The 53,320-nt window shown below is 50.3% G+C and overlaps 3 protein-coding genes across 6 annotated transcripts; 1 reads left to right on the top strand and 2 right to left on the bottom strand.

The window, feature by feature from the left end:
* Nucleotides 1–31,269: 31,269 nt before the first annotated feature.
* LOC541761 (transcription factor MYB60) lies at nt 31,270–32,845 on the top strand. Its single transcript, XM_008681157.1, has one exon. It carries the CDS (start codon nt 31,340–31,342, stop codon nt 32,363–32,365), a length of 1,026 nt encoding a protein of 341 aa, XP_008679379.1. The 5' UTR covers nt 31,270–31,339; the 3' UTR covers nt 32,366–32,845.
* Nucleotides 32,846–39,402: 6,557 nt separating this feature from the next.
* On the bottom strand, nt 39,403–43,986 carry LOC103654312 (pentatricopeptide repeat-containing protein At4g14820). Of its 4 annotated transcripts, none has more exons than XM_008681150.4 (5): nt 43,479–43,986; nt 41,911–43,288; nt 41,587–41,706; nt 40,283–40,736; nt 39,403–40,185 (listed from the first exon to the last, which is right to left on the bottom strand). In XM_008681150.4, exons 1-2 carry the CDS (start codon nt 43,916–43,918, stop codon nt 41,995–41,997), a joined length of 1,734 nt encoding a protein of 577 aa, XP_008679372.1. In that variant the 5' UTR covers nt 43,919–43,986; the 3' UTR covers nt 39,403–40,185; nt 40,283–40,736; nt 41,587–41,706; nt 41,911–41,994. The 4 variants fall into 4 exon arrangements, with proteins under 4 accessions (XP_008679372.1, XP_008679374.1, XP_008679373.1 ...); XM_008681152.4 differs by having other exon boundaries at nt 40,283–40,703; XM_008681151.4 differs by lacking the exon at nt 41,587–41,706.
* Nucleotides 43,987–44,326: 340 nt separating this feature from the next.
* Nucleotides 44,327–45,217, bottom strand: LOC118476993 (mini zinc finger protein 1). Its single transcript, XM_035967478.1, has one exon. The coding sequence runs from the start codon at nt 45,073–45,075 to the stop codon at nt 44,815–44,817; it is 261 nt and encodes an 86-aa protein (XP_035823371.1). The 5' UTR covers nt 45,076–45,217; the 3' UTR covers nt 44,327–44,814.
* Between the last annotated feature and the right edge of the window lie 8,103 nt (nt 45,218–53,320).

The raw sequence follows: 53,320 nt of genomic DNA, 5'->3' as shown, positions 1-53,320 counted from the left end.
TATATAATACATGTACTCGAAACCCACTACCGGAATCAATCGCTTCGCCGAGTGCCTGAAGCACTCGGCGAAGCCTTAAAAACACTCGGCAAAGGCTTTGCCGAGTGTAACACTCGGCAAAGAAGGCTCGGCAAACAGTGCATCGGCAAAGACTTCTTTGCCGAGTATTTTTTCTCGGGCACTCGGCAAAGAAAAGCGACCGTTACGGCGCCGGGTGACGGAGACGGCGGCTTTGCCGAGTGTCAATGGTGACACTCGGCAACGAAGATATCTGTGCCGAGTGTCTTCCTGGCAGCACTCGGCAAAGCCGCCTTCTTTGCCGAGTGCCAGTTGGGACACTCGGCAAAGAGTCCGCCAGGGAGGGTCCCCATGTCAGGCTCTTTGCCGAGTGTCCCAAGTGGCACTCGGCAAAGCCGACCTCTTTGCCGAGTGCCAGCGACATAACACTCGGCAAAGAACCTAAGCCGGTGCCCAGGTCTGTTCTCTTTGCCGAGTGTTATGACCCAGACACTCGGTAAAGAGCCTCTTTGCCGAGTGTAACACTCGGCAAAGTGACCAGTATATACCTTTTTTATTTGTTTTTTGTTTTCCATCCACACAAACAGAAGATATCACATATATACATCACAGATATCATCACAGACATAAATAGCCAACACAAACATAAAACCGTCACCACAAACATAAATATCCATCACAAACATAAGTGTTCAACACAAGTATTAAACACAAACATAAGTCTCAAACGTCGCAAGCTCTCACATAAGTATCAAACAGAAACATAAGTATTATACATAAGTTCTGAAGTCTAAAACAATGACTCATGGAGGTGGGCGGTTTGGCCGGGGCTGCGTTGGGCTGAACCCTTCCGGAGGGTTGTTGGATGCCGCCCCAGATTGGCCCTGCACAGAGAAGAGATAGCATGTGTTATACCAGATGCATTACAAACATCTAACTACAATTTTGATACTCACAGGAGTGTGGAAGAGAGTAGGGTCAACTGGGGGGAACAATAGAGGTGGCGGAGCGATGCCCTGTGCGGCGCCAAGGCTCTACATGTACTGGAACATCTCCGCCATCCTCTGATCAGCCGCCGCCCGCTCCGCCATTATCCTCGCCTCCATCTCTTCTAGTTGGGTCTGTAATATTACAAGCCAACGTTATAGTAACTCAAAGACTAGGTATATAACTAAAGGAAGGACGAGTTATAGAAGCACTAACCTCGAGTTGCTGTATGCGATGCTGTGAGCTGTCGTGCCGAGGTCGAATGGCTGGGCTCGAGCCCGTGCTCCTTGCTCTCACCTGAGACAGAGTGGGAGTGGAGGACGAGTCGATTGCCCCGTCGGCAATCCAGTACCGCACATGTCTCTTGCCTCCTCCGACCCTCATGAGCACATCGGGGTCGATAGGCTCGGTGCTCGGATCATAGTCTGGGCCATGGACCTCCTGCGCCATGGCGGTGTAGTCATGGAGGCGGCTGTAGACGGCGGGGTTGGTGTAGGCCTCGAGCCCGTCATCTGGGTTGTAGGTGACGTCGGACGTCGCCTTACCCTTATGGGCCATAGCATAGGCCGAGAAGGTGGAACAAGGCCTGCCACCATGTGACGCCGACTGCAACGAAAACCAACGAGATAGTTAGAAATAATATCTAACTTAGTGCTATATATCTAAATAAAAAAGGTGGCGTACCCATGCTTCGGCATATTGGCCCAGGCTCCGGCTGCCTTGGTGGTGCGAGGGGCCTTGCATCTGCAAACGCCGTTCCCGGCTAGCTGTGTGCGCCTCGTCCCACTCAGTCGAACACCACCTATCCACCATCTGCTCCCAGCACAGAGGATGTGCGGCGCACCAATGTGGAATCACCTGCAAAGTAAACACATAAAGTGCATATCAGAAGATAAAATAAAATTCATGCATGGAGTACTGGTACCAAACATGCATGACTTTACCTGCAGGTACTGCTCCCTGGTCAACGACATGGAGCTTGAGGTTTGGTCACCTTCTCCCCAAGGACGGAGCCGTGGTAGGTGATGATGGCCTGGATGCGGGCCTCATAGTGCATGTCCACGACGAGCTTCTTACAGCACGTGGTGGCCACCACATTCGCCCTAGCCTCGTATCCAGCATCGCATCTGAAGAAATCCTGCATACAAAAACGATGTATCCATACATTATTTCAAGAATTTACAACGAATGCGACATATTTTATATTATACTAAGACTTACCCACAGCTCTTGCTTCACCCGCTCCGCCTTGTTATTGAATTCCCTGCCGTCCCGGTCTACTGCATCGGGGGCGACGGCGTAGTGGTCGAAGGTGAAGGCTGGGCCCGTCACTCCGGCGTACTCCACAAGTCCAGGGAAGTGTTCCCTGCACAGCAGGCCGAGGATGTTGTTGGGGGGGGGGGGCGACGATGACCCCCAGCATAATCCAAAACCGTCCAAGACCTGTCCAAGTGATAAATAAAAAGTATTAGTTTATATTATGATTTTGAACACATAATATGAACAAGAATGAAGAACATAAAGTTACATACATCTCCCCTTCCGGCCGAATCAACGGTCGTCTGTCCCGAAGTATGGGACGCGGCGGGAGACTCGCGGGGCCTCGCAGGTAGATGCTCCTCGAACTAGAGCCGCCTGAACCTGAGGCGTCCTGCTGCTGGTCGTCGTCGTCCTGCTGCTGGTCGTCGTCGTCCTGAGGCGCCGCCTGCTGCTGCGCTGCCTGCTCTGCCTCGTGCTGCTGCGCTGCCTGCTCTGCATCGTCCGCCATCCTACTCCTCCTCCCCCTCCTCCTCCTCAGGAAACCGCCCACCATATTTGTCCAACAACCTGCAATTAAGAGTAAACAAATAAGCACATATAAAAATATGTATTTAAAAACAGGTGCGAAATAAAAAGTCATATAACATTACTGAGAGCACCTAGGGGGTGAATAGGTGATCCTATGAAACTTAAACTTATAGCCACAAAAACTTGATTAATTGTTAGCACAATAATTGCCAAGTGGCTAGAGAGGAGTCTCAACAAAACACAATACCACAAGAAATCAAACACAGAGATGACACAGTGGTTTATCCCGTGGTTCGGCCAAGACCAACGCTTGCCTACTCCCCGTTGTGGCGTCCCAACGGACGAGGGTTGCAATCAACCCCTCTCAAGCGGTCCAAAGACCAACTTGAATACCACGGTGTTTTGCTTTGCCTTTCAATATCCCGTTTGCGAGGAATCTCCACAACTTGGAGCCTCTCGCCCTTACACTTAAGATTCACAAAGAAATACGGAGTAAGGGAGAAACTAGCAACGCACACAAGACTCAAAATCAGAGCAACAGCACGCACATAAGTCGCAACAAGAGCTCGCAACACAACTCAATGAGTTCACAACTCAACAAGAGCTCTAGATGCTATCACAATGAACCAAATGCGTGGAATCGATGTCTTGGTGCTTAGGAATGTTGTAGGAATGCTTGATCTCCTCCTCCATGCGCCTAGGGGTCCCTTTTATAGCCCCAAGGCAGCTAGGAGCCGTTGAGAGCAATCCAGGAAGGCTGATCTTGCCTTCTGTCGACTGGCGCACCGGACAGTCCGGTGTACACCGGACACTGTCCGGTGCCCGTTTTCTTTCCTTAAACGGCGCAGCCGACCGTTGGCAGCCAGAGAGCCGTTGGCGCACCGGACATGTCCGGTGCACACCGGACAGTCCGGTGCCCACTTCTAGCCGTTGGCTCGGCCACGTGTCCCGCGCAGATTGCGCGGCCGACCGTTGGCTCGACCGACCGTTGGATCACCGGACAGTCCAGTGCACACCGGACAGTCCGGTGAATTTTAGCCGTACGCCGTCGGCGAATTCCCGAGAGCGGCCACTTCGCCCGAGCCAGCCTGGCGCACCGGACACTGTCCGGTGCACCACCGGACAGTCCGGTGTGCCAGACAGAGCTGAGTCTTGGCTGTACACAGCCAAGCCTTTTTCACCTCTTTTCTTTTCTTCTTCTTTCTGTTTCTAACACTTAGACAAGTATATTAGTACACAAAACCAATGTACTAAGGCTTAGAAACATACCTTTACTCTTGATTTGCACTTTGTCCATCCATGAGCATAAATTCATATTTAAGCACTTGTGTTGGCATTCAATCACCAAAATACTTAGAAATGGCCCAAGGGCACATTTCCCTTTCAATCTCCCCCTTTTTGGTGATTTATGCCAACACAACATAAAGCAACTAGAACAAGTGCAATATCACTTCAAATAAAACTCAAATTTATTTTGATTCAATTTTGGCATATATGGATCATCCTTTGCCACCACTTGGTTTGTTTTTGCAAATCCAACTCAAATTTCTATCTCTAAGTCAAACACACATGTTAAGACATAAAGAGAGTCATTCCAAGAGAAATTGATCAAAGATTTCAAAAACTCCCCCTATTTCCCATAATCAACACTTCTCCCCACAAGAGGCCAACTTTTGACAAAAGAGACAATGCAAGAGTTTTGACAAAACAAAAAGCTCTATTTTACTATTTTCAAAATTTCTCAAGTGGTAGCTGATCCATTTATTGCTTTGGCCTTTATTTTCTCCCCCTTTGGCATCAAGCACCAAAACGGGATCAATCGTGGCCCGATAACCCCATTGCCTCACCAAAATCTTCAATTAAGAGCAAATGGCAATGAGAGTTCATGAGATGAACTTGGAATAAGTTACCCTCTCATCGGAGTGCAGTGGAAGTCTTTCATGGTCCAAGTCCACCTTTTCCCTTTCAATCCATCTTTGAGACTAAATCATCAAACTCAAGTACATGGTTAGTCTCAAAGGGTCAAGTTGTAACACATCTCCCCCTAAACATGTGCATCACTTTGCAACGGACTTGTGAGGTCCAGGGAGTGTTTGTACAACTTGAGCACCACAAAAAGCAACAAAATGCAAAAAAGGAACATGATCAAATACATGTATGCTATAAATCAATCCAAGTTCCGCGAATCTAAAACATTTAGCTCACTACGCAACCTGCAAAAGGTCTTCTCATCTAGAGGCTTGGTAAAGATATCAGCTAGCTGGTTCTCGGTGCTAACATGAAACACTTCGATATCTCCCTTTTGCTGGTGGTCTCTCAAAAAGTGATGCCGGATGTCTATGTGCTTTGTGCGGCTGTGCTCAACAGGATTTTCCGCCATGCGGATAGCACTCTCATTATCACATAGGAGTGGGACTTTGCTCAGATTGTAGCCAAAGTCCCGAAGGGTTTGCCTCATCCAAAGTAGTTGCGCGCAACACTGCCCTGCGGCAACATACTCGGCCTCAGCGGTGGATAGGGCAACAGAGGTTTGTTTCTTAGAGTTCCATGACACCAGGGACCTTCCTAAGAATTGGCACGTCCCTGATGTACTCTTCCTATCGACCTTACATCCAGCATAGTCGGAATCTGAGTATCCAACCAAGTCAAAGGTAGACCCCTTTGGATACCAGAGCCCGAAGCAAGGCGTAGCAACCAAATATCTAAGAATTCGCTTCACCGCCACTAAGTGACACTCCTTAGGATCGGATTGAAATCTAGCACACATGCATACGCTAAGCATAATATCCGGTCTACTAGCACATAAATAAAGTAAAGACCTTATCATTGACCGGTATGCTTTTTGATCAAAGGACTTACCTCCTTTGTTGAGGTCGGTGTGTCCGTCGGTTCCCATCGGAGTCTTTGCGGGCTTGGCGTCCTTCATCCCAAACCGCTTTAGCAGATCTTGCGTGTACTTCGTTTGGGAGATGAAGGTGCCGTCCTTGAGTTGCTTCACTTGGAACCCAAGGAAGTAGTTCAACTCGCCCATCATCGACATCTCGAATTTCTGCGTCATCACCCTGCTAAACTCTTCACAAGACTTTTGGTTAGTAGAACCAAATATTATGTCATCGACATAAATTTGGCACACAAACAAATCACCATCACATGTTTTAGTAAAAAGAGTTGGATCGGCTTTCCCAACCTTGAAAGCATTAACAATTAGAAAGTCTCTAAGGCATTCATACCATGCTCTTGGGGCTTGCTTAAGTCCATAGAGCGCCTTAGAGAGCTTACACACGTGGTCGGGGTACCGTCCATCCTCGAAGCCAGGGGGTTGCTCCACATACACTTCCTCCTTGATCGGCCCGTTGAGGAAAGCGCTCTTCACATCCATTTGGAACAACCTGAAGGAATGGTGAGCGGCATATGATAGCAAGATACGAATTGATTCTAGCCTAGCCACAGGAGCAAAAGTCTCCTCAAAGTCCAAACCTGCGACTTGGGCATAACCTTTTGCCACAAGTCTAGCCTTGTTCCTTGTCACCACCCCGTGCTCGTCTTGTTTGTTGCGGAACACCCACTTGGTTCCCACAACATTTTGCTTGGGACGAGGCACCAGCGTCCAAACTTCATTTCTCTTGAAGTTGTTGAGCTCCTCCTGCATGGCCAATACCCAGTCCGGATCTAGCAAGGCCTCCTCTACTCTGAAAGGCTCAATAGAAGAGACAAAGGAGTAATGCTCACAAAAATTAACTAATCGAGATCGAGTAGTTACTCCCTTGCTAATGTCACCCAGAATTTGGTCGATGGGATGATCCCTTTGAATCATTGCTCGAACTTGGGTTGGAGGTGCCGGTTGTGCTTCTTCCTCCATCACATGATCATCTTGTGCTCCCCCTTGATCACACTCCTCTTGATGAACCTGTTCATCGTTTTGAGTTGGGGGATGCATCATTGTTGAGGAAGAAGGCTGATCTTGCTCCAATTGTTCCTGTGGTCGCACATCACCAATCGCCATGGTGCGCATAGCGGCCGTTGGAACGTCTTCTTCATCTATATCATCAAGATCAACAACTTGCTCTCTTGGAGAGCCATTAGTCTCATCAAATACAATGTCGCTAGAGACTTCAACCAAACCCGATGATTTGTTGAAGACTCTATACGCCTTTGTGTTTGAGTCATAACCTAACAAAAACCCTTCTACAGCTTTGGGAGCAAACTTAGAATTTCTACCCTTCTTTACTAGAATGTAGCACTTGCTCCCAAATACACGAAAGTAAGATACATTGGGTTTGTTACCGGTTAGTAGCTCATACGAAGTCTTCTTGAGGAGGCGATGAAGGTAGACCCTGTTGATGGCGTGGCAAGCCGTGTTGACGGCTTCCGACCAAAAACGCTCGGGGGTCTTGAATTCTCCAAGCATTGTCCTCGCCATATCGATTAGTGTCCTGTTCTTCCTCTCTATCACACCATTTTGCTGTGGTGTGTAGGGAGCGGAGAACTCGTGCTTGATCCCTTCCTCCTCAAGGAACTCCTTCACTTGAAGGTTCTTGAACTCGGACCCGTTGTCGCTCCTTATCTTCTTCACCTTGAGCTCAAACTCATTTTGAGCTCTCCTTAGGAAGCGCTTGAGGGTCCCTTGGGTTTCAGACTTATCCTGCAAAAAGAACACCCAAGTGAAGCGGGAAAAGTCATCAACAATAACTAGACCATACTTACTTCCTCCTATGCTCAGATAGGCGACAGGTCCGAAGAGGTCCATATGTAGCAGCTCCAGGGGTCTTGATGTTGTCATCACATTTTTGGTGTGATGAGAGCCTCCCACTTGTTTCCCTGCTTGACAAGCTGCACAAGGTCTATCTTTTTTGAAATGAACATTGGTTAGACCTATCACATGTTCTCCCTTTAGAAGCTTGTGGAGGTTCTTCATCCCCACATGTGCTAAGCGGCGATGCCACAGCCAGCCCATGCAAGTCTTAGCCATTAAACATGCATCTAGACCGACCTCTTCTTTTGCAAAATCAACTAAGTAAAGCTTGCCGTCTATTACACACTTAAAGGCTAGTGAACCATCACTTCTTCTAAAGACAGACACATCTACATTTGTAAAAAGGCAATTATATCCCATATTGCATAGTTGACTAACAGATAGCAAATTGTAACCAAGAGACTCAACTAAAAACACATTGGAGATAGAGTGCTCATTAGAAATTGCAATTTTACCTAACCCTTTTACCTTGCCTTGATTCCCATCACCAAATATAATTGAATCTTGGGAATCCTTATTCTTGACGTAGGAGGTGAACATCTTCTTCTTCCCCGTCATATGGTTTGTGCATCCGCTGTCGATAATCCAGCTTGAACCCTTGGATGCATAAACCTGCAAGGCAAATTTAGGCTTGGGTCTTAGGTACCCAACTTATGTTGGGTCCTACAAGGTTAGTGCAAATATCCTTAGGGACTCAAATGCAAGTTTTGTCTCCCTTGCATTTTGCCCCTAACTTCCTAGCAACTATTTTCCTATCTTTTCTACAAATAGCAAAGGAAGCATTTAAAGCATGATAAATTGTAGAGGGTTCATTTATTACTTTCCTAGGAACATTAACAACATTTCTCCTAGGCATATTATGAACAACATTTCTCCTACCAACATTTCTATCATGCACATAAGAAGAACTAGAAGCAAACATGGCATGAGTATCAGAATCATCATAAGCATTATAACTCCTATCATGGTACATAAAAGCATGGTTCTTTTTAGCACTACTAGCCATATGAGTCTTCCCTTTCTCCTTGGCAGAGATAGGAGCCTTATGGCTTGTCAAGTCCTTGGCTTCCCTCTTGTAGCCAAGTCCATCCTTAATTGAGGGGTGTCTACCAATTGTGTAGGCATCCCTTGCAAATTTTAGCTTATCAAAATTACTCTTGCTAGTCTTAAGTTGAGCATTAAGACTAGCCAATTCATCATTAAGTTTGGAAATTGAAACTAGGTGTTCACTGCAAGCATCAATGTCAAAATCTTTACACCTATTACAAGTTTCAACAATTTCTACACAAGAATTAGATTTACTAGCTACTTCTAGTTTAGCATTTAAATCATCATTAAAACTTTTTAACTTAGCAATAGTTTCATGACAAGAAGATAATTCACTAGAGAGCATTTCATTCCTCTTAATTTCTAGAGCAAGAGATTTCTGAGCTTTTACAAATTTATCATGTTCTTCATACAACAAATCCTCTTGCTTTTCTAACAGTATATTCCTATCATTCAAGGCATCAATCAATTCATTAATTTTGTCTACCTTAGTTCTATCTAATCCCTTGAATAAGCATGAGTAATCTATCTCATCATCATCACTAGACTCATCCTCACTTGAAGAAGCATAAGTACTAGTATTAGGAGTGCTTACTTTCTTCTCCCTTGCCATGAGGCAAGTGTGACGCTCGTTGGGGAAGAGGGATGACTTGTTGAAGGCAGTGGCGGCGAGTCCCTCATTATCAGAGTCGGATGAGGAGCAGTCTGAATCCCACTCCTTGCCAAGATGAGCCTCGCCCTTTGCCTTCTTATAGTTCTTCTTTTTCTCCCTCTTGTTCCCTTGATCCTGATCACTATCATTGTCGGGACAGTTAGCAATAAAATGATCAAGCTTACCGCATTTGAAGCATGAGCGCTTCCCCTTGGCTTTGGTCTTGCTTGGCTGTCCCTTGCGACCTTTAAGCACCGTCTTGAATCTTTTGATGATGAGAGCCATCTCTTCATCATTAAGTCCGGCCGCCTCAATCTGTGCCACCTTGCTTGGTGGCGCCTCCTTGCTTCGTGTTGCCTTGAGAGCAAGTGGTTGCGGCTCGTTGACCGGACCATTCAAGGCGTCGTCCACGTACCTTGCCTCCTTGATCATCATTCGCCCGCTAACGAATTTCCCAAGAACTTCTTCGAGCGACATCTTGGTGTACCTGGGATTTTCACGAATATTGTTCACCAAATGAGGATCAAGAACGGTAAATGACCTTAGCATTAGGCAGACGACGTCGTGGTCCGTCCATCGCGTGCTCCCGTAGCTCCTTATTTTGTTGATAAGGGTCTTGAGCCTGTTGTATGTTTGTGTCGGCTCCTCGCCCCTTATCATCGCGAACCGTCCAAGCTCGCCCTCCACCAACTCCATTTTGGTGAGCAAGGTGACATCATTCCCCTCATGAGAGATCTTGAGGGTGTCCCAGATCTGCTTGGCATTGTCCAAGCCGCTCACCTTATGGTACTCGTCCCTGCACAAGGAGGCTAGCAATACAGTAGTAGCTTGTGCATTTTTATGAATCTGTTCATTAATAAACATGGGACTATCCGTACTATCAAAGTGCATTCCACTTTCTACAATCTCCCATATGCTAGGATGGAGAGAGAACAAGTGACTACGCATTTTGTGACTCCAAAATCCGTAGTCCTCTCCATCAAAATGATGAGGTTTACCAAGTGGAATAGATAATAAATGAGCATTAGTACTTTGAGGAATACGAGAGTAATCAAAAGAAAAGTTCGAATTGACCGGTTTCTTTCTCTCGTATTCGTTGTGGTCGTCGTCCTTTTGGGAGGAAGTAGACTCATCGCTGTCGTAGTAAACGATCTCCTTGATGCGTCTTGTCTTCTTCTTCTTCCCATCTTTGCGTCTGTGGCCCGAGCCCGAGTCGTTGGACTTGTCATCCCTTGGCTCGTTGACGAAGGACTCCTTCTCCTTGTCGTTGATCACGATTCCCTTCCCTTTAGGATCCATCTCTTCGGGCGGTTAGTCCCTTTGTGAAGAGAACGCCTCTGATACCAATTGAGAGCACCTAGGGGGGGGTGAATAGGTGATCCTGTGAAACTTAAACTTATAGCCACAAAAACTTGATTAATTGTTAGCACAATAATTGCCAAGTGGCTAGAGAGGAGTCTCAACAAAACACAATACCACAAGAAATCAAACACAGATATGACACAGTGGTTTATCCCGTGGTTCGGCCAAGACCAACGCTTGCCTACTCCACGTTGTGGCGTCCCAACGGACGAGGGTTGCAATCAACCCCTCTCAAGCGGTCCAAAGACCAACTTGAATACCACGGTGTTTTGCTTTGCCTTTCAATATCCCGTTTGCGAGGAATCTCCACAACTTGGAGCCTCTCGCCCTTACACTTAAGATTCACAAAGAAATACGGAGTAAGGGAGAAACTAGCAACGCACACAAGACTCAAAATCAGAGCAACAGCACGCACACAAGTCGCAACAAGAGCTCGCAACACAACTCAATGAGTTCACAACTCAACAAGAGCTCTAGATGCTATCACAATGAACCAAATGCGTGGAATCGATGTCTTGGTGCTTAGGAATGTTGTAGGAATGCTTGATCTCCTCCTCCATGCGCCTAGGGGTCCCTTTTATAGCCCCAAGGCAGCTAGGAGCCGTTGAGAGCAATCCAGGAAGGCTGATCTTGCCTTCTGTCGACTGGCGCACCGGACAGTCCGGTGTACACCGGACACTGTCCGGTGCCCGTTTTCTTTCCTTAAACGGCGCAGCCGACCGTTGGCAGCCAGAGAGCCGTTGGCGCACCGGACAGTCCGGTGCCCACTTCTAGCCGTTGGCTCGGCCACGTGTCCCGCGCAGATTGCGCGGCCGACCGTTGGCTCGACCGACCGTTGGATCACCGGACAGTCCGGTGCACACCGGACAGTCCGGTGCACACCGGACAGTCCGGTGCACACCGGACAGTCCGGTGAATTTTAGCCGTACGCCGTCGGCGAATTCCCGAGAGCGGCCACTTCGCCCGAGCCAGCCTGGCGCACCGGACACTGTCCGGTGCACCACCGGACAGTCCGGTGTGCTAGACAGAGCTGAGTCTTGGCTGTACACAGCCAAGCCTTTTTCACCTCTTTTCTTTTCTTCTTCTTTCTGTTTCTAACACTTAGACAAGTATATTAGTACACAAAACCAATGTACTAAGGCTTAGAAACATACCTTTACTCTTGATTTGCACTTTGTCCATCCATGAGCATAAATTCATATTTAAGCACTTGTGTTGGCATTCAATCACCAAAATACTTAGAAATGGCCCAAGGGCACATTTCCCTTTCAATTACATCGATTAAAAATAATCTTCATATGTGTCGGGGTTAGCCGGATCATAACTCTCATCATCACTATCAAGCATTTCAATCTCAACACCATCGGAAGACGCAACCTCATCATTGCCTTCAAGGATTACTAAGTCATTATCATTTTGCACCTCATCATCCTCCTCATCAACAACCATTTCAATATCTACGTCCATTCCGATAGCTTCAGTTAAGTCTATCTCAAATCGCCCTTCTAGCCCATCTTCTTGGAAGAACTCTCCATCATATGTGTCCGGGTCTAAGTTGTAATCTTCATCGTTAGGAACAGGTAACCTCCCATGCGGCGATACCTTATACACAACATCCCAATCCTTAAGATGTTCTTTCGTTTGACACGCATATGGGAGATAATACACTTGTGTGGCCTGTTGGGCCACGATATAGACATCGTCTCCTGCTAAGGTGGAATCTTGTCGAATTTCGACTATCCCAAGATTAGAATGTGTCAGTCTCGTCACTTGAGGGTCAAACCAATGACATTTGAATATCACTGGAGTAAGACGTTTGGAACCATAAAAATTGAGCTCATATATTTCTTCAATTCGTCCAAAATAATCGACATTGTCAAGGCCCGGCGTAAAGACTCCAGAACACGTTGTTTTCCGATTGGGCCGACTTTGGTCGTAGTGTGTTGTGCGAAAACGGTATCCATTGACGTCATACCCAGAATATTTCTTGACCCTATAAGCAAAGCCGTTGGCTACTTGTCTCAACTCGGCACTCATAGACGGATCTCTTTGGCCCTGCAAGTATTCGCAAGTTAAAAGACGCTAAATTGAGTTCAAAGACGTATCTCTTTTACAAACTAAGCACGTACCTTACGTTTGAACCAGGAAATGAAATCGGGCAACCCATTTCTCGCACATGTGTAGAAACCTAAGAGGACTACACATGAAATCATAGAGTTTCAATGTGGATCTCTTAGGTTTCTACACATAGTGTCTCACAACTTTCTCCAAATACTCTAAATTTTTTATCACAGCCTATACATATGATATCATGACACGGGGACAAGTTTCATGATTTTCTGACTTTGTTTGTGTTTTATACAATTTTTAAACATGTGGATGCCAAGTTCATGGCCATGTTTAGTGAGCATGTTGCTCGAAGTTTCCGGTACGCTTCTGAAATCGGTCGTAACTTATGCTAAGTACCATGAATATCATTTTTTCATGCACGGTTTTCCAAGTTTCGAGTGACCTGCAGTTCAAATTTGAATTTTCCGAAGAAATTCAAATAAACGAACTAAATCTACTAACGATTGAATCTCTGTTATAATTGTCCACAAATCATACATGTAGGTCTACATAGTGTAGGAACATACCACAAAAAGTTTGGGAGACAAAATAAAAAAAATAAAAATATACTTTGCCGAGTGTCTAGCGATGACACTCGGCAAAGCCTCCTTTGCCGAGTGCCTACTATGTGGCACTCGGCAAAGAAGCCTCTTTGCCGAGTGCCAGCCGTTGGCTCTCGGCAAAGACTGACGGCCGTCAGCTTTGGGACGGCCGCTGACGGCCCTTTGCCGAGAGCCCCCTTTGCCGAGTGTTTGACACTCGGCAAACTTGTCTTTGCCGAGTGCAGTCCTGTGCCGAGTGTTCAACGCTCGGTAAAGGGGCTCTTTGCCGAGAGCCTATCTTTACCGAGTGCGGTCTTTGCCGAGTGCCCGACAAAAAGCACTCGGCAAAAAATACAACACTCGGCAAAGCCTACGATTCTGGTAGTGACCGCTCTTGAATTAGGCCGCTAGATGGATGCAGACCGGTGGAACGAAGGAATAATTAACACAAGAATTGAAGCAATCGATCACAAATGATAATGAGATAAAAGAACGATCGAAATTTGCATCAGGAGGGAGGGGAGAGTTTTTGTTTTTGGCACCCATGCATGAGTCATGTCTACTTATTAAACGATGGGAACACATGCACACGCTTATTAGGCTTATATTAGACATGACTCGTGTATATAATAATATATGGAGAGAGTAGTAATGGAGTATGGGTCGTCGCGACGAGACATTGGCTTCAATGCAGAGCATGACACTCCTTTTTTTCCTTCATTTTAATTTAATTTAATAGCCCTGTGCCCCTCCACACACACAACACATAATCAACAACAAGGCCTATATCATCCTACTACAAATATACTGTACTGTACTGTACTACGACGTAGGCCGCGTGTGACGACGTGGAGACCCAGCATCCCACAAAAGCTAGCACACACCATGGCAGGCAGGGTACCACCGGTACACAAGTACTGTACTGTGGATGGCTAATATTGGCGCGAGTACGGCTGCCGATCCAAGCCGGTTAGGAACACCAGCGCTGGTCCGCGTGCGTGGCGGTCGAGGTCCCGCGCGATGTGGTAAGATTTCATTCTCTATCTCCTTCCTCTCCAACAACGTCCTCTAAATCACGTCCTTTATACTCAAATATCTATATTAGAGATATTTTTTATTTTTATTTTTTGTATATACGTATTTATCATACTCTAAAATGTATCGTATATATTTTGGTTTTGCTAAACCGGTTATTTAAAGTATTCAAATGAATAGAGGACCGTTTAGAGAAACTCTATATATAGAGAATCCAGCAACGTCCTCTAAATTTAGAGGACCGTTTAGAGGACGCTGCTGGAGAGCATAGAGGACCATTTGATTCTCTATATTTAGGGTATAGAACCCTTTAGAGTCCCTTGCTGGAGCTAGCCTTAGCATGGCCTGTTATCAACGTGCCAGAACCGGTACGGATAGTCTCCGGGTCGTGCCGGATCTACCCGTCGTGCCGGATTCCTGACTCAAGCACGACCCATGAGGTAACCGAGCGGGCCGGGCTGTACCGTTGGCTCGAAACGACCAGTGGTACGTACTAGCTAGGCCAAGTCTGGCCCGAAAACCAAACCACAAGCATAATAACAGAGTCCAATACATATCTTCTGTAAGTTGTAACTAACAGAAATCACAAGTTCACGGTACTTACTCAGTACATCACACGGACAATTAATTAATTGGTAGAATAAAATGTGAGTTGTGCAACGCAGCCCCCATTAAAAAACCTTCTTAGGTAAAAGAAAAACTCACGCCTCGTGAGAAAACCCTAGGAAGGACAAAAGAAAAGAGTGCAGCCAACTCAAAGTTAGTTAGTTATAATGCTCGTAGTTCGATACAAAGTTACGAACTAGAATTCAACGGATAAAGGTAAAGGAACGGATTGCAGGTTTCGATATTTCACTCATTCACCATTGACTGATTTTCCCTTGGTGTGCTTTGTAGTTGTTCAAGCTCTCGAGGACAGTTTCAATTTCTATTGTGTCCTTTTCTCAAGATTGTGTTGCATATGCGAATCTGCTAACTCCCAGTCTAAAAGTAGGAGGACACATGATAAGACCTCCACCATGTCCAGGTGTAAGTCATCGACGACGCTCCTCTATAACCCCGCTGACCAAACTAAAAGTAGATTATAAAGATATAGTAGAAGCAGGAACTGTCATGATATCCTTAGCAAGTATAGATATAACGAAGTAAGTAAGTTTATACCCATGCCATCAATCTAGGATGTTGAAACTGTCATCAAGTTGATTGACAGTATCACTATTGTCGGGGACCATAATTAGGGGTACCCTCAAGACGCCTAATTCTCAGCTGGTAACCCCCATCAGCATAAAGCTGCAAAGGCCTGATGGGCATGATTAAGTCAGGGATCAGTCCACACGAGTGACTCGATCACGCTTCACCCGAGCCTAGCCTCGGCCGAAGGCAGCCGACCTCGAGAGACTTCCGTCTCGCCCGAGGCCCCCTTTTTATGGCGGACACATCACCGGCTTGCCCAAGGCCTTGGCTTCGCTCAGAAGCAACCTTGACTAAATCACCACACCGACTGACCAAATTGCAGGGGCATTTAACGCAAAGGTGGCCTGACACCTCTATCCTGACACGCGCCCCCGGCAGAGCCGAGGTGACCGCCGTCACTCCACCGCTCCACTGGCCAGTCTGACAGAAGGACAGCGCCGCCTGCGCCACTCCGACTGCAGTGCCACTCGACAGAGTGAGTCTGACAGGCAATTAGGCCTTGCCGAAGGCGCCACGGCGAACTCCGCTCTGCCCGACCCCAGGGCTCGGACTCGGGCTAGGACCCGGAAGACGGCGAACTCCGCTCCGCCCGACCCCAGGGCTCGGACTCGGGCTAGGACCCGGAAGACGGCGAACTCCGCTCCGCCCGACCCCAGGGCTCGGACTCGGGCTAGGACCCGGAAGACGGCAAACTCCGCTCCGCCCGACCCCAGGGCTCGGACTCGGGCTAAGACCCGGAAGACGGCGAACTCCGCTCCGCCCGACCCCAGGGCTCAGACTCGGGCTAAGACCCGGAAGACGGCGAACTCCGCTCCGCCCGACCCCAGGGCTCGGACTCGGGCTAAGACCCGGAAGACGGCGAACTCCGCTCCGCCCGACCCCAGGGCTCGGACTCGGGCTAAGACCCGGAAGACGACGAAACTCCGCCTCGCCCGACCCCAGGGCTCGGACTCCGCCCTGGCCTCGGCCGGACGACTTCCGCCTCGCCCGACCCCCTGGCTCGGGCTCGGCCACGGCAACTGAAGGCAAGACTCAACCTCGGCTTCGGAGGAAACCCCACGTCGCCCTGCCTAGAGCACAGACCGCCACGTCAACAGGAAACGTCATCATCATCCTACCCCGAATCGACTCAGGTCACGGAGAACAAGACCGGCGTCTCGTCCGGCCAGCTCCGCCAGAGGGGCAATGATGGCGCTCCACGAGCTCTATGACGACGGCGGCCCCCAGCTCTCTTACGGCAGCAGGACAACGTCAGCAGGGACTCGACCGCTCCAACAGCTGTCCCTCCATCAGGCTCCGTCGCACCTCCGATAGCCACGACATCACGCCAGCAGGATGCCCAGATCTCTCCGGCTGCCACATCGGCATGTACCTAGGGCACTAGCTCTCCCTCCGCTAGACACGTAGCACTCTGCTACATCCCCATTGTACACCTGGATCCTCTCCTTACAACTATAAAAGGAAGGACCAGGGCCTTCTCAGAGAAGGTTGGCCGCGCGGGACCGAGGACGGGACAGGCGCTCTCTTGGGGCCGCTCGCTTCCCTCACCCGCGTGGACGCTTGTAACCCCCCTACTGCAAGCGCACCTGACCTGGGCGCGGGACGAACACGAAGGCCGCGGGACTTCCACCTCTCTCACGCTCGGCTCCGGCCGCCTCGCCTCTCCCCCCTCCGCGCTCGCCCACGCGCTCGACCCATCTGGGCTGGGGCACGCAGCACACTCACTCGTCGGCTTAGGGACCCCCCTGTCTCGAAACGCCGACAGTTGGCGCGCCAGGTAGGGGCCTGCTGCGTGCTGACGAATAGCTCCCCGTCAAGCTCCAGATGGGCAGTCTCCAGCAACCTCTCCGGCCCGGGACGGTGCTTCGTTTCGGGGCTCTCGAGTTCATGTCCTTCGACGGCAGCTACGACATGATACTTCTTCCACCGCCGTGCGACCACGACAATGGCGGCCGACAACCCGCCCGCCGGCGGCGGAATCGACGACGTCTACCCCGCGTGGTGGAAAAGCAACATTCGGGCTCGCTCCGTTCTCTCCCCCGCCGACGGAGGAGGAGGCGGGGCCGTCAAGGCCAGACGGGAGGCCGCGCTTCGCCGGCCGTCGAGCGAATCGACGCCCCCAACGCCCCGACGGAAGGCACGCCGGACATCGACCTCGCGTTCAAGACGGAGGCAAGCGCCGTCCCCCCGCGGCACGACGACCCCGAGCAAGAAGACGACGCCGGCGCGCTCGCGGAAAGCCTGCAGGACGTCGCCCTCGAACCAGAGATGACGGCGCAACCAGTCCCCGATGTGACTACGTCGCTCCTCGTCGACCAAAAGGTAACGACTAACTCCCATCTTGCGTCATTTCGACTCGGCCTCAACCCGCCAAACGACCTCGTTTTGGTGGGCGCCCTCATTGAGGCGAGTGCAACCCCACTGAGGTTCTGTATGCGATCGCCTTGGGACCGACTGACGGACGTCTCGACCTACGGGCCCTCTGGGTCCGAGGAAGATGACGACCCCAGCGTCGGTTGGGATTTCTCCGGACTTGGCAACCCCAGTGCCGTGCGGGACTTCATGGCCGCATGTGACTACTGTCTGTCCGACTGTTCCGATGCAAGCCGCAGCCTTGGCGACGAGAGCTGCGGCCCAAGCCGCGAATGTTTCCACATCGAGCTAGGGAATCCCACCGAAGGCAACCATCTTGGCATGCCGGAGGATGGTGATCTCCCTAGGCCGGTGCCTCGCACCGACATCCCACGGGAGCTAGCTGTGGTCCCCGCTCCGGCGGGGGGTTACGACCCACAACTCGAGCAAGTCCGCGAGGCGCAGGCCAGGCTCAACGAGGGAACGGGAGCGCTTGAGCCGATCCGTCGGGACGTCGGACAGGCATGGGTGGGCCAACCCCTGGCCGGAGAAATACGTCATCTGCCCCAAGGTCTCCAGCACCGCGTCGCCAACGACGTCAGGATCAGGCCGCCGCCCGCATCCAGCGGGGTCGGTCAGAACCTGGCAACCGCAGCAATGCTCATCCGCGCGATGCCGGAGCCGTCAACCACCGAGGGTCGGCGGATCCAGGGAGAACTCAAGAATCTCCTGGAAGGCGCCGCGGCCCGGCGGGCCGAGAGCACTGCATCCCGAAGGCAAGGATATCCCTCGGAACCTCATGCCGCGACTTCCCGATTCATGCGGGAAGCCTCGGTCTACACCGGGCGCACGCGCAACACCGCGCCTGCGGCCCCGGGCCACCTCGGCAACGAGCACCATCGACGCGACCGTCGGGCTCACCTCGACGAAAGGGTGCGCCGAGGCTATCACCCCAGGCGTGGGGGACGTTACGACAGCGGGGAGGATCGGAGTCCTTCGCCCGAACCACCCGGTCCGCAGGCTTTCAGTCGGGCCATCCGACGGGCGCCATTCCCGACCCGGTTCCGACCCCCGACTACTATCGTAAAGTACTCGGGGGAAACGAGACTGGAGCTGTGGCTCGCGGACTACCGCCTTGCCTGCCAACTGGGTGGAACGGACGACGACAACCTCATCATCCGCAACCTCCCCCTGTTCCTCTCCGACACTGCTCGTGCCTGGTTGGAGCACCTGCCTCCGGGGCAGATTTCCAACTGGGACGACTTGGTCCAAGCCTTCGCTGGCAATTTCCAGGGCACATACGTGCGCCCCGGGAATTCCTGGGACCTTCGAAGCTGCCGGCAACAGCCGGGGGAGTCGCTCCGGGACTACATCCGGCGATTCTCGAAGCAGCGCACCGAGCTGCCCAACATCACCGACTCGGATGTCATCGGCGCGTTCCTCGCCGGCACCACTTGCCGCGACCTGGTGAGCAAGCTGGGTCGCAAAACCCCCACCAGGGCGAGCGAGCTGATGGACATCGCCACCAAGTTCGCCTCCGGCCAGGAGGCGGTCGAGGCTATCTTCCGAAAGGACAAGCAGCCCCAGGGCCGCCCGTCGGAAGAAGCTCCCGAGACGTCTGCTCCGCACGGCGCCAAGAAGAAAGGCAAGAAGAAGTCGCAATCGAAACGCGACGCCGCAGACGCGGACCTTGTCGCCGCCGCCGAGTATAAGAACCCTCGGAAGCCCCCCGGAGGTGCAAACCTCTTCGACAAGATGCTCAAGGAGCCGTGCCCCTACCATCAGGGGCCCGTCAAGCACACCCTCGAGGAGTGTGTTATGCTTCGGCGTCATTTCCACAGGGCCGGGCCACCCGCCGAGGGTGGCAGGGCCCGCGACGACGACAAGAACGAAGATCACCAAGCAGGAGAATTCCCCGAGGTCCGCGACTGCTTCATGATCTACGGAGGGCATGCGGCGAATGCCTCGGCTCGGCACCGCAAGCAAGAGCGCCGGGAGGTCTGCTCGTTGAAGGTGGCGGCGCCAGTCTACCTAGACTGGTCCGATAAGCCCATCACTTTCGACCGAGCCGACCACCCCGACCATGTGCCGAGCCCGGGGAAATACCCCCTAGTCGTCGACCCCGTTGTCGGCGATGTCAGGCTCACCAAGGTCCTGATGGACGGGGGCAGCTGCCTCAACATCATCTACGCCGAGACCCTCAAGCTCCTGCGCGTCGATCCGTCCACCGTCCGAGCAGGCGCTGCGCCCTTCCACGGGATCATCCCTGGGAAGCGCGTCCAGCCCCTCGGGCGACTCGACCTCCCAGTCTGCTTCGGGACACCCTCCAACTTCCGAAGGGAGACCCTGACGTTCGAAGTGGTCGGGTTCCGAGGAACCTACCACGCCGTGTTAGGGAGGCCATGCTACGCGAAGTTCATGGCCGTCCCCAACTACACCTACCTGAAGCTCAAGATGCCGGGCCCCAACGGGGTCATCACCGTCGGCCCCACGTACAAACACGCGTTCGAATGCGACGTGGAGTGCGTGGAGTACGCCGAGGCCCTCGCCGAGTCCGAGGCCCTCATCGCCGACCTGGAGAACCTCTCCAAGGAGGTCCCAGACGTGAAGCGCCATGCCGGCAACTTCGAGCCAGCGGAGACGGTCAAGGCCGTCCCCCTCGACCCCAGCGGCGACACCACCAAGCAGATCCGGATCGGTTCCGGGCTCGACCCCAAATAGGAAGCAGTGCTCGTCGACTTTCTCCGCGCAAACGCCGACGTCTTTGCGTGGAGTCCCTCGGACATGCCCGGCATACCGAGGGATGTCGCCGAGCACTCGCTGGATATTCGGGCCGGAGCCCGACCCGTCAGACAACCTCTGCGCCGATTCGACGAGGAGAAGCGCAGAGTGATTGGCGAAGAGATCCACAAGCTAATGGCGGCAGGGTTCATCAAAGAGGTATTCCATCCCGAATGGCTTGCCAACCCTGTGCTTGTGAGGAAGAAAGGGGGGAAATGGCGGATGTGTGTAGACTACACTGGTCTCAACAAAGCATGTCCGAAGGTTCCCTACCCTCTGCCTCGCATCGACCAAATCATGGATTCCACTGCTGGGTGCGAAACCCTGTCCTTCCTCGATGCCTACTCGGGGTATCACCAGATCCGGATGAAAGAGTCCGACCAGCTCGCGACTTCTTTCATCACGCCGTTCGGCATGTACTGCTACGTCACCATGCCGTTCGGCCTGAGGAATGCAGGCGCGACGTACCAGCGGTGCATGAACCATGTGTTCGGCGAACACATCGGTCGCACAGTCGAGGCCTACGTCGATGACATCGTAGTCAAGACACGGAAGGCTCCCAACCTCCTCTCCGACCTTGAAGTGACATTCCGGTGTCTCAAGGCGAAAGGAGTCAAGCTTAATCCTGAGAAGTGTGTCTTCGGGGTGCCCCGAGGCATGCTCCTAGGGTTCATCGTCTCTGAGCGAGGCATCGAGGCCAACCCGGAGAAGATCGTGGCCATCACCAGCATGGGGCCCATCAAGGACTTAAAAGGGGTACAGAGGGTCATGGGATGCCTCGCGGCCCTGAGCCGCTTCATCTCACGCCTCGGCGAAAGAGGTCTGCCCCTGTACCGCCTTTTAAGGAAAGCCGAGTGTTTCGTTTGGACCCCTGAGGCCGAGGAAGCCCTCGGCAACCTAAAGGCGCTCCTTACAAAGGCGCCAGTCTTGGTGCCGCCGGCGGACGGAGAAACCCTCTTGGTCTACGTCGCCGCGACCACTCAGGTGGTTAGCACCGCGATTGTGGTCGAAAGGCAGGAGGAAGGGCATACAATGCCCGTTCAGAGGCCGGTTTACTTCATCAGCGAAGTGCTGTCCGAGACTAAGATCCGCTACCCACAAGTTCAAAAGCTGTTGTATGCTGTGATCCTGACGAGGCGGAAGCTACGACACTACTTCGAGTCCCATCCGGTGACTGTGGTGTCATCCTTCCCCCTGGGGGAGATCATCCAGTGCCGAGAGGCCTCGGGCAGGATCGCAAAGTGGGCAGTGGAGATCATGGGCGAAACGATCTAGTTCGCCCCTCGGAAGGCCATCAAGTCCCAAGTGTTGGCGGATTTCGTGGCTGAATGGGTCGACACCCAACTACCAACGACTCCGATCCAACCGGAGCTCTGGACCATGTTTTTCGACGGGTCGCTGATGAAGACGGGGGCCGGTGCGGGCCTGCTCTTCATCTCGCCCCTCGGAAAGCACTTGCGCTACGTGCTGCGCCTCCACTTCCCGGCGTCCAACAATGTGGCCGAGTACGAAGCTCTGGTCAACGGATTGCGGATCGCCATCGAACTAGGGGTCAGACGCCTCGACGCCCGCGGTGATTCGCAGCTCGTCATCGACCAAGTCATGAAGAACTCCCACTGCCGCGACCCGAAGATGGAGGCCTACTGCGACGAGGTTCGGCGCCTGGAAGACAAGTTCTTCGGGCTCGAGCTCAACCATATCGCTCGGCGCTACAACGAAACCGCAGACGAGCTGGCGAAGATAGCCTCGGGGCGAACGACAGTCCCCCCGGACGTCTTCTCCCGGGATCTGCATCAACCCTCCGTCAAGCTCGACGACGCGCCCGAGCCCGAGGTATCCTCGGCTCAGCCCGAGGTACCCTCGGCTCAGCCCGAGGTACCCTCGGCTCAGCCCGAGGTACCCTCGGTTCAGCCCGAGGCACCCTCGGCCCAGCCCGAGGTACTCTCGGCCCCCGAGGGCGGGGCATTGAACGTCGAGGAAGGGCAGAGCGGGGCCACGCCAGACCAGGATTGGCAGGCCCCGTACCTGCAATATCTCCGTTGAGGAGAGCTACCCCTCGACCAAGTCGAGGCTCGGCGGGTAGCGCGACGCGCCAAGTCATTCGTCTTGCTGGGCGACGAAGAGGAGCTCTACCATCGCAGCCCCTCGGGCATCCTCCAGCGATGCATCTCCATCGCCGAAGGTCGGGAACTGCTGCAAGAAGTACACTCGGGGGCTTGCGGCCACCACGCAGCACCCCGAGCCCTTGTTGGAAATGCTTTCCGGCAAGGCTTCTACTGGCCAACGGCGGTGGCTGACGCCACTAGAATTGTCCGCACCTGCGAAGGGTGCCAATTCTATGCGAAGCGGACACATCTGCCCGCTCAGGCTCTGCAGACAATACCCATCACCTGGCCCTTCGCTGTATGGGGTCTGGACCTCGTCGGTCCCTTGCAAAAGGCGCCCGGGGGCTACACGCACCTGCTGGTCGCCATCGACAAATTCTCCAAGTGGATCGAGGTCCGACCTCTGAACAGCATCAGGTCCGAGCAGGCGGTGGCATTCTTCACCAACATCATCCATCGCTTCGGGGTCCCGAACTCCATCATCACCGACAACGGCACCCAGTTCACCGGCAAAAAATTCTTGGATTTTTGCGAGGATCATCATATCCGGGTGGACTGGGCCGCCGTGGCTCATCCCATGTCGAATGGGCAAGTAGAGCGTGCCAACGGCATGATTCTACAAGGGCTCAAGCCTCAGATCTACAACGACCTCAACCAGTTCGGCAGGCGATGGATGAAGGAACTCCCCTCGGTGGTCTGGAGCCTAAGGACGACGCCGAGTCGTGCCACGGGCTTCACGCCGTTTTTCCTGGTCTATGGGGCTGAAGCTATCCTGCCCACTGACCTGGAATACGGCTCCCCAAGGGCGAGGGCCTACACCGAGCAAAGCAACCAAGCCAGCCGAGAGGAATCGCTGGACCAGTTGGAGGAAGCTCGGGACAGGACCTTACTACACTCGGCGCGGTACCAACAGTCCCTGCGACGTTACCACGCCCGAGGGGTCCGGTCCCGAGAACTCCAGGTGGGCGACCTGGTGCTTCGGCTGCGACAAGACGCCCGAGGGAGGCACAAGCTCACGCCCCCCTGGGAAGGGCCGTTCGTCATCGCCAAAGTTCTGAAGCCCGGAACATACAAGCTGGCCAACAATCAAGGCGAGATCTACGGCAACGCTTGGAACATCAAACAGCTACGTCGCTTCTACCCTTAAGATGTTTTCAAGTTGTTCATATACCTCGCACCTACGCAAAGTTTAGTTGTCAAGGAAGGGTCGGCCTAGCCTCGGCAAGGCCCGACCCTCCCTCGGGGGCTAAAAGGGGGGAGACCCCCTCTGCGTCGAATTTTTTCCTCGAAAAAGGACCTCTTTTTAGCAGGATTTCTTCCGTGCTTCTTGACTACTTTGGAAAGCGGATCCTGGAAACGACGAGGTACACGTAAGCAGCCAAGGCTGACCGAGCCGAGGGACTCCTACGCCTCCGGGATACGGATACCTCACTCGTCCCCTTCTGCGATAAGTAACTTGCGCTCGGATAAAGCGACTCCGTGGACCGAACGAGTCATCACGTTCGGAAGCTCTCCTGCCGAAGCAGTCCTTCAAGCTTTCTCGACTAAATCGGGGACAGGGCCTCATGGACGGGTGAAAGTACGCGTAGGCGGCAAGGCCGACCGAGCCGAGGGATTCCCACGCCTCTGGGATACGGATACCTCACTCGTCCCTTCCGCGAAAAGCAACTCTCGCTCACACAAACATCCCTATTACCGACAGAGTCCAGATGCTCGAAACAAGAGGAAAAAAGGACGCAGCTTCGCAAGCGCGGCGAGGGCGTGTTCTTCTGGCCTCGGCGGCCGCAGAAAGCGCACGCTACAAGATGATCTGATCCTGCAGGCTCGGGTCTTCACGCCGAAGGGAGCCGTAGCACCCTCGGCATCGACGACGTCTACAGCAAAGCCCGACCCAGCCTCGGGCGGCGCCGAGGTCCAGGGGCTCCTCCAGGAATCCGGCCCGAGCAGGCGGCTCAACCGGTTACCCCTGGGGCCTCGGGCAACCGGCTTCCAAGGGCGCTAGCCCGATCCGAGGCCTCGACTGACCGACTTGGGCGTCGGCACCGCTGACGGGCGACACGGCTAGGCTCCGGCCGACCAGGTTCCCCATTCTCGAGCCAACTCCGCCTCTGTTCATACTGATATCGCTACCCCCGGCCTCGATCCACCAAAGGGCGGCCGAGGGGTCCCTTCAACTAAGCTAGAGGAGCCTCACGTAACAAGGCCGAACGGGCCGAGGGATTCCTACGCCTCCGGGATACGGATACCTCACCCGTCACCTTGACACGGGGCAACTCATGCTTGGTAAAGCGGTTCAGATAATAAAACAGGCGAGACTTAGTGCTCGGAAATGAGGAAAAAACACGGCTCCGTGCCAAAATTACATACACGTTCAGGCCTCGACAGCCACAATGAACGAACTCACTGGCATTCGAAGTGCCATTACAAACGGCCCGGCTCGCTTTCCCTCACCATCAAGTCGGAGGTCGCCATCTCAGGTGACCGCCGGCGGAGGGGAGCAGCCGGGCAACATGATGAAAATCCTTGAAGCCGAACGATGGCTGAGAGGTACCAACTCCCATGGAGTTGTGTTCCTCCAACGAGGAGGCGGAAAGGCGGCGGATATCCCCCATCCGGGGGCTTGGAAGACGGGAAGACCCAGCGCTTAAGGGAGGAAGAAGACATGGTTGCCTTACGAAAGGAGCCTCCCTCCTTTTAAAGGCAACTCCCCCTACGTGCGCCCCCAAGCGCCGCGGGCCGAGTCTTCTCCAACACGCTCCAAGGCCCTCCCCTGCGACTCGGGGGCTGGGTCCCGCATGTCATACAAGCCGGCTCAGGGCAGAAGAAGCCAAACCGCCGCGCATGGTGCGCACGACCGTCCAGCGGTTACAGGCGACCCCCCATTTTCGCCCAGACCAACGGGCAGAAGGGGCGAGCAGCCATGCAGGCGGCATGCAACCGCGCCAGATGGACGCGCTTCTCCAACTTCTGACACGCCAGCCTGGGGCCCAGGCCCACGCGTCGAGCAAATGGCACGCTAGTTGCTGCATGCAAGCAACCGCACCGCCACTTGTGCCACCATCGCGCCTCTTCGGTTGCGAAGCCTATGCCACGACTCGAGGCGACCCAACAGCGCCAGACTGGCGCGTCGGTCAAAGCGACCGAAAGTGGGCCGGCAGTAATAGCGATGGCAGGCGGGCGGGCGCAGCGGTCACGTCGTCAGCCAGGCTCACGTCCCATCCTGAGACAGCAAGAGAGCCTCCTCTCACGGCGTGAAGACGGTGCACCCGTGACCCGTTCCTCGAACGGATCACCCGCGCGCAACGGCCGCCCCGCCAACCACTCGCCCCGTCGCATTAACTCCGCGGCGGGACACGCGGCGCTTCTGGCAGGAGGAGCGCGCGACGCTTCACCTTCGCCTTAATAACCGCGTCAGAAAAGGTACGCCACGTCGTCTGATTTCGTATCCTTTTCCGTTTTCCTCTTTCTCTATCTCTTGCAACAGGGACCGGGGAAGGGGGATACCCCGAGAGGGATCCTTCTCCGCGAAGGAACCGGGCTCCGCGCCCCCCATTACTGATCAGGGGTTCGAAGGCTGGCCCCCCGAGGGTTCAACAGCCGCCTCAGATCGCGTGGGCCCGACACCCACTACTGGTCAGGGGTTCGAAGGCCGGCCCTCCGAAGGGCTCCACGGCCGCCTCAGGCTACTCGGGCTCCGCGCCCATTACTGATCAGGGGTTCGAAGGCTGGCCCCCGAAGGGTTCACAGTCGCCTCAGACACCGAGCGAGGGATGACCAGGGGTACGTTCGATACATAACCGAGGCTCGGGCTGCGCTCCCGAGGTACCCTAGGACATATCCGAGACCAGCGGGAACGATCTTGTAACGGAATCCCATCGGAGGGAGGCATCGAGCCCTCGGACCCCGTCGCCAGGGGACCGGGTCCGGCAAGTCACCCGCAGGTACTTTTGGGCGTGCCTCTGGGCCCCTAGCCGACCCCCAACGAACGGGGCACGGACGTCCACTCGGATTACCCGCTTGCAGCTCACCGGAGACACCATGTTCGGTGCCCATCGAGGGTAACATGGCGCACTCCCCCCTCCTCCTTGCGGAAAGGCGACGTAGGGGCGTATGTAAAAAGCCGAGTCTGTCCCTGATCGTCCTCTCGCCCTGTGCAGAGGCTCGGGGGCTGCTCTCGCAAAAACCGGCTCCGGCCAAATCGTTGACAGCGTCAACATACCAGCCCGAGAGCTTGGGCCCCGACCGTGCACCCGGGCTACGGCCAGTTCGCATGAGGGAACGACCAGACCAGCCGAAGCGTTAAGCGAAGTATTAAGACCTCGAAGGAGTGTAACCACTCCTCCGAGGCCTCGGGGGCTACACCCGGCGGGTGCGCTCGCGCGCACCCACCGGAACGAAATGCAACCGAGAAAGGCTGGTCCCCTTGCAAAAAAGTGCGACAAAAGCCTCCAAGCGAGTGCTAACACTCCCTTCGAGGCTCGGGGGCTACTGTCGGGGACCATAATTAGGGGTACCCTCAAGACGCCTAATTCTCAGCTGGTAACCCCCATCAGCATAAAGCTGCAAAGGCCTGATGGGCATGATTAAGTCAGGGATCAGTCCACACGAGTGACTCGATCACGCTTCACCCGAGCCTAGCCTCGGCCGAAGGCAGCCGACCTCGAGAGACTTCCGTCTCGCCCGAGGCCCCCTTTTTATGGCGGACACATCACCGGCTTGCCCAAGGCCTTGGCTTCGCTCAGAAGCAACCTTGACTAAATCACCACACCGACTGACCAAATTGCAGGGGCATTTAACGCAAAGGTGGCCTGACACCTCTATCCTGACACGCGCCCCCGGCAGAGCCGAGGTGACCGCCGTCACTCCACCGCTCCACTGGCCAGTCTGACAGAAGGACAGCGCCGCCTGCGCCACTCCGACTGCAGTGCCACTCGACAGAGTGAGTCTGACAGGCAATTAGGCCTTGCCGAAGGCGCCACGGCGAACTCCGCTCCGCCCGACCCCAGGGCTCGGACTCGGGCTAGGACCCGGAAGACGGCGAACTCCGCTCCGCCCGACCCCAGGGCTCGGACTCGGGCTAGGACCCGGAAGACGGCGAACTCCGCTCCGCCCGACCCCAGGGCTCGGACTCGGGCTAGGACCCGGAAGACGGCGAACTCCGCTCCGCCCGACCCCAGGGCTCGGACTCGGGCTAGGACCCGGAAGACGGCGAACTCCGCTCCGCCCGACCCCAGGGCTCGGACTCGGGCTAGGACCCGGAAGACGGCGAACTCCGCTCCGCCCGACCCCAGGGCTCGGACTCGGGCTAAGACCCGGAAGACGGCGAACTCCGCTCCGCCCGACCCCAGGGCTCGGACTCGGGCTAAGACCCGGAAGACGGCGAACTCCGCTCCGCCCGACCCCAGGGCTCGGACTCGGGCTAAGACCCGGAAGACGACGAAACTCCGCCTCGCCCGACCCCAGGGCCCGGACTCCGCCCTGGCCTCGGCCGGACGACTTCCGCCTCGCCCGACCCCCTGGCTCGGGCTCGGCCACGGCAACTGAAGGCAAGACTCAACCTCGGCTTCGGAGGAAACCCCACGTCGCCCTGCCTAGAGCACAGACCGCCACGTCAACAGGAAACGTCATCATCATCCTACCCCGAATCGACTCAGGTCACGGAGAACAAGACCGGCGTCTCGTCCGGCCAGCTCCGCCAGAGGGGCAATGATGGCGCTCCACGAGCTCTATGACGACGGCGGCCCCCAGCTCTCTTACGGCAGCAGGACAACGTCAGCAGGGACTCGACCGCTCCAACAGCTGTCCCTCCATCAGGCTCCGTCGCACCTCCGATAGCCACGACATCACGCCAGCAGGATGCCCAGATCTCTCCGGCTGCCACATCGGCATGTACCTAGGGCACTAGCTCTCCCTCCGCTAGACACGTAGCACTCTGCTACATCCCCATTGTACACCTGGATCCTCTCCTTACAACTATAAAAGGAAGGACCAGGGCCTTCTCAGAGAAGGTTGGCCGCGCGGGACCGAGGACGGGACAGGCGCTCTCTTGGGGCCGCTCGCTTCCCTCACCCGCGTGGACGCTTGTAACCCCCCTACTGCAAGCGCACCTGACCTGGGCGCGGGACGAACACGAAGGCCGCGGGACTTCCACCTCTCTCACGCTCGGCTCCGGCCGCCTCGCCTCTCCCCCCTCCGCGCTCGCCCACGCGCTCGACCCATCTGGGCTGGGGCACGCAGCACACTCACTCGTCGGCTTAGGGACCCCCCTGTCTCGAAACGCCGACAACTATCAAAGTATGCGGTGTGCATTAGTAGTCCAGGAAGAAGTAGATTGAACATTAGTAGTACCAGTCCCAGATCTCCTACCACTAATGAACAACAACTTACCTAAGTAGTGCATCATTTTCAAGAGCATTGAAGTGTCTAACAATTTTCAAATTTTGATGTAACATTAATGGAGAAGTTGGGTAATAAACACCAGACAAAATAACAGTAGAATCATAGAATAATTGAAGAAAATATAACGGTTTCTCAACAACATACCAGTGGTTGTTATTCAATAAAGCAGTACCATCAGATGACAAAGGATAATTAGTTTGGATGAACACATAAAATGTGCTTTTATGTGGCATAAGGTGTTTAAGCATTAAAAAAGGTTGAGTTCCGCCTAATTTCCACGTCCACACCAAATTTTCTAGAACTAATACCCATACTTAAACAGTAACTCTTGTATGCAACAATTCTTTGGTTTGATGCATTCAAAAAATTTATGACAGTTCTAAAGTCTTTAAGATAATGTTTTACGGCTCCCAATAGCAAGACGGCTCTGGTTCCTTTGATGGCTCTCGACGAGAAGCCGGTTTTTTAAGACTGTTTGACACAGATTCACGAGAAGCCAAAGAAGGAGCCGCCTAGAGAGCCCTGCCAAAGGAGGTCTAAACACAACTTTTGACCTAAAGCGGTTGTTATGTTTCACTCCTTTAGTTAGCTTTTGATTTTTTTTTCTAAACGAAAAAACAAGTTTTAAGGCTATTTTGGAAACTCAAATCCCTCCCACCAGAATTGTCAGGATTAAGTGGAAAACTAATTTCCCACTCAAACTCGGGGAATTTCAGAGAAAAATTAGCTTTCCACACTGGCCTGGCCCTAAAAGGAAAAAAAATTAGATACCGATCGATTTCGTTTGATCCACATGTACAAGAAAAAGTATGACGTGGGTACACGGAGTTTCTGATCCTAATGTGCCGTGCGTGGCCCGTGAGAGGTAGTAACGCTTAAATAATTGGTAACAGGAGCAGAGATCAGTTTCATCTACAGTTCCAATTTATTGCAGAGATGCATCATGTGTCTGGCTGGATTACTCTCGGCGCGTGCATTTGGGTTCCAATGCATTAGTGTAATATATGGGCCTATAATAAGTTGCACGTTGCCGCACGATTGATTATGAGGATGGGCCTACTACTGCATGCACGATAAAAGTCACGCGGGTCCATTATACCATTTACTTATTATTAGATCAACTGACCAAATCTATAATTATAAGTGTCATTTAATAGATCGCATACAAGGTCCTACACTACAGTGGTTACAAAAAGGCTCAGTAGCTGTTTCGCTTTAGACCGTGCGTCCAGCAGTTAACCTATATATGGTCACTTAAAAACACTGTTTTGCACTCTAGACATTACACTGTTCGCAAAGTTAAATTTAAATATATATGTATAGTAAGTAGATAAGTTGCTGAAGATAGCCTTACTTTCCATAATAGACGATAGTAGCGTTTATATTACTGTACTATATAATCTAGCTATGTACTCTTTTATCAAACTGCCTTGACTCTAAACTGCCTTGACGCATGCATAATCGTCCAGGCAGAGGCATGCTACTATTAGCTTTAAATTTCACACAGTACGACCTAGTAGCCAAAAAAAAACTCGATCGGGGAGGGAAAAGACCGTCCTCCCGGTATTATATATAAGAAGAGATCAAAACAATGGTCCCGGCCGAGAAAATTTCTGAATCCTGCCCCATCACTAACAGGCCGGCGTCAACTGTCCACTCTGCAACGGTCTAACCGGAGGGTGCCGCACAGGACATCGCAACCCGAGAGCGGATGGGGCACGGCGAGGGAATTTTTTTTAACAAAGTCTGAAAATTCGCTCCCGATAGTAATCGAACTCAGGACTTGGAGGTGCTACTCCAAAGTCCTAAGCTAGAGACCCTTTCGCACGTAGCAGCCAACACCCACAACGGTTTTACTCGGTAACCCTTTCTACAACATGTGTTAATTAAAGGTGAGGTCAATTTCCATCGTCCATGTGATGTCGTTGACCGAAAGGGAGAGAGCCATGCATGCACGCACGTAGTACAAACTACACAGAGTACTAATATAAGCGGCTGGCTAGCAAGACATGAGTGAGTGAGTGAAAACCTAGTCAGGTAGTTGGCTCAGCTCAGGCGGCAAACTTTAGGAGTAGGTTGATATATAGCAAAGCTCTCACTCACATTCACCTCTCGCAACTATATATAATATAACGAACCAAACCGGGCACGCACGTATATAGCATAGCATAGCATAGCTGCAGGGTGCAGGCTGCAGAGAGCGAGCTGCAGCGCCATGGGCAGGCCGCCGTGCTGCGACAAGGAGGGGATCAAGAAGGGGCCATGGACGCCGGAGGAGGACATCATCCTGGTGTCCTACATCCAGGAGCACGGCCCGGGCAACTGGCGCTCCGTGCCCATCAACACGGGCCTCATGCGCTGCAGCAAGAGCTGCCGCCTCCGCTGGACCAACTACCTCCGCCCCGGCATCCGGCGCGGCAACTTCACCCCGCACGAGGAAGCCATCATCGTCCACCTCCAGTCCTTGCTCGGCAACAGGTGGGCCGCCATTGCTTCTTACCTCCCGCAGAGAACCGACAACGACATCAAGAACTACTGGAACACCCACCTCAAGAAGAAGCTCAAGAAGCAGCAGGCCATCGGCGCCATCTTCGCACCACCCGACTCCTCCTCGTCGTCCTCCTCCATCGTAGTACCACCCGCCGCTACCACCACCACCACCACCGTCGACCACCACCACCGTGACATGCTCGGCGCCAACCTCCTCGTCTCCTCCAAGGACACCTACTACTACGCGCGCCCACCAGCCGAGGCCGCCGCCGTCGCCCGCCGCTCGCCGTTCGCCGCCGACGGCGACAGCTCCTCGTCGTCGTACGCCTCCAGCATGGACAACATATCCAGGCTACTCACCGGCTTCATGAAGCAGCAGCACGACGACGCTGCTGCTGCTGCCGACACCAAGCCCCCGGCCCCGGCCGCCCAAGTCAACAGCCCGCCGCCTGCTGCTTTTCTGTCGCCGTCGTTCCACCACCACATGTCCGCCGGCACCGGGAGTGGCACGCCACCTGCAGCTTCAGCGGCCTACTTCAACGACATGATGCCGCCGCCGCCGCCGCAGCAGCAGGCGGCGCTGATGGGCGGGCACGGCGACTACGATGACGGGCCCAGCAGCCGGCAGCACCTGCAGCCGTCCCCGCTGTCTCCCATCGAGAAGTGGCTGTTCGAAGAGGCTGCCGAGCAGGTCGGCGACCTCATGGATCTGTCCGAAGACTGCTGCTCGTCGGTTCCAATGATGTTCTAGATCAAAAAAAAAAAACAAAGAAGAGAAGAGATCAATAATAATATACTATTATACAATACATATGACAGAGCCCAATATACACACACCAGTTATTAGTTAGGTTGTTGTAATTTTCTGCAAGTTTTACTTTTTTTTTTGTCCTAGAAGGAAGTTATATGCTTACATGTATACTTATTATGTTACATATATATATTCATGCATGAGAGAGAAAAAAACATACATACATATATATACCGGTCAAAGTCAAACACCCCTGTGAAAAGGTCATCTTCCTTTCAGGTGTATACATACATGCAAACGTTACTAGCTAGCTTGTGGTAGATTTGACACTGGGCAATCAAAAAGCCAGAAGAATAAGAGACAGCAACAGGCTAGCTACTAGGAATAAGAGTAACTGAATGACATGTGTAGTAAGCATGTCAGCATGATGTAACCATGGTCATCTGTAGTTCATACTTTTCTTGTTATATATATCTATATATATATTGTTGTTGTGCTTCTTTTAATCTGAAAACACTCCTGAAATCTGAAACGCAGAACACGGCAGAGAGGGCCCAAAAGGAAAAGGAAAAAAAACAAGAATGAATGAACGAATAGGGTGTAGACTTAATGTTTGCAAGATAGAGTAGTAAGCTGCAGCTGAGAGAGGTGCAGTGGTCCCCTGATGTAATGGCAATGGCAATGGCAAGGTCTCCATCAGCAAGCAGAGATGGTCCCTGATCACATTCAGTGCAGAAAGAAGCAAGACCCGTTTTTTTTTCTTTCTTATACGTATGTGTGTGTGCCCGCCCCCTATCCCCATCCCATCCATTTAACACTCACGGACCATTTTCTTTGATTTCTTTTCGAGCGAGCGCCCTTTAATGCTTCTTCCACGGGAAATTGAACAAGTGTTAGAGCATTTATTTACGCGCGCGGTACGTAGCTTTCGTCAGTGGCATGTTACTATACTATATGTGAACGAGCCATCGACATTGGTGGAAAATGCAATTGCTCTATGATCAGATGTCAAAAGTCCCTGTTTGGAAGCAACCCGGTTTTTTTTGGTTTTTAAAGAAACCGAGAATCTAATTTCTATAAACTGAGTCATATCATAAACTGGTATGTTTGGAACCAGCTTATATTAATTTCTATAAACTGGTTTCTTAAAAGCTGAGTGCTTCCAAACGTAACATAACCTAAATAAACCCTAAGAAGATATATACAGCTAGCTCAGGGAACGTTAGTATTCTGTGATGGAGACATTCTCCGACGCGTCCTTCTCTCGTACGCGCGTCCCTTTTATGTTGTTTGCAGGAAAAAAAAAACAGAAACCTCTGCATCTATTCTTCTTCTCCTTCTTCTTTTTATGTTATTTTCAGATAGAAAGCAGAAACCTCCGCATCGATTTTTTCTTTCTTTCTTTCTTTATGAGGAGGACTTGTGCACGTATTGTTTGTCTCATGCAAAGGAGAAAGGGGTTATATATATATATAGGCGACCTACTACAATGCACATGCACACAGCTGCAGGCAAAACAGACACACAAGTTGTTCCATGCTACTGACGGAAATACGGCAATAGCCGTAAACCAAGAACTGAGACAACGTTAACCGAAAGGAACATATTAAACCGTGACCATCCATCTCAGATCTAGCGTTCTCCAAGTCCAACACCTACGCTTTCGTGCACAAGGCAAGATGAAAGAAAGTGGCGAAGAGCGAGAGCTGGGACGGCATGACATAGACAGAAATATGGCGACGTACAGTGACAACGACGGTATATTTCTTTTCCTTGTATATATATAAGATATAATGAAGAACTGAAACGATGCTATATATCAGACCGTTAGATGCATGAGGGCAAAAGCAGCCTGAGAACGAAGTGCTCGAGCTTTGATTGTTCTGCCTGTACAACGCCTAGTCTGTCGCTGGATCGAGTCCTGATGTCGCACACCTGTGAGCAGGGAAGAAACGGGGCTTCATTGGTCTAGATATATGCATGCCTCAGATCAGGTAGAGCTGGACCAGTAGAGGGTCATAATAACAGCGTATAGAGCACGTACTGTTCAAACCGTGTCCCGTACGTACTACCACTCTACCACCAGCCACACGAGAACATCTCCGGCCGGCCAGTAGTGTGCTCCCATAGTCCCAGCGTACGTCTTAGGTTGGTCGTTCTCCCGTCTGCTGCTTGCTGTTCCTGAACAGTAGTCCAGCAAAAACAAAACACGGATGGACGGGTAGAGACGGTGCAGTTGTACACATGTGTTCATGCGAAATCAGTCTTCTTCAGTATGCCAATGATACTCTTCTGTTTTTTACAAAATAATAGAGATATGGATATAAATCTTAAATGGTTTCTTGTGTGTCGTTTTGAACACATCTCTGGCACAAAGAGGAATGGGAGAGGAATGAAATGGCAAAAGTTTTTGGATGTAAAAAAGGTAATTTTCCTTTTAAAATACTTATAGTCTGTTTGGTTAGTGGAATAACCTTGTCCGGAACCAGGTCATCCAACATGGACTCACTCCTTGCAGGTTCGGATGGAAGGAATGGGTTGGTCTGCCTGTTTTGCGAGGAATGGGTAGCTTCTAGATTTTAGTTTTAGATCGGAATGAGTGGATGACGGATGAGATGAATCCGTGACGGTAACCAAACGTTGTTTTTAGGTTCGGATGACTCCGGACCATTGGATGCCTCTAACCAAACACATTGTTAGTGATTCCCCCTCCACCACTCTCTAAGCTAAGAAAAGAAGATATACAACCAATAGTTGACAAAGTTATTTGGAAAGGTAAACTTCTCTTTTATGGGGGAAAATTAACTCTTTCTGAAATCTTGTTTAGCAAGTGTTCCCATTTATTTGATGTCCATCATCAAGTTACCTGGTTGGGCTATTAAAATGAGTAACTCCCAAAGGAGATATCACCTTGCTAATTGGCAATTAATTGCCCAAAAAAAAAGGATCATGGGGGTTTGGGGATCCCAGATCTGAGAAGCCTAAACCTCTGCCTTTTGGCAACCTAGATTTTTAGATATCATCTGAGCAATAATCATACCTTGTGGTCCCAGATTGTGGATCACAAATATAACACGAAAAATCCGAATTTATCTTGCTGTCCCAAGCTGAGGGCTTCGCCGTTTTGGCGAGGTGTCCTCTGGGCGGCGCGAACGGCACACATAAGGTGTTAAATGGAAAGTGGGGGATGCAATGGTAGAAGAATCCGTTTTTTGGAAAGATATTTGGTTTGGCAATTCAAGTTTAGCTACTCAATTTTGGCCACTTTACGTGATTAATAATGAACAAGCTAGAGGTGCCCTCTTTGGAAGATGTTTGGGATGGTAGTGAAGAACTGGATGTGTTTTGTGGTCCTTATGGAAAACCCATAATGCTTTGTGTTTTCAGGGGAAGAACTGGATGTGTGTGTGTGAAGTAGGTGATGTATGTGTATGGCGACTCAGATGCTGAGAAACTGGAAACCTCTCTTCAAGCCAAAAAAGATGGGAGGAGCTGGATTTACACACTTGTGCTTTGGAGAAAGTAGTGGCTTGGGAACCGGTTCTAGTCTCAGATGTTAAGTGCAGTCATAGTCCATGTAACTGATACCATTAAATCTTCAACCAAATGAAAGGAGAGGAGCCCCACCACCTACCTTGTGTGTGAGGCCAAAAACAGGCGGCGAGTACATACGTGAGAGAGAGGGCCCTCGATCTGCATCAATCCAGAAACAAAAAAAGAAGAAGCAACAGTCCCTGTGCACGCCTCTGCGTCGATTCGGACTAGGGATAATAATATGCATGAAACAGACGCCACCGTACCGGCTTAGCTGAACTTGAACGATGTTCATCTGCACTGCACATCATGTGCTGCTAGCTGTGTGGTTGTTCATGGCGTAGTAAGAACTGCATGCTTAATTAACGCACCAACCTACGCTTGCAAAAGAGTCTGGCGTCTGGCTAGCCACACTGACCAGTGTTCTACGGAGAGAGCTAGCACAGCAGCAGCATAGTAAGCATCGATCAGAGGCAAGGCGTGCGTCTCGTCCAGTCCTTGGTGTGTAGTAGCCTGCTGCTGGAGTTTCACGTGAGGGACCAACCAACGGCAGGGGCAGCAGGGACCAGCATACGGCATTATTATTATGGCTCTTGTTGCTCATGCTTATTAATTAATCGCAATGGCAGGGCACCAAGCAATGCATGGACCAGTGGACGGCAGATCATCGAGACAACAAGCTCTCCACTGCCTCTCAGCAAACTCCCTGCAGCATAGCTCTATAGCGATAGCAACAGGCTGGGGACGATATATCAGTTTCGTTGTCTCATACTCCCATCCAATGGCGTTTTACATCTCTGTTCCGATCGTCGATCGACACCAGGCAAAGATCATCAGCCTTCGGTTATCGAACTGGCTAGCTGGAGCGTCGACCTGAAAACAACCGACTTTAATTTGCAGCACACATCCTGACAAGGCAGTTCAGTGACTCCGAACGCTGATGGATCGGATCGGACTAGGGTTCTATCTATCAGTTCTTTTCTAAACAGTTCTTCTGAACTCTCTCCTGTGCGATCGAAGCTCATCAGTACCTTCGTCGTTCTTCATCACAGCTCACCATATCATCAATACAAGCAGGAAAACGAGTCTTTCTGTGCAGAGAGCTAGCTACTTGTTGGCTTACTTCAGCTGCAGAGACCGGCGGGGGGAGGGGGTGGTCCTCGCTCTGATTTTCTCAAGACCGAACGCATTTCGCCATGTGCAGCAAGCAAGCAAGCAGATCGAGCGAGTGAGATCGACGACGACGCACACATTCCGTACCAAGTCGTCTAGTCGAACCTTCATTGGCTGCAGAGTGCAGACACCAGTTGCCGTCTCCTTTATTTCTGCAAAGGCGACGCGATCGATGGACCCGGCCCGAAGCTGAAACCTTTATTATTGGCACCGGCGGCAGCTTGCCCTAAATAGATGATACTAGTCATACTACTACTACTACCCTCGCGGCCCTCGATCAGGAGAGAGTACTCGTGTGAGAATACAATGCGTCCGAAAGCGACGCGTCCGAGCTGAGGCGCGCAAGGACAGTGTCGTCGTCGGCTGTTTAATTGCGATTTAATCGGCGGATGATGTGACGAGAGAAAGAAGAAAGGTCTGACGACGGCCTCAACAATGCTAGCTAGCTGCCTGTGCTCATGCATACTCGTTTAGTCAGTTATAAGTAGCTCCATGCAATAAAAAATAAACTATTTCAGCTTAGCGACCATATAAAGAAGAATAGATTCTATTGTTTGCCTTCTTGTTTTATCAGTCAAGCACAGTATTTTGTACCCTATTGGCTGCATGAGTATCTTCGTGTGCAAAGACATGTCTCACTCACACGTACTCCCTCGGTTCTTTTTTATTTTTCACATTCTAGTTTAAAAATAAACTAGGGAACGATAAATATTCGTTTTTATTTATTTATCACGATTTAGTTTAAAAACGAACTAGTGAACGATAAATATTCGATAATGGAGATATTACATATCATATAGGGCTGTCTGTGTCACAACAATGTTCACGAGAGAGGCAGTGATCTGGCCGGCATTGGGCCCAATGCAACCCTCACCAGAATGCCATCACAATGAATTGGCAAATACCATTCCAGTTTCTTCAAGCATTTGTCCAAAAGGCTACCACTTTGTCTGCCGCCACCGGAAAAAACGTGCACAGCTGCGCTGCCAGTAGTGTTCTAGGTAGTAGGTGCTCAGCAGGCTAGGCTCTTCCTCTAAGACTCTTCCCAGCAATGAACCCTAAGGGCTCCTTTGGGAGCACGGAAACCGACCGGTTTCCTCGGGAGCCCGTCACACCGTGGCCTAGAATGCCCGTGGCGGTCATTGGGCCATTTGGGAGATCAGTCCGCGTGGTAGTAGGCCCTGAGCGCGACGGGTTTCGCTGGGTCGCGCACGTCTCGCCTCCGGAGACCGGGCACACATTCCCGTCGAGCGTCGTTCCCGTCCTCGACTCTTCGCTCCCACCTCCACAACAACGACATCGCTCGAGCAGATAAAACAGCCGAGGGCAGCAGGGCCGGGGCTGGTGTCCCAAACGGCAGCAGGGCAGGGCTCACCTGCGGAGGACGCACTCCCGCGGGCAGCCAGGCGAGCGTGGCGGGGGATGCCTGGGTTGGCCTGCCCCGGCGTAGCCTGTCCTGGCTGCCAAAGGAGCTCTAAATGATTTGTAGTCTAAATTTAGCGGATAATACGTCCGCTATTGACTCCAACAACAATCTGTAAGAGAAACGGTAAAATAGCGGACGCCTTCTACGAACGTTAAAGCCGGATGATCATATACTCTAAATTTAGGGATAAGACGTTCGCTATTGCCTCCAACAATAACCTGTAAGAGGAACTGTAAAAACAACAACAACCTGTAAGAGGAACTGTAAAATAGCGGACGACTTCTACGGACGCTAAAGCCGGAGTGTACTTGTTCATCCTCTCATACAGTTCCTTACTTTTTCTTCCGGGCAGGCCACATTTGTTAGAGGCCGTGCAAATTTGTCTGCTATTATTACTTAGCTGTAGTCGGTTTTAGAATTTAATTAGTCTCTAATTAATTCTTGCATCACATGAACGATTTTCGTTTCTGTGCGTATGATAAGGAAAATACATAATACAATTTTTTGGTAAATTGTTTTACTAAATATGACCGATGATAATTTGTACATAAAAAGAAAATGTATTGTATGAAGTGTTTTTATTTTGCGACATACGCAATTAATTTTTACATGTAAAAACAATGTACATTATGAAATCCGGTACACTATAGACATAGAGGATCAAATTTAGGACACGTTGCTGAAGATGATATAGATGAAATAATTTTTTAGAGCGTGCTGTAAAGAACAAAGAATACATCTTTAGGGGATACAAAGAATATTTATTTAAGGGATAATCAAAGGTGGTCTATAAATAAGAAACATTGCAAAGGCACGTGACCGAATGGAACTTCAGTTAACAAGTCAAGGTCGCTAAAAAGAAAAGGAACTGTTGCAGAAATCTGCCACCAAAAGAGAAACAGAAAAAACAATACCACCACAACAGTGCAGGGTATGAAATAGAATACAACAGAACATCTTGCAGCTTCCACTACAGAGTTCGGATGATTTTCGGTGGACTCCTGGCCGCTAAAAATAATAAGTAAATTTCGGCAGTTCGTACTGGCCAATGAAAATAAAGCAAATTCCTTGCACTATTGAAATATCGATTCAGAAGAATGTCTCAGAAACGCAACCTTTGGACAAAGCTTTGGCTTGTCCGTGTCTTATTTTCTTAACATTATCACATCACAGTCATGACAGAGTTAGTAGCAACGTGACAACATCCCACTCTTAAGTAGGAGTACTAACCAGAGTAGCACCAATGCAAGGACCACCCCAACGGCTCAGCCAGCCAATCCCTGTGTGGTTGTGTAAGGACACCACAGCCATTGCCTTCAAAAAGGACTGACTAGTCTATCACAACCAACTTATTGTCATGAGAATACCACGTATAACCATAGGCTTTCTTGCACAAAAGATTCAGCAGGGGGAACACTGTCACTTCGCTTTCAAAACCTATCCTTGTTCACTTCTTGTTGTCCATGTCGATTTTGCTATACTTTTCCATGGTTTCTCATTGTCCCTAACTAAAATCGTTGGGTAAAGCGGCAGCTGCACTTGAACTTGGGATGCGGGCAGAGCACTTGCTGTAATCCTCAAGGAACAGTCTGTCGCGACGACGCGAGAGGAAGAGATTCCGACAACGAAGGAATTGGGAAGACTTGGTGTGATCTTCAGGCTAGAGCACCCCACAGGCTTCCACAATCTGTACACGACATCGACACCCAGATTGAAGTCAGTACAGCATGAAATTGCATGCATAGATATGCACAGTGGAATTAGAGAACACATGTAATCCATACCTTTCTTGTGTAGTCGTCATACCACTTTGGCCCCTACAGTTAATTTGTGTCTGCATCCAACTAACTAGTTGGCATTCTCTTACATTGTGCCCCAACGATGCATCAGAGGATTTTGGTTGCTCGTTGAGGGGAAATCCTCGTTGGAATGGAAGTGTGATCATAGGTTCAATTCCAATAGGTGCTCCTAGTTCGGTTGCTTCTTTAACTAAATCCATGCTAACATTGAGTCAAGATGACACCGATAGTGCATCTTCCTGCTCGCTGAAATTCTTTGATCTTCTCTGATTTGGTCTCTCGGTTGGTGCTGCTACCATATTCTGTGACAGTTGATCTTGAGAATTGGTATTCAGTTCAAGGTCAAGCAGTGGGCTGAATGACTCGCTCATCAGATTTGAAAAATAACCATTGCCTTCCACAGTCTCTGCCCATGCAAGAGATATTACCAATCGATGTACTGCGCAAGAGATGTTTTGCAAATAAGATGACAGGCACCAGGATGTTCATTTTCTAATTTGTTCATGATCGTGGAGAATAAGGTGACAGACAGTTCATGATGACCTTACAATACAAATGCAATATTCTGTTCTATCTACATATGTCTCTCCACATGAGCATTTGTGTACAGACAAGTGCTTTTTTTTGTATATAAGCAGCCTAGGTCAGAAATAGAGTACAAATGGAACCAACAATGGACTAAAAGGATAAATGGAAGTACAGTTCAAGGTAAACCATGAATAACCAGATCTTCTCTACTGGTTCTCTTCTAAAGATCTAGTGTCAAAAGATAAAGAGCATGCTCCAACTCAACTCTCAAGGAAAACTTAGTATTCCAAAAAAAAAATCATAAAGCATTGCTTTCAAGGTACTCTTAGCATGGCAGGTTCAGAACACATATATAAACATAACATGTGAAGTATAATTGTCAATTGAAAACATACAGGTATGATCAAAATTATCTTGCTATTTGAGCAAAGATGTACATTATACTGATTTTGTTGATTGAAATTTTCATCTCACATGAAAATCACAATTAACTTGATGTCATCAAAAGCAATTGGTTTTATTTTCTCAAAGTTCATCACAGTAAGCAATCTAATAAATTATTGTTTCTATTTCTAAAGAAAACTAAATGGCAATTCCGAGGTCAAGTCTCCAAATTTGTTCAGACACTGATATTATGTCACTGAAATGTGGCTCAGAGTTATATAGCAGGGCAAAAAGAACTTTGCCCAAGCCAGCAAGTTTCTCAGATGGGCAATCATGTGTTAGTAAAACAATTTCTAAACGGATAAATGAGAGTCAACCTATTGCAGTAAGCAATCCTTCTTGTATGCGTGTTTCTGGCCCCCGTAAGGGGTCTTTTGTATCGGGCCTTCTTTAGACCCTGGTTACTTTTCTTCTTAATACAATGAGACGCAATTCTCCTGCACGTTTTCGAGAAAAAAAATATACTGATTGAAGGATGCTCTGCGAAGTGGAGAGCAAAAAAAATGTTGGATAGCACAATACTACATAATGAATAAAAACTGGTAAGACCTGCATTCACACTATGCAATCCAGAAAGCCAGAAAGGAGTAGCAATTCTCAAACAAATTGGTTACTCTTTGGCAATATGTGGTATCCCCTACCTTAAATCACTTGGCAGGAAAAAAAACAAGTTTCCCACTATGCAGCAAAACATATTCTCTCATATCCTCAACATCCATGCATCTTTAATTCACAACTTTTTGAAGGAAGATCTTGCCACTTTCTGGATGTTTTTCACCTCCAGCTGCAAACTCATGAAAAGGCTCATTCAGTTCCATCCAACTCAAGCCTGTTTCTTTTGAGACCCTGTGGAGTTTCATTACTCCCCTCACCTCCTGAGCATTGTTCAAGTTATCAGATTTCATGTATATCTTCAATAAAAGCACAGATGCTCCATCATGATTAGGATCCAACTGCAAAATTTTCTTGGCAGCAAAAGCGCCGAGCTTGAGATCACCATGCATCCAGCATGCTGCTAAAAGAGATCCCCAGATAGGCACATTGGGCTCTAAATGCATTGACTCTATGAGACTAACTGCTTCTTGCATAAGTTTAGCCCTTCCTAGAAGATCCACCATACAACCATAGTGCTCATGCTTGGGTTCAATCCCGTATTGCTGAACCATCGAGCTAAACAATAAACGGCCTTCATGAACTAGACCAGCATGACAGCAAGCATAAAGTAAACTAAGAAATGTCACTTCATTGGGTTCAGCGCCTTCATCTTTCATCTGCTCAAACAGACGTAAGGAAGATTTCCCATCACCGTGCATAGCAAAGGCACTAATCATACTTGTCCAGGTGATAACATTCTTTAGAGGCATTTCATTGAAGACATTCAATGCAAGGTTAATACCCCCACATTTGGCGAACATATCAATAAGAGCATTGCAAATGTGCAGTACCTTATTCAACCCACTGTTCTTAATGAAGGCATGGATCCACTTGGCTTTATCGAGGGAACCTAAATTAGCACATGCAGATATGACACTTAACATGGTAATTTCATCAGACCTGATACCACACTCTTGCATACCATTGAACAGACTCAGTGCTTCGTTAGGCTGGTTACTATCAACATATCCTGATATCATGGCACTCCAAGATACAACATCCTTCTCTGGCATCCCATCAAATATAGAGCGAGCAATCTCGACTTTTCTATTCCTGGCGTACCCAGAAACCATGGCAGTTGATGAGACCAAGTCCTTCCTTGGCATTTCGTTATATAGCTTTTCTGCCATCTCCATGTTCGCACAACTAGCATACAAACTGATGAGAGCACTACTAATGTGAGCGCCGATAATCATGTCCGACACCAACATGTACGAGTGAATGGCTTTCCCGATTCTCAAATGCCTTATATGACCACAAGCTGGTAGAACAGTAGCAAGGATCAATTGGTCTGGAACAACTCCAGAATTCTTCATCTTAGCAAACAGAAGCAAAGCTTCTTTATAGTTCCGAGTCTGACAATAACTGCCAATTGACATCAAAGAGGTCTATAACGGTTTGTAGTGAAAAAAAAAAATGCAGAGGACAAGTAGCATGCGGAATGGAGAATACAGAGTAGCAACAGCAAATGGATTATTTGTAAAGATGACTGCCTGCATTTCCAATTTTGACATACAGTTTCAGAAACAAACATGTTGGCTCAAGCGAGTTGTACCTATCAAGCATGACGCCCCAGGAGACGACGTCCCTCACGGCCATTCCGTCAAACACTTTCCGCGTGTCCCTCACGCACCCGCACGCCGCGTACGCCCCGGCCAGCGCGGTTCCGACAAACCCATCGTCCAGTGCCCCTGTCCTGACGGCCAGCGCGTGCGTGGCCGCGACGTACGCGCCAGCACCCTCGCAGCGCGCAGCGGAGCGGAGCAGGGCCGGAAGCGCTCGGGGCCCCGGTGCGGGCAGGCCGGCGCGGCGGAGGCAGGCGCAGGCGGCGAGCACGAGGCGTGGGGCAGAGGAGGCGGCGGCACGGATGGCGGCGAGGAAGGCCCGGTCAGGGTCCGGGTGGGTCGCCGGCGGTGGGGGGACGGGGTGGCCGCGGCGGAGGAGGACGGCTCGGAGCTGACGGAGGTGGTGCTGCTGCTGCATGTGCACGTTCATTGGCTCCGGCCCACGTTTCCTGAATCGTATGCGCCTTTTCGTTTGTTGGGCTGACGGCTGACCCACAACACCACACGCTCCCTCCCTCCAAGCGTCGACGTCATCGTGTATTCGTGTCGTGCGTCCCTTCTCTCGCCTTTGCCGCCTTCACCGACACGCCGGCGGCCCTCCTCCGCCGCTCTACGTCGCGCCCGCGGCTGCAGTGCCGCGCAGCGCAATCGCCGTCGGAAATTTGTAGCTTTACTGTTGTGATGGCAGTTGGGCCAATTTGTTTTCGCGCCGAAAAACCGAATCACCGGATTGGTCCAAAAGAAATATGTAGCGTGCCAAAGACTAGCTGATTTACCAGTTCTCTCTTCTCATATAATTTGCCCTTGCTAGATATCTAGACCATTGGATCCACTGCAGTACCGGTTGACCAGCTAAATTACCTTTGTCTGGTCAAATACTTGGCATGTTGGAGGTAATATAACAATACTTAACTGTCCTACTAGATATGTGACCGAGGCGTCCTAATAGGGAAGAGAACGTATCTTGTGCGCAAGGAGCGTTGGTGCTCCCATGAGCAAAATCAATGCAGACCACACCCTCCACATCCAACGGTGCTGTGTCAGGGGGTTTTGTAAAATGTTCTTTGCAACTCTGTACATTTTACAAAAAAACCCCTGACGCAGCACCGTTGGATGTGGAGGGTGTGGCCTGGATTGATTTTGCTCATGGGAGCAGCAGGGCTCCTTGCTCATAAGATACGGTGTCAATAGGGAAACCATGTGTCATAAGCACGCATCAGTTACAAGCACCATGCACAGTACCAACTATGAACACACATGCATGTTACATCACATCACACATAAATATCATCCAAGAACAAGAGGGAGGCTGCCGGTGATGGCTCATCAACCGGAGGTAGAGGAGCAGTCGCGGTCTTCGCCGGCCTCCACCTCGCGCCTGTGGAAGCTGCGGTGGCACCCGCAGGCCGCGCACGCCGTGCCCTCGGCGCCCGACGCCATGAACTCGCGGCACCCGTCCACGGCGTGCCCGCCGATGGACGCCGCGTGGTTGCGCTGGCACTCCCGGTACTGCACCACCTTCTTCGCGTCCTTGCTCCTCGCTGCCATGGACGACGACGACGACGACCGGTCTTTCTGAGGCCCCATAGGAACTGAACGCTGGCGATGGCGTGCGTGTTCTTGCCTGGTGTTGGGGACTCGATCGAGAGATGTGGAAGTAGTAGTAGTGGGATCGAAAGGCTGCTGCCTGGGCCAAGGCTTTCTGTTTGGCAAAAATACCCAAGTATCCACACCCGCAAACTCCTGGCTATATATATGGTGATGTATATATTTTTAGTCATCTTTCATTTATGAGAATTTTACTTTCCAAGTGGACCATGAGTCACGAAGCATGATCAGATATTACTCACTAACTCCGTTCTAAAATGAATATCGTTTGACTTTTCTGAGATCAAGTTTCATTGACCCGTTTTATTAAAAAATCATAATTATCGTTTATTTTTATTCTGATTTAGTTTATCATACCATTTAATTTAATATTTTTTATATTTTTACAAATATTTTGAATAAGACAAACCGATCAAACTTTAGGGGAGCTGGGGCGACCTGTCTACTAGCTAGTAGGGAAGAAGAAGGAGGGAATTAGGCGTGAAAAGATGAGAGCTAGCTTGTTCTTTGGACCCATATGTAACACCCGGTTTTAAAGGGACAAAACCGGGTGCATCTCATACATGCGCCAAGAAGACAACATATATAATAACAGAGTGTATAGAGATAAATGTCATAAAACATCAGAGTACTTATTACATAGCGGAAGTCTTATTACAAAATAAAATAATAAAGATAAAGCGAACTAAGGATCGCCGGCGTCAATGTCGACCGAGACACGCCACCTAGATCAGATCGAACTCCTCAGTGTTAGGCGGCTCCTCTTCGACCACCTGCTCTTCTCCTGTGGGGGGGTGTGAGACAGCAAGAGTGAGCTCACATACGTTCATAGCTCAACAAGTCGTGGGGAATAATAATGTGGCATGAACTCACCAAAGGTGGGAGTTCATGTAGTGTAAGGCTGATCAATGAAATAGAGGTTGAGGCTGAGCATTGCTTTTATAAGTTGGTCAAAATTTTATTAGCAATTACTAAGTGTAAGTAAATACCAAACCTTAATAATAATAAAGAACAGTAATAGTAAAATAATCCCAAATGCGATGCAAATGTCAAATTGAATTTAAGTTCCATAATTAATCATGTGAGGGTCCGAGCCGCTCTTGACCGTGAGCACGGCTAGTATACTAGTTTTACACTCTGCAGAGGTTGCACATCTTTATCCACAAGTCGTGTATCCCATGTCGCCTGGGTTTGCAAGGCCCTTAGACACTACCGAGGTGAATGGCTAGGGATCCACTACGAGGCCTTTACAAAGTTCCACTAGCTTCCGAAAACCCGCTACAGTTTATAGGAAGATCCAGTACAGGGTTCCTGGCTGACAGCCATCGCAGCAAAATCAACCAGGGACCTCCCCGCACTGACCTCTCCCCTACTGCCCTTGCCCCTTTCGGGTAAGGTAGTCTTCCACTAGCTTTCCTAATTAGTCAGCCAAGGGCGTCCCATTATACCCTTGTGGTAGCACTGTTTTCCCGGGTGGTCGTTCCATGTTCCCATTAATTTAATGATCTTAACATGAACAATAATAATAACAAGTTAATAACAGAATAATCATGAATAGTGTATCTCCATACCCAATCCACATAAAGCAATAGCAAGTACTACCCAAAAATATTTCAGGGGTGAACAAGGTATAGAGGTAATCAAAACTGGGGTAACATAAAGGCTCCCATCAAAATTATCCTATGCAGATCATTAAAATTAATAAGAACATGGCTGGGAAAGTAAGTGATCAAGGGCACAACTTGCCTTCAATGAGCTCCTGCTCAGCCATCTCTACTTGCTGAACCTCAGAATCCACAGTGGCTTGCTCGTCTACTCGCATCAACACAATACATACATAGTATAGCACAAATTAACATCACATCAAACATGATAATACACTGCGTAAAAATAATCTATGCGTTGCTACGAGACTAACGGAACTTGAACGGATCAAATCGGAGTTAAAACGGAGGAGATACGAATTTCCTAGGGTTTATGTATTTGGTACGAGATTAATTAAGAGATAAATTTTTAATACCATTTTCATGTTAAAACAGAGACACAGGGTGATAAACAACATTATTACAAAATTATAGGAATTGGAATGGATCAATTTGGACCTAATATGAATTTTCTATGGTTTATACAAACTCTAGCAATTATTTAATCATTAAAAATCATTTTCTAAATCCATTTATTTGATTTCTTAACTTCCTGGACTGGGCGCACTAATACAGAGAAGAGCAGGGTCCTCGGCGTAAGAACTCCAAGACACAGAGCACAGTCGCTAGGGACGGCGGGTTTGTTTTCCCTAAAACAGAGGGTTCTATTTGCAAAGTCGGCGATCCGAAGGGGTATCGGTGGTTTTCGGCCGTGAGATCCATTTCCAACGCCCAGGATTAGATCTAGATTATTGCGAACCGGTATTCTCTCTGGACCCTCAGATCGGGGATCGACGGTCGGGATTTAAAATCACGGGATTAAATCTCCCCCGCGCAGATCGAATCCAACGGCTGCGCGCGACCCACCGAAACGGTATCTAATCACTCTAATCAGCGCCGCACACCACCGATCCAACGGTCCAAACCCTATCTGACCCTGGCCCGTTCATCCTGAGATCAACGTCCCTGGTGCTTTCTTCTTTCTTGCGCTCTCCCGGTGAACCGAGCACCCCCTGGCCGGGAATGCCCACGGCCGCGCCATATGGTCGACGAGGTTCGCGGCCCCAAACCCAAATCAAACTAGTCCAGCCCTAAACGGACCCCAAGGATAACACATGGGAATGGTTTCGCTGACCTTCGCGCAGCCGAACACCCCCGACCACGACACGAGCGGCGCCCGAACGACATTCCCCGCACCATGGCCAAATTCATGCCCAATTCGCCCACGATTAACCACGGCGCGACATTAAATAGGTAAAGGAATACGGCGAGGGTAAAGAATCGAGAGTTCACCTAACGCGGAGGTCGAATTGGCGCTAGACTTCACACGGCGGATCAATGGGCGCGATGACGAATTCCGGCCGCCACCGGATTGATTCCCCCTCCAACCCGTCAACGGATGATCCACCGGCAAGCCCCCGAGGCACCGCGGCACACCACGTACTCCCGGACGCCGACCGTGGACGCGGTCAGCACCGGCGCCCCACCCAGCACTCGGCCCTCGTTCTCTCTCGGGTACTAGTGTTTACCGTACAGATTGGGGAAGTGGGGAAACGGAAGGAACGGCGTGTTGGCTTTATCCACGAAGTCGAGGCTCCCGGACGGTTCGCAGGGAAGTTGCGAAGAGGGTTGAACGGAGTCCGTCTTCGCCGGCGAAGGAAGCGGTCCGCGCGGTGCAGAGAAGGGACGAGCTGCTCAGCGTAGAGGGGGGGGGGCACCAGTCATAGAGTCACTGGCGCACGCGTGGAACAAAGGAAAATGAGACTGGAGGCCGGGCCCCACGCGCAGCGAGGACGCGAGATCCGCGCGCGCAGCGAGCCTGACCCGTGGGGTCCTTACGTCAGCGCCGGGTGAGCGCGTGGAAGAGGGTTGAGAGGATGGGCCGGTTTGGGGAGTTTGGCCCAATTAGGGTTTTCTTCCTTTTTCTTTTCTTTTTCTTTTTATTTCTATCCCAACTTCAATTTGAATTCAAATTTTAAATTCAAGCCTTGTGCAGAACTTGTCCTCGAATTTTATTGTGAACTTAGGAAATACCAATTTGGGACATTTATGAAATTTGTTTTATATATTTTTTTTATACTTTCTCCTTCTCATATTCAAAACCCTATTTTTAAGTTTAGGGTTTAATTCTACTTCTAGAAATTATTATATTATTATCATTAACCTTATTATTTTGTTTAATGCACAATCATATAAACTCCAACATGATGCATTTTTTTATCATCTGTTTGAATAAATCTCTAAATTCTTGTATATGCTCTTTTTATGATGCAAATAAGGCACACAACATGTGGAAATCCACTATCTTCCTTTGTACACAAATTTGAGTATTACAAATCCTACCCCCCTTAAAAATAATCTCGTCCCCGAGATTTAAGAAGATCTAGGGAAAAGGTGGGGAAAATCTATACGAAGCTCTTCTTCTCTTTCCCACGTAGCTTCATCCTCACCGTGGTGACTCCATTGGACTTTGCACATCTTTATAACTTTATTCCTTGTAACTCGAGTCAAAGTATCCAAAATCTTGATGGGGTACTCAGCATAAGTCAAATCTTCTTGAACACTAAGGTCTTCCATTGGTAATTGTTCTTCAGGTACCCTGAGGCATTTCTTCAGCTGAGATACATGAAATACATCATGAACCTCCGCAAGATGGTCCGGTAACTCCAATTGATATGCAACTTCTCCCACTCGCTTTAAGATTAAGAAGGGTCCAATAAAGCGAGGGAACAACTTTCCTTTGACTTTAAATCTTCTCATACCCCTGAGTGGTGACATCTTGAGGTGCACATAATCTCCTTCCTCAAATTCCAGTGGTCTTCTTCTGTTATCAGCGTAGCTCTTTTGCCTGGTCTGAGCTACCCTCAAATTCTCTCGAATTATACGAACTTGTTCTTCTGCCTCTTGAAAAAGTTCAGGTCTAAAGATCTGTTTTCCTCTAGTCTGATCCAATATAGAGGAGTCCTGCATTTTCTGCCATACAGAGTTTCAAATGGTGACATCTTTTAGACTGGCCTGGTAAATATTATATGAGAACTCAGCATAAGGTAGATTCTTGTCCCAACTACTACCATGCTGAAGGGCATAAGCTCTCAACATGTCCTCCAATACTTGATTAGTCCTTTCAGTCTGTCCATCAGTCTGAGGATGGTAGGCCGAACTAAATTTCAACTTCGTATCCATATTCTCAAGATTTTTTTCCAAAATTTGGAGGTAAACTGTGATCCTCTATCCAAAACGATCTTCTTCGGTACACCATGTAGAGACACAATCCGAGCCATATATACTCTGCCAATTGAGATCCCTTATAAGTAGTCTTGACCGGAATAAAATGAACAACTTTGGTCAGTCCATCCACAATAACCCATATAGAATCATATCCTTTCGAGGTGTGAGGCAATCCAGTAATGAAGTCCATACCAATCTCTTCCCACTTCCACTCGAGTATCTTTAGTGGGTGCAGTAGTCCAACTGGCCTCTGGTGTTCAGCCTTAACTCTTGACACGCATCGCACATAGTGAAAGGGAATTAGGCTTACACCTAGTTCCTAAATAGTTTTGGTGGTTGAATCGCCCAACACAAATAAATTGGACTAACTAGTTTGCTCTAGATTACATGTTCTACAGGTGCCAAAGGTTCATCTACATCTATACTAATTCGACTGTCCGGAATACCGTAGATTATTCCGGACAGGAGAAGCTTTTTGGAAAAACAGGCCAAGCGCGGACCGTCCGGGCCCTTGCGGTGGACCGTCCGCGACACGAGGATGTCACTCGGCCAGAACCAATGCAAAAATCCAAGTCTGTGCTATGGACTGTCCGGAGGAAAAGCAAAGACCGTCCGAGCCCTTGCGCGGACCGTCCGGCCTCTGGCGCGGACCGTCCGGTAGGTGAGAAACCGAAAAACCCGAAGGTAACGGGTTCGGAGAAATGAATTATAGCGGCCTCGCGGACCGTCCGGACCAGGTGGGCGGACCGTCCGCGACTGGCTCTGTCTGACATCTGACGTCGCATTAAATGCAATATAGCCGTTGATATAGCCGTTACTGCTGACCGTTGCATTTTCAGCCGTTGATCTACAGGGGCGGACCGTCCGCACCAGGAGGGCGGACCGTCCGCGCTCAGCAGAATGGCCCAACGGCTAGGAAGTGGTTGGTGGCTATAAATACAACCCCAACCACCTCCATTCACTTTATCCAAGCATTCCAACCTTCAACATTCAACACAAGAGCTAGCAATCCATTCCAAGACACATTCAAAGCCTCCATCTCTCCAAGTTTCACAATTGAGAAAAGAGATCATTAGTGATTAGTGGCTTGAGAGAGAAAGTGATCCGTGTGTCATTTGTCGCTCTTGTCGCTTGGCTTTTTCAATCGTGCTTTCTTGATTCTTTCATTGCGATCAAACTCACTTGTAATTGAGACAAGAGACACCAATCTTGTGGTGATCCTTGTAGGAACTTTGCGTTCCAAGTGATTGTGAAAAGAAAGCTCACTCGGTCCGAGGGACCGTTTGAGAGAGGGAAGGGTTGAAAGAGACCCGGCCTTTGTGGCCTCCTCAACGGGGAGTAGGTTTGCGAGAACCGAACCTCGGTAAAACAAATCCGCGTGTCTCACTTACTTATTCGCTTGCGATTTGTTTTACGCCCTCTCTCGCGGACTCGTTTATATTTCTAACGCTAACCCGGCTTGTAGTTGTGTTTATATTTGTAAATTTCAGTTTCGCCCTATTCACCCCCCCCTCTAGGCGACTATCAATTGGTATCAGAGGCCGGTGCTTCATTAGAGCCTAACCGCTCGAAGTGATGTCGGGAGATCACGCCAAGAAGGAGATGGAGACCGGCGAAAAGCCCACTACAAGCTACGGGAGCACTTCATCGGAAGAGTCCCGCACCAAAAGGAGGGAGAAGAAGAAGAGCTCCTCCAACAAAGGGAAGGAGAAGAAATCTTCTTCTCACCACAAAGAGAAGAAGGAAAAATCTTCTTCCCACAAGCCGCATCGGAAAGGCGACAAGCACAAAAGGATGAGGAAGGTGGTCTACTACGAGACCGACACTTCATCAACATCGACCTCCGACTCCGATGCGCCCTCCGTCACTTCTAAGCGCCAAGAGCGCAAGAAGTATAGTAAGATCCCCCTACGCTACCCTCGCATTCCTAAACATACACCTTTACTTTCCGTCCCATTAGGCAAACCACCAACTTTTAATGGTGAAGATTATGCTATGTGGAGTAATTTGATGCGATTTCATCTAACCTCTCTCCACAAAAGAATATGGGATGTTGTTGAGTATGGTGTACAGGTACCATCAATAGGGGATGAGGACTATGACACGGACGAAGTGGCCCAAATCGAGCACTTCAACTCCCAAGCCGCAACCATCCTCCTTGCCTCCCTAAGCAAGGAGGAATACAACAAAGTACAAGGATTGAAGAACGCCAAGGAGATTTGGGACCTACTCAAGACGGCGCACGAGGGTGATGAACTCACCAAGATCACCAAGCGGGAAACGATCGAGGGGGAGCTCGGTCGCTTCCGTCTTCGCCAAGGGGAGGAGCCACAAGACATGTACAACCGGCTCAAGACCTTGGTGAACCAAGTGCGCAACCTCGGGAGCACAAAATGGGATGACCACGAAGTGGTTAAGGTTATTCTAAGAGCTCTTATTTTCCTTAACCCCACTCAAGTACAATTAATTCGTGGGAATCCTAGATATCCACTAATGACCCCCGAGGAAGTTATCGGGAATTTTGTGAGTTTTGAATGCATGATTAAGGGCTCCAAGAAGATCAACGAGCTTGACGAGCCTTCCACCTCCGAGGCGCAACCGGTGGCCTTCAAGGCAACGGAGGAGAAGAAGGAGGAGTCTACACCAAGTAGACAACCAATTGACGCCTCCAAGCTCGACAATGAGGAGATGGCCCTAATCATCAAAAGCTTTAGGCAAATCCTCAAGCAACGGAAGGGGAAGGACTACAAACCTCGTTCCAAGAAGGTTTGCTACAAGTGTGGTAAGCCCGGTCACTTCATTGCAAAATGTCCTATGTCTAGTGACAGTGACAGGGGCGACGACAAGAAGGGAAGAAGAAAGGAGAAGAAGAAATACTACAAGAAGAAGGGCGGCGATGCCCATGTTTGTCGGGAGTGGGACTCCGACGAAAGCTCAAGCGACTCCTCCGACGACGAGGACGCCGCCAACATCGCCGTCACCAAGGGCCTTCTCTTCCCCAACGTCGGCCACAAGTGTCTCATGGCCAAGGACGGCAAAAAGAAGGTAAAATCAAGGTCCTCCACTAAATATGAAACATCTAGTGATGAGGATGATAAAAATGAGGAGGATAACTTGCGCATTCTTTTTGCCAATCTTAACATGGAGCAAAAAGAAAAACTAAATGAATTGATCAGTGCTATTCATGAAAAGGATGATCTTTTGGACTCCCAAGAGGATTGTCTAATTAAAGAAAACAAGAAACATGTTAAGGTTAAAAAGGCTTATGCTCTAGAAGTGGAAAAATGTGAAAAATTGTCTAGTGAGCTAAGCACATGCCGTGAGATGATTGACAACCTTAGAAATGAAAATGC

Source organism: Zea mays, chromosome 4 (genome assembly GCF_902167145.1).
Source record: "Zea mays cultivar B73 chromosome 4, Zm-B73-REFERENCE-NAM-5.0, whole genome shotgun sequence".
Taxonomy (NCBI): domain Eukaryota; kingdom Viridiplantae; phylum Streptophyta; class Magnoliopsida; order Poales; family Poaceae; genus Zea; species Zea mays.
The sequence above is the reverse complement of the archived record's forward strand: the minus strand, read 5'-3'. Positions and strand labels throughout refer to the sequence as shown.

Excerpts from the sequence above, each read along its gene's own strand:
- LOC103654312 (XM_008681150.4), bottom strand. The coding sequence starts at position 43,918 with ATGAACGTGCACATGCAGCAGCAGCACCACCTCCGTCAGCTCCGAGCC. Across the intron at positions 43,289-43,478 it reads TGGGGCGTCATGCTTGATAG|TTATTGTCAGACTCGGAACT; the intron begins GTACAACTCGCT and ends GTCAATTGGCAG.
- LOC541761 (XM_008681157.1), top strand. The coding sequence starts at position 31,340 with ATGGGCAGGCCGCCGTGCTGCGACAAGGAGGGGATCAAGAAGGGGCCA.
- LOC118476993 (XM_035967478.1), bottom strand. The coding sequence starts at position 45,075 with ATGGGGCCTCAGAAAGACCGGTCGTCGTCGTCGTCGTCCATGGCAGCG.